Source organism: Corythoichthys intestinalis, chromosome 15 (assembly GCF_030265065.1).
Source record: "Corythoichthys intestinalis isolate RoL2023-P3 chromosome 15, ASM3026506v1, whole genome shotgun sequence".
In the NCBI taxonomy this organism is placed as follows: domain Eukaryota; kingdom Metazoa; phylum Chordata; class Actinopteri; order Syngnathiformes; family Syngnathidae; genus Corythoichthys; species Corythoichthys intestinalis.
Window position 1 is genome coordinate 27875970 of NC_080409.1, and position 72089 is coordinate 27948058.

General features: G+C 40.3%; 1 protein-coding gene across 2 annotated transcripts; it reads left to right on the top strand.

Moving 5' to 3' along the window:
* Window positions 1-229: 229 nt before the first annotated feature.
* prkd1 (protein kinase D1) lies at window positions 230-43261 on the top strand. Of its 2 annotated transcripts, none has more exons than XM_057859820.1 (21): window positions 230-605; window positions 5087-5225; window positions 11540-11671; window positions 11752-11927; window positions 11998-12021; window positions 13939-14158; window positions 14279-14356; window positions 17738-17945; window positions 18005-18128; window positions 20977-21054; window positions 21134-21298; window positions 21937-22048; window positions 28410-28462; window positions 30263-30335; window positions 30416-30522; window positions 30600-30761; window positions 36623-36721; window positions 36794-36954; window positions 37423-37529; window positions 40627-40712; window positions 42082-43261. In XM_057859820.1, the coding sequence occupies exons 1-21, from the start codon at window positions 396-398 to the stop codon at window positions 42292-42294; spliced, it is 2727 nt and encodes a 908-aa protein (XP_057715803.1). In that variant the 5' UTR covers window positions 230-395; the 3' UTR covers window positions 42295-43261. The 2 variants fall into 2 exon arrangements, with proteins under 2 accessions (XP_057715803.1, XP_057715804.1); XM_057859821.1 differs by lacking the exon at window positions 230-605 and adding an exon at window positions 4652-4830.
* The last annotated feature ends 28828 nt before the right edge of the window (window positions 43262-72089 follow it).

Below are 72089 nucleotides of genomic sequence, written 5' to 3' on the forward strand. Positions count from 1 at the left end.
GGTCGCCCAATCGATCATGTGAGTGTGTTGCTCCGCCGAGCATGCTGCTGCGTTTCCACGGCAACGGTGATAACTTTGTGTTGTTTTCAAGCAAACTTATGTGTTCAAAGGTGTCACATGATCGCCATCGTCATCATCATGATGAAGAAGAGGAGGATGAGTGTACCTCTTCCTCCTCCCTCTTCATCCCTCCTCCTCCTCCTCTTTTTCCCTTCACAGTAGCGCCAGAGTCCAGTGGAGTGTCGCTTTTTCCTTCTTCCTGCTTTTCCACCTTTCGCCTTTTTGCTCCTTTTGGGAACTTCTGACATCCGAGACGCTCCTCCCTCCTCTTCCTCCTCCTCTCCTTTCTCGACATCCTTTGGAACCGGCGGGTCTTTCTACTTTTTTTTCCCGGCATGAGTGCGCCTCCGCTTATCCGCACCCCCAGTTTACTCGCCTTCCCCGGGGGGCAGCCAGGAGGAGGAGGAGGAAGTGGAGGGGGCGGAGGAGGCATGCTGTCCTTCCACATCCAGATCGGTCTGAGCCGAGAACCGGTCCTGCTGGACTCGGCCGACGTGAGTCTGGCTCAAGTGCGAGAGGTGGCCTGCTCCATCGTGGACCAGAAGGTAAGACTGGAACAATCACAGTCAGTACAGTAGGAACTAATCGTACTAGAAGAGTGTGGGGATGTCACGTCAAACTTCAAATAACAAGTTGGAGAAAAAAATGGCGCCCTACATGATAAAAAACAGTTTCCAATATACAGTATATTATAGTAAATCCTACTTCATTGTGGATACAGTTTTGTTACTCTATTTTTTTTCTCCATGTATTTTTGGTTGTTATTCCGCTGTCAACTCTTTGGCCACAATTAACGGCTTTAAACGTCCGTTCCATATGGATTGGGAGGGCTTGAGGCGATTGATCGCTCCCAGCACTTCCAGTCTATCGCCGTCAATGGCACTGAAACTTCATTACAGGTCAAATGGATTGGACGCCTATCACCATCAATGACACTGAATGGGTTAACCACAACATTACACTGACACACTGTAAATTTGACTTAAGAAGAAGAATGACAACAGGAAGTACTTGAGTTCACCTAAGTTTTTTTGAATCCTTATTTACACTGTGACAGAAAAAAAACATCAGTGGTTCATTTGAGGATGTAATATTGTCAGATGATTAGTTGGGAATTTAAATCCAGTTTTAATAGATCACGCATTACCAAAAATTAGTGTAACCAATGCAATGTGCTACGGAGTCATCACTTTTGGAGGTCAGCTGACATTAATTAATTATTTTTGTTTACTACTTTTTCCAGCAATAAAATATGAATCACAGAGATGCATTTTCACTAATGATGGCAAATACAATGTATTGAATTAAAAATCAGGGTTTTACTTCCTCGTTAACATGAAAAGTGCTAATCAACTTCTGATGGTAGTCTATGAATGCTTACAAACATTTAGCACAGTGGGTGAATGAATTCCCATAATTATCGGTATTAAACACACACATATATATATATATATATATATATATATATATATATATATATATATATATGCGTATATATACTGTATATGTGTGTATAATATATGTATGTATATATACATATATATAAAATATTTAAAAAAAAAAATGCAGGCAAACACACTTGCAAAGAAAGACATTACCCACAAACCAGATAATAAAAAATGCACACACACAAAATACACAAACACCCAGCAAACACCTAAACCCACAAAACAGACACGCAAACACACACAAAAAAGGCTTAAAAACAGACACAAATACACATACAAAACCAATACACACACAAATACAAAAAAATACAACTAAAAACACATACACACATACAGTTCACATACTGTAGCACATACAAAAAAAACCACAAACAAAACACATATATTACCAAAACACACACAAAAATGCCTTCAAAACAGACACAACACGGACACACATAAATCTTACAGATACTAAAAACAGATACACACAGACACAAATGCAAATAAAATACAATTTTAAAAAATGATTGTGTGCGTACATGCTTGTGTGTGTAATTGTGGGTGTGAGTGTGAGTGTGTGTTAAAGGGAATAATTCAATGCGGGTCATGCAGCGATCATGTGTAACGCTGCAGGCTAAAGGCTAACCACGCTAACCGTCGAAAAAGTTTGACCTCCGTCAGCTGGGTGACATCAATAGGGTCACGTGACCATGGTTACTTCAAATTGTTTGCTCTTTGTTGATTCAAACGTGCACACATGCGTGTATGTTAGTGTGCGTGTCTGTGTTTGTTAGCACAGTGACTCACCCGGAGACTGGCCAACTTCCTGTTGGAAGCCTCGTTTTGCAGAAACTGCTAGCAAACAGACTCACATTCCACAGATTTACAAATACACTGAGAAACATTCCTATTAACAACTATACGTATACAAATACACAAAAACACATACAAATTCAGGAATTCAAGGGATTTATTGTTTCTTTTACACGGGAAAAAAACAGAATATAACACAAACATACATAGTACACTAACATAATTTACACAAATGCAAAGACACACACAAAGCGATGTGTCCATTAAATTGCTCTAATTGTCCCACTTTAGTTGGCGCTTTTGCACCTGAACTGTTAGCGCTGATGCTATAAGCATGTGCATGTATGCAATGGTGCTAGCGAGAGCAGCAGGTGACCGCAACACCTGCAAGACAGCATGCGACACTTAACACATTCACACAAATGAACTGCTTAATGTGCATGAGTGTTGGTGTGTTGGTTTGTAAGACATGACAAAAGTGATAAAAATTAAAACCGCCCCCTACTGGCCAGCAAATGCATAGTGATAGCCTGCAAGGCTACATTCCCACCGTTGGACGTGATGCCCAATTTGTTACTTTTTTGTTACTTCCGATATTTTGTGTAGCCGTTGCACAAAGACGTACGACTTGCAGTGTGAACAGAACGCTTCCATGGCATCACACGCATGTGCACTGTGACATGTGTGACAAGGGGATTTGTTGAATAAAAATATTGGTAAACTTCAAACAAACAGCCCACCACATAAAGTTGACCAACAGTAAAAATTCGAAAACGAGGCAAACTATGGTAAGTTCCCGTTTACAATTGTGTTCTTTGAATCACTTCTGTGTTAAAAAAATAAAAATAAAAATAAATCCTTAACGAGGCAAATAATCAGGGCCGGCCCAGGCCATTTGGGGGCCCTAAGCAAAATAATGCAAAGGGGCCCATATTTTTGGCCCACCATTTCGTTACGGCGTACTGTGAAACCCATACATGCAATCCAACCCATACGTCCATATTTTGTATATTAATCAGATTTTGTTGCACTGCATACTTCAAACTTCTCACCCCAAATGATTGTCAGTACTTACAGTAGATAGCGCCAAACCTTTTTCTAAAAGAGGAAAGAAAGAAGGAAGAACTTTTATTTTTCTAAGCTTGTAATCAACTATCAAAACTCACAAAAGTCAAATAAAGCAAACTGTAGTAAACAAAATAGAATCTAAATTAAACAATTGCCAGATTGGGGGCCCCCTAGTGGTCAGGAGCCCTAAGCAGCTGCATAGTCTGCGTATAGGCTGGGTCGGCCCTGCAAATAATAGAACGTTTTCCCATGTGTTTGCTGACTGCAACACTTTTGAGTTTGCCACCTTGGCCAAATTGACTCGTACCAGTGCAGGAAAATGTACACATACGTAAATAAAGACATCATCATTGATGTATGGTATGTAAATGAAAAATCTACATGACAATAATATATATTTTCATCATCACGAATTATACTTTTCCAATTGAACCACTAAAAATAATGCTTAACATTTTGGTTTGCTTGGCAAGTTGTGTATCATCCTTTCAAAGATCAGATTATCACAACTAAATCTTTGGATCGTATTTTAATTAATGTATTAGTTTAATTTTATCTGTTTTTTAAATTTTATTTTATGTATTATTATTTAAATGATTCATTCGTTCAATCATTTTTTATTCATTTAGTGAGCTTTTTTTATTGTAATTTGTGAATAACCATGTTTCACTGCCGTTGACGGCAATAGACGTCCATTCCATTTAAAGATACATAAATACCTATAAACACACCCACACTTTATATATTTAATGACATATTCCCGTGCTTGTACGGGTTTATTTTCATTTTATTACTATGTAATATGTACTTTGTAGTTACGTAAATATTATTTAACTCATTTCTTGTGATGTCCAATCCACTTTGACTTGAAGGGCTGTCAGCGATCAGTCATCCTCAATGCCAGCAAAGGTTTTTTACGAAAACAAAAACGGCTTTGCAAAAATTTTGACAAAACCTCCACTTTATTACATTTATATAAATGTATATATGTACCTATAATTTCAATACAAACTCACCCCCCCCACACACACACACAGAGACTCATAGACAGAGTGGCTGACAGTTGTAATAAAGTCATTTGTGTCATTTGAGGCTTTTTCCTCCTGTTGCCCGGCAACTGATGATGATGAGGATGATTGCGCCTGTGAAGTGTCCTCTTGCCATTATGGCTTTTATACGCACACACTCACACACATTGTGTGTCTGGTCGAGGTAACAACTTTTAGTGCAGTTACCCATCAAGCCTTTCAGTGTGTGCGTGTATGCATGAGTGTGTGTGCATACGGTGGAAGAGGAAGCAGCCTTGAGCGGCGGCTACTGCCATGCCAACTGAGTGCCGTTACTGTGGCGACGAGCATCACAAGTATGAGGAGACGAAAATGTTGCAGATAAAGGAAGACTGCAATAGATGTCTTAAATCATTTAGACTGGGAATTATCACGTTTCAGTGCTATTGACGGTAATAGTCACCGTCGATGGTAGTCATTTATGAAATAATATAGCCGTTACAACAGTAGGGTGGTTTTTGTTGTGTTTCCTTAGTTGGAGTGTTGTGGTAATATGCCAAAGTTTCTGTGTGGTCAATGTAAAAATAGTTGCGTTTTTAGACCAAATCCGGTTTGTCAACTACCATCGGTAGTGACAAATGATCATAAGTTGAGAAATGTGTTGTTGTGCGTGATGCCATTTTTTCTGTCCATATGTCCATCCTTTAGATTCCTGAGTGCGGCTTTTATGGCATGTATGACAAGATCCTCCTTTTCCGCCATGACTCGACAGCTGACAACGTTCTACAGCTGTTGCACTCAGCCTCGCAGATCCAAGATGGTGACCTGGTTGAGGCCATTCTTTCGGGTAGGTTTACTTCAAGCGAGTTTGCTTTTTTATTTGCTGAAAGTTTGGCACTATAGTGTACACCTGAACATAAGGTACACCTGTGAAATTTCCTAAAAAGTAAGGAAAAAAGATGCACATAAGCAGCAAGGCTGATTTAATATGGGATATTTACATATTTAAGTTGAAACCCCAAACGCACTTCACTTCAATTACCAGATTGCTACAATTAGCGAGAAGAAAAATATATTTGACCATTACTTCTTAGCTTGTAGCGGACTGTCTCCTTCAAATGAACACGGGTTAACGGCTTTCCGTGATAGTTCCAGCATAGCGGTTTTGTCGGAGAACATCCTGGATGTATAGTCCTCTGAAATCTTTCAAAGCACTCATAGTTAGCCCCGACTTGTTCTTCTGTAATGGCAACAAACATTAGACAAAGTCTTATTGTGCGACAAAAATCACATAGCACTTAATAAACCCTGATAAAGTGTTGAGTTAATTATCGAGGGTTGATTGAATATTTGCTTGATTGATTGAATATTTGCTTGTACTCATATATACCTAATACATACATAATACATATTGCCATATTTTTTCTTATTTGATATAATCAGTAAATGATTATTGCTTGCTATACTAGTATAATGTTTAAGTGTTACAAAGTGTTAAAAAGGATCGGGGTGACAACTGCCTTGCTTCATGGCTGCAACATTGCGTAACTAGACCTTCTAGGACGTCTTCAGCATCTTACGTCTGGACTTTCGTCTAGACTTTCGAGGACAATCTTCCATTCGAGGACATCTTCCATGGCCGCAGCGTTGCATAACTGAAGTGTCTGGGTCATTCTGACCATTTTACCTAAGTGCCCTTGCTTACACACGTGTATTTAGTTAGTTCCACCTACATGCTCACACATAGCCAACCAAAATCACATGGGTGTCTCCAGCTTGCTTTCTTTAGGGCGGCACCCTTCTGTGTTAGGACAAACCCCTAATAAAAAGAGCAAGGAGGCTTTTTCTTTAGATCAATTTTGGTGACTATACAGCGTAATCTAGCATTTCTCTGTCTAGTCCCTCCTTGCTCTCCTTGGCCATGAAAACTGAGTGTCTTCTCTCCTTATTTTTGGGTAATTTTACAAATGTCTACCTAAGGGTCTATTTTTTAACTTGACATAAAGCATGCTTGCACACTAGTTTTGTTGTAGCAAACTGTGGGCATTCTTTTGTTAAACCAGCCATTGCTAGCCTTAAATGGTTCTCACTTGACAGCAAGTCTGCTTCAGCTTAAAAATAACTGCCTTCTCATAATATTAGCCTTGGGACCGCGATCACTAAGGAATGGTGGAATACAATTGAGAAACTGAGAGTGTTGTAAGACAATGAAACACTTGTGCAAGTAAATATAGACTCTGAATGTACTCAAAGTGACAACATTATCATAACATTAAGCTAAATGAATGAATGAATGATAAAAAGAAGCATGGTTCTAGCAATGACAGTGAAAATCCAAAAATTAATAGCTTCGTTATTGAAGGGAGGACAAAAAAACTCATAGTCTGAAATTATATTAATTTTTCTATGACATTTATCATCTTCATTTAAGCAGTAAACTCTGCTGCAAATAGCAAAAAATAAAAACATTCCAATTCCAAAAATCTGTAAATGCTGAATATGTATAACTTTACTGTACAGCAAGTACGTGTGAATTGAGTCAAATGTTCCAGAAGCTCAGGTGGGACCACACAACTACACTAACGGCCTGACAGCTGCCGCCTCCCAACGAATGAATTGGCAGCACTTACTGCACTCCGCAACACTAATGTGGTTAGCATGGACGGCTAACAGGATACAGAGACACCGTAGGATAGCGGGAGGTTTAGATGTTCAAAAAAACAAACACCTTCTCCTCGTCTTCACCCTGCTTTCGTCGTTACTGCCTTCCAAGCTTTCTTGTCTGCCAGCAATAAACAGGAAGTCATCGAGTGTGCGCAAACTTAAATAGCAATTATATATATATATACAGTGGGGAGAACAAGTATTTGATACACTGCCAATGGGAAAACCCATTGACAGTGTATCAGATACTTGTTCTCCCCACTGTATATATAATATATATAATCAAATCGTCGTCTCGCCCACCCGGGTGGTATGGTCTCTCCTTTCAAGCTCGGGTCCTCTACCAGAGGCCTGGGAGCTTGAGGGTTTTGCGCAGGATATTAGCTGTCCCTAGGATTGCGCTCTTCTGAAGGGAGACGTCAGACGTTGTTCCTGGTATCTGTTGGAGCCATGCACCCAGCTTGGGGGTTACTGCCCCTAGTGTCCCGATCACTACTGGCACCACTCTTGCCTTCACGCCCCACATTTTCTCCAACTCTTCCTTCAACCCTTGATATTTCTCGAGCTATATATATATATATATATATATGTATATACATATATGTATATATGTGTGTATATATATATATATATATATATATGTGTGTGTGTATATATACATATACATATATATATATAAACTCACCGGCCACTTTATTAGGTACACCTGTCCAACTGCTCGTTAACACTTAATTTCTAATCAGCCAATCACATTTAGGCATGTAGACGTGGTTTAAAACAATCTCCTGCAGTTCAAACCGAGCGCCAGTATGGGGAAGAATTGATTGAAGAATGATTTGAGTGACTTTGAACGTGGCATGGTTGTTCGTGCCAGAAGGGCTGGTCTGAGTATTTCAGAAACTGCTGATCTCCTGGGATTTTCACGCACAACCATCTCTAGGGTTTACAGAGAATGGTCCGAAAAAGAGAAAATATCCCGTGAGCGGCAGCTCTGTGGGCAGAAATGCCTTGTTGATGCCAGAGGTCAGAGGAGAATGGCCAGACTGGTTTGAGCTTATAGAAAGGCAACAGTGACTTAAATAACCACCCGTTACAACCAAGGTAGGCAGAAGATCAAACTTTTTGCCTGCACTGTATATATAAAGTATAATAATAATAATAATAAAAAACAATCAAAGTGTGTCAATGTTGGAGCGTTTCAAAAGCTGCCACATTAAACACATACACACATTGATACATAATGGCGTTCATGTACTTCAAAACAGAAGACAAGAGTAATCATTTAAATGAACCCCAATTCCAGTAAAGTTACAAAAAAGGAAAATTAAAAACAGAATACAATGATTTTCGAATGTTGTTTGAATGTTAAGCTACAGTGCTTATCATAAGTATTCAGCCCCTTGGATGTTTTCCACTTTTATTACATTGATAAATCAATCATGGTCAAAACAATTTGAACTTTTTTACACCAAAAAATTATCGAAAGAATCCGCCTTACTGCTGGCAATGCGGACCAAACTCTGACAGCCCTTACCAGCGGGCTCGGTACCCTCTACTCCCAAAGCACCCCCACTGTACTCCCCAAAGGACATGGTCGGACACCTTCTCCAAATCCATAAAACACATGAAGACCGTTTGGGCGAACTCCCATGCACCCTCGAGGACCCTGCCAACGGTGTAGCGCTGGTCCACTGTTCCATGGATGGGACAAAAACCACACTTCTCCTCCTGACTCTGAGATTTGACTTCTCAATGAACCCTCCTCTCCAGCACCCATAAATAGACTTTACCAAGGAGGTTGAGGAGTGTGATCCCTCTATAACACACCCTCCTGTCCCCCTTAAAAAGGCGGACCACCACCCAGGTCTACCAGTCAAGAGGCACTGTCCCCGATCTCCACACAATATTGTAGAGGCGTGTCAGCCATGACAGCCCCACAACATCCAAAACCTTTAGGAAATCCGGGCGGATCTCATCCGCCCCCGGGGCCTTGCCACCAAGGAGCTTTCCAACCACCTCACTGACATTGACCCCAGGGATGGGAGAGCCCACCTCAGAGTCCCTAGACTTCCTCAAAGGAAGGCATGTCGGTGGAACTGAGGAGGTCTTCGAAGTATTTTCCGTACCGACTCATGACGTGCGGAGTCGATGTCACTAGTATCCCCTCTCCACTATACACAGGGCTCTCAACAGACTTGCAGGGGCCCGGGACAAGTGACCATTATAGGGCCCCCCCACACCACCCCTCCCCTGTCATCGGCTTGTCACGACAACATACGCAGTACTTTTAAAGCTTTGCAAGCGATGACATTGTAAATTTTCAAATTATTTGAGATGGACAGTTAAATTTAACAGACCGTAATGTGATGTGACACAATAAACAAACAATTTCCATCTATTGTCCCATGTAGGCTACAGTACAGTACAACTGAGAGTGATATGTCTGCCTGCTAAGCAACAAAACAGTATAATTCAGGGTTCCACATCCCTGGGGTTATCAAGCCTTCAAACAGTGATGCGCCGATATTTTTTGAGAGCAAAGTGATTTATAACATCAGTGAAATCCAGTTTTTGAGCAAGCTCACTCTCAATGAAGAGCATGGCTAGGTTGTTAAACCTGCCCTGTGATATGGATTCGTATTAGCGTTTGCTATAATACACAGTGGGTTCTGGGTTTTTCCCCGTTAGCCTCAATGTAGCAATGCTACAAAACGTTTACAGTGTTTGATATAGATGTGTTTCCTTATTTTGTATGTATTAACTTTAATTCTACTGCGCGTTGATGACCAATAAACATCTGTGAAACTGTGAACTGGAGTCTCACATGCAATCAATACGCACGCACAAATGTATGCATGCACACACGCACACAGCGATAAAACGCAGCTGGGAAAATTACCGCCCTCATTTTTATTTACCGTGCGATAAATGGACTAATTGCATATCGCGACAGGCTTAGCAACTTCAATAAAACATGTCGTTAGTTAGTTAAATGGACTAACAATCTGCTAGCTTGTTGTCTCTTGTCGTCTTCCAAAATTATAACTGGGTCCAAAATTACAACTGGGTGACGCTGCTTTAGGTGTTCATTCATGGCCAACGTGCAGCCAAGCTTCGCATTGAAGAGACAGGACACAACAGTGTACCATCCTTTGTTTCATTTAAATAAGTCAATGTTTTGACCACTTTGGTGTGCTTTTTTTAGCTTTGTGCCGCTTTCCCTGCTTGCATACTGAGCGTCCGACATAAAAAAAAGAACTCCCAACCAAACACCCCCCCCCATCCCCCCCACCTTAAAAATTTTCTCTTCGGATCAACACAATTCACGTAGGTCACCCTTTTTGACTTCAAAACAGTGAATTTCACCGAAAGCTGAGAGATTTTCATGCCCGACATATGTAGTGTAGCCTTGAGTGCGCCAGAGCGGGGTCAAACCATTCTCTGCTAAGACAGAGGGGGTGGGAGGGCGTTGTGCAAATTAAAAAAAACAAAAAAAAAAACAAAAAGGAAAAATATATATTTGAAATTTTTAATATGGTAACGTTTTTAAGTATATATCGAGTAGAACATAATATTTAATCAAACAATGATTTAAATAAAAAAAGAAATATGTGAATGTAAAGTAAAATAAATTAAGGGTCATTAAGGGGTCCCATGGTCCTGAGGCCCAGGACGACATACCCGCCCCCCCGTCTTGTCGACGGGCTTGACTATACACAGTGCTAATAGTGCCCTTCTTTCCCGCTCCTGAGATGCCGGATGGTGGACCAGAATTTCCTCAAAGCAGTCCGGAAGTCGTTTTCCATGGCCTCAACGAACTCCTCCCGTGTCCGCTTTGAATCCTGCAGTTTCTATTCCAGTGAGGCCTATTTATGGCTATTATAAGCTAGTGTCAGGCAGGAAGCTCATACTCCTATGCGGCTTTTATATGAACAACTTGAAAAAAAAATGGTGGGTGTAGTTTATAGTCAGGTTTGCCTCATAGTTAAAAAATAGCTGTATTTAAAAACCACAATAAATAGAATATTATTATATCATTTTAACATAATTAAAATAAATAAATGACCTTTGAATAAAATATTTAAATAAATAAATATAGTAAAATAACAAATTTACTAATGCATTTAATATTTTTATGAAATTGCGAATTTAGTTATTGGTTATAGTCTTGGTCCTCCAAAATGGAACGTTTCAAGCACTCCTAAATTTTCAAAGGTTATTTTTCTGCACCTGTCCTTGTTTTTTCAATTTGAGATTATAATTGCATTTTTTTTTTTAAAGATTCATTCAGATTTCATCATTTACTATCTTATTTTTGTGGTTTGAAATTTGTCACTGATGAGTCCAACCTTGCATTTATCTGAACACATTTTTAATTCACCCGCAGCAATGACTGCAAATAATGACTGCCAGCCCCTCCCAGCCCAATGGGACAGGACATCTATCAGAGTCAATGGCACTTAATCATGATCATTGGATGTTTTGTTGCATTTTCAGCTTCAGCCACAGTTGAAGACTTCCAGATCCGCCCTCATTGCCTGTTCGTACACTCTTACCGGGCGCCTGCCTTCTGCGACCATTGCGGCGAAATGCTGTGGGGGCTTGTGCGGCAGGGCCTCAAATGTGAAGGTACTTTAAAAAGAATTTTCTATGACTGTAAATGTCAGCCAATGAGTTATATGTGCTTGCGTGTTTGTATGTGTGTGGAGGCTGCGGGTTAAACTACCACAAGCGCTGCGCGTTCAAGATCCCCAACAACTGCAGTGGCTTGAGGCGTCGCCGCCCGTCCAGTGTTTCTCTGACAGGGGCGTCGGGCTACCTGGGTGGGCGCCCCCTCTCCGCCGAACCGTCACCGCCGCCCCACTTTGGCGATGAGGCCCTGCTGGTCAGCACTTCACACATGGGGTTGTAAACTACACATGACCTCATTTCCTGTTTCATGTTTTCTCTTCCAGTCACCTGTCAGTCCGAATATGGAGGTGAGAACAATATAAGGTTTCAAATAGGGGTTATGACTTTAAATTGTTTTTTGGTTTTGTTTTGTTTTTTTTTTTACCAGGGGTATGGTTTCAAATTAGGGCCTTTCAAATCAAATCAAATTTATTTATTTAGCCCTTTACAAAAACCTGAGAGATCCTCAAAAAGCTTTACAACAAAGCAAAATATAGTACATGATAAAAAAAAAAGGCAGGAAAGTACAATAAACTTAAGAGAGACAAAAAAAAAATGCATTATTCTAAAAGCCATTACAACAAATAAAACACATAAAATCCGAACACATTAAAACCCTAAAAGCCAGGCTACTCCTAGTCAGGAGAAAAAGCTAGACCAAAAAGGTGGGTTTTTAACTGAGATTTAAAAAGGTGGGGGTGTAAGTGGGCAGGCTATTCCACAACCTTGGGGCAACAACCACAAAAGATCGATCACCCGACTGTCTCGACCATGGAACTTGTTAAGGAAGCTGGCCAAAGAAGCCTGGGCTCGGGTTCTAAAAAAGTTTTGGGTTTCAAATATGGGTTTTATAAACAAGTGCTAATGGTTCGAAATGGAGTATCAAGCTCAGTTTATGGTTTGGTTATTGTTATAAAATTTTCTTTCATGTCATTCAAAGCGTGAGGTTTCAAATGAGAGTTTTGAGTCATTTGAATCCCTATTCATGATTCAAATTGGGTGTTGTAATAGTAGTTCAAACATGGATTTTAAACAAGGGCTAAGATTTCAAAGTTAAGGGTGTTGATATTTGAAATATGGATTTCAAACAAGGTTTAAGGTTGGATTTTAAGCCTTTGTCAGTGGTTTCAAAGGAATGTTTCAGATTCAAATTAGGATTTGAAATCAGGGCCAGGCTGTAATTTAGGACTGGGGTTTAAATAAAGGTTTTAAATAGGTTAGGGTTACTATTTTTGGTTCTAAATGAGAGTGAATGTTGCACATTAGGTTTCCCACCATGCAAAGATGTTTTATTGAAGATTTGAAAATGGAAAGTTTGGGTTTAAATTACGGTTTTAATCAAATGCTACAGTGTATCACAAAAGTGAGTACACCCCTCTCATTTCTGCAGATATTTAAGTATATCTTTTCATGGGACAACGCTGACAAAATGACACTTTGACACAAAAGAAAGCCTGCAAACAGTTTGCTGAAGTCATGTCAACAAAGCACATGGATTACTGGATCCATGTCCTCATGGTCTGATGAGACGGGCGGGCTTTCTTGTGTATCGTCTTCAGTAGAGGCTTCCTCCTGGGGTGACAGCCATGCACACCAATTTGATGTAGAGTGCAGCGTATGGTCTGAGCACTAACCGGCTGAACCCCCACCTCTTCAATCTCTGCAGCAATGCTGACAGCACTCCTGTAACGAGTCACAAGACATTTTGGAGGGAAAATGACAAGCAGTACTCAATTTCGACATTTAGGGATGTACGTAGTTTCTAAGGGGTGTACTCACTTTTGTTGCCAGGGGTTTAGATATTAATGGCTATATTTTGACTTATTATGAGGGGAAAATAAATTAACTCTATTATGTAAGCTGCAAACAGACTACTTTTCATTGTGTCAAAGTGTCATTTTGTCAGTGTTGTCCCATGAAAAGATGTACTTAAATATCTGCAGAAATGAGAGGGGTGTACTCACTTTTGTGATACACTGTAGCATTTGATTAAAACCGTAATTTAAACCCAAACTTTCCATTTTCAAATCTTCATTAAAACATCTTTGCATGGTGGGAAACCTAATGTGCAACTTTCGCTCTCATTTAGAACCAATATCTGCAGAAACGCGAGGGGTGTACTCATTTTTGTGATTCACTTTAAGTTTCCAAATACTATTTTGTTTGTGTGTGGACAAGTTTTAGCATTTCAGAGTCGGGTTTCAACCTTTTTTTTTTAAACACAGAAGTGCTCGTCGTGGTCTTCGGGAGATGCGTGGTGGACACGCGAACGGCGCTCTAGCTGCCAGTCATATGTGGGCCGACCCATCGAGCTGGACAAGCTGCTAATGTCAAAGGTCAAAGTGCCCCACAGCTTCCTCATCCACTCATATACGCGACCCACTGTCTGCCAGCACTGCAAGAAACTCCTGAAGGGCATCTTCCGACAGGGCCTGCAGTGCAAAGGTATCTGACTAGCTCATTTACGGCCATTGATGGCCATGGATTGATTGCTCGGAGCCTTCCGAGTCCTAAGGGATTATACATTTATCTCTGCCAATGGCAATCTCTTAATTTCTTGCTCAGATTGTCGCTTCAACTGTCACAAGCGTTGTGCTCCAAAGGTTCCAAACAACTGCTTGGGAGAAGTTTCCAGAAATGGGGGTGAACACACACACACAAGCCCCCTCCCCTAGCATACACCCCACCACAACACAGCTACTTTTAAAGAAGGGACCAGGAGTGGCAAACATGCAATTTCTACATAACTGAATTTAATAAAATGCTTGCTTAACTCGTACAATAAAACGTAGGTTGCTGATAGAAGCTATAGATAAGTTTCCAGAGCGAAACATGGGCGGCGCCATCCATTTTCTGCTACGGACTTCAGGTTTAGACAGAACAACATGAAGTGCAGTTGACGTAAGCAATGTGTAGACGGTGTCGTTAAACTGCAAAATAAAATCAGATGAACCCACGGAATTTCCAAAAAGAGATTCTACAGGACGTAGATGAGACTCTGGGACTTTCTGTGCTGTGCGTGGTTTTGTGAACTCCTGCAAGTGCCTATACAGTATATATGGTTGGATGTGGCTCGCTGCTTTAAACCTAAAGGATCCACCTAAAAGATTGTATGTTTTTTCTTATCACTTTGTTGATCATTCGTGGACAAAATTCTAACAATCTGTGCATCCTGTGTTAACATGAGGTGTAGATTGATACGCCGGCCACTTGAGAGACCAAAATGAGGTGAAATTACAAATAGTATTACAGTTGCTGAATGCAGAAGTGCTGACACAAATTTTGTTGTTCCAGGAAAATACTAAAAGGTATTTTTCACCTGGTTAAATTATAGTTATGGTACTATGAGCTCATTACCCATGTACATATAAACACAAGTAGTATAGTGGGGCAAATAAGTATTTAGTCAACTACTAATTGTGCAAGTTCTCCCACTTGAAAATATTAGAGAGGCCTGTAATTGTCAACATGGGTAAACATCAACCATGAGAGACAGAATGTGGGAAAAAAAAGAAAATCACATTGTTTGATTTTTAGAGAATTTATTTGCAAATCATGGTGGAAAATAAGTATTTGGTCAATAGCAAAAGTTCATCTCAATACTTTGTTATGTACCCTTTGTTGGCAATAATGGAGGCCAAACGTTTACTGTAACTCTTCACACTGTTGCTGGTAATTTGGCCCATTCCTCCATGCAGAGCTCCTCTAGAGCAGTGATGTTTTGGGGCTGTCGTTGGGCAACACGGACTTTCAACTCCCTCCACAGATTTTCTATGGGGTTGAGATCTGGAGACTGGCTAGGCCCCTCCAGGACCTTGAAATGCTTCTTACGAAGCCACTCCTTTGTTGCCATGGCTGTGTGCTTGGGATCATTGTCATGCTGAAAGACCCAGCCACGTCTCATCTTCAATGCCCTTGCTGATGGAAGGAGATTTTCACTCAAAATCTCTCGATACATGGCCCCATTCGTTCTTTCCTTTACACAGATCAGTCGTCCTGGTCCCTTTGCAGAAACACTGTTTCCACCCCTATGCTTCACAGTGGGTATGGTGTTCTTCGGATGCAATTCAGTATTCTTTCTCCTCCAAACACGAGAACCTGTGTTTCTACCAAAATGTTCTATTTTGGTTTCATCTGACCATAACACATTCTTCCAGTCCTCTTCTGGATCATCCAAATGCTCTCTAGCGAACCGCAGATGAGCCTGGTCGTGTACTTTCTTCAGCAGGGGGACACGTCGGGCAGTGCAGAATTTGAGTCCTTGGCGACACATTGTGTTACTGATAGTAGCCTTTGTTACTGTAGTCCCAGCTCTCTGTAGGTCATTCACTAGGTCCCCCTGTGTGGTTCTGGGATTTTTGCTCACCGTTCATGTTATCTTTTTGACGCCACGGAGTGAGATCTTTCATGGAGCTCCAGATTGAGGGAGATTATCAGTGGTCTTGTATGTCTTCCATTTTCTAATAATTGCTCCCACAGTTGATTTCTTTACACCAAGCATTTTACCTAGTGCAGATTCAGTCTTCCCAGCCTGGTGCAGGTCTACAATTTTGTCTCTGGTGTCCTTCGACAGCTCTCTGGTCTTGGCCATAGTGGAGTTTGGAGTGTGACTGACTGAAGTTGTGGACAGGTGTCTTTTATACCGATAATGAATTAAAACAGGTGCCATTAATACAGGTAACGAGTGGAGCCTCGTTAGACCTCGTTAGAAGAAGTCAGCCCTCTTTGACAGCCAGAAATGTTGCTTGTTTGTAGGTGACCAAATACTTATTTTCCACTCTAATTTGGAAATAAATTCTTTAAAAATCAAACAATGTGATTTTCTGTTTTTTCCACATTCTGTCTCTCATGGTTGAGGTTTATCCATGTTAACAATTACAGGCCTCTCTCATATTTTCAAGTAGGAGAACTTGAACAATTGGTGGTTAACTAAATACTTATTTGCCCCACTGTATGTCATTCTTTTTTTCATTGCAGATATTGATCACAATAAAACTTTTGGACAACATAATTCCACTTCTTGTTTTATTTATAACAATTTGGTGCATATGCAAAATAGGTCGATACATCACAATTTATAAAAAAAAAAATATTAGAAAAATATTACCGAAGATGAAGCATAAATTGAACCTTCCACCATCAAGGTAGAATGCATGTAGTCTCGATATGTGTATATCAACGTACAGTCAGTTTTTGTGAGGCACATCAAGTTGTCTTCCCTTGCCTTAAAGCGTTTTCCACCTGTGAACAAACGAAAGAAAAAACGTGTTGCAGGACTTGTGTAATGAGTATTTAGATTCATCTGTGGTTGCAATTTTGTCTGCTATTGCTCAGATGGTTTGATAAGAATATATTCATTTCTGCCCCATGATATTTACAGGTTTGTTAAGACAATTTCTTTTTTGACAGTGCAAATTAATGAATATTGCTGTATATCACTGGCCCACATTTTTGGGATTATTTTGCAGTGTAGTTTGCTTTTCAAAATGTTGTTTCTGAAAAGAAAGTTATTTTTAAAAATATCAGTTGGGGGGTACTCAATTATGATGTGCACTGTATGTTTTAAACAAATAATTAAATGTGTAATTAAAATTATTTTATTTTCTATTAATTTCAAAACAAAAAATTCAATAGTCATTCACTATTTTTTTTTGTTTGATTAATTTATTCAATTTTTAGTTTGTTTTGAAATTTCAAATTATTTAAATTGATCTGTCTACAATATGTATATCCTGTATATTTATTTCAATATTTTCTAAAAAGGTATTTATTTAGACATTTATTTTCAACTTTTTTTTAATTTCACTTTTTATTGATTTCACTTTGTCGCTCCTGATCCTTATCGCAGAATGAACTAATTCAATCTGTCATTTTCCCATCAAACTCAGTGGGTGTGAACTAGGCAGGGATATTGAAATAAATAAATAAATAAATAAATAGCACATTACTCACAAGTTTAATTCAAAATTCAAAATTGTAAATTATTATCTTATTATGCACCCTCACCTATACCTGAACCCGCAGAGCTGCTAAGTCCAGGGGCCGAGTCCGACGGCATTATGGCGGATGTTTGCTTTGACGACCAAGAAAGAGCCAGTGGGCTGATGGACGACACCGATGACATCACCATGACGACTGATGACATGACCGCTGCCGCGGCTGCGGAGGCAGGGCCCGCGGATCTCGGAGACATGCAAGACCCAGATGGGGACGACTCCAACAGAGCCATCAGGTACAAGCTATTCATAGACGCCATTTGTGTCAATCAGCTTTTTCCCGCCCCCTCTACAGCCCATCGACCAGTAACAACATCCCGTTGATGAGAGTGGTGCAGTCAATCAAACACACCAAGAGGAAGAACAGCAATGTCATGAAGGAAGGATGGATGGTCCACTACACCAGCAAGGACACTCTGGTACTCATCTGGTACTCATTGGCTGCCATTGACGCTTTGAACTGAGAGGGGCTGGCAGTGCCGGAAAGATACAACAGTGTGGTGTCAAACAACTACTTTTGTCAGAAAGATTTTTGCCAACACATTTCAATATAACTTTTGGGCATGAACATTAAAAAAGATGCCGTCAAAGGCTTACTTTGATCAAAATTAAGCTCCTCAACTCACTTTCGTGAACTTCCTTGCAACCAAAAGCCCTCCTTTTGTCAAATTGAATGTTCAAAAGGGAAAAAATATATACGGTATACAACTTGAATATGAATAAAAACGTATTTTTAATAAATAAGTAAATAAAAGTAAAATGAAGCTCCTTAATGTCAACAGAGGTCATTGTAACAGAGAAAACCCAATTTATATTGAAATGCACTGCTCAACAAACTTCAACACTGTTCCTTGTGACCAAGATAGCACCTTAGCCCTAATTTTGTCTAAAAGAAGCTCTTTAATTCAATCCTACAAAGTCTTTTGGCAAAAAGATGCCTCCATTTTTTTTTTATTTACTTATTTTTTTTATTTTTATTTTTTTTAAACCTGTCCTGTTCAGCTGTTTGACACGGAGAATGGAAGTCTAAGTGCCCGGTTGGTCTGAACCATTTTAATGTTGCACATTGAGAGTATGACATACTCCCATTGTGATCATTCAACATACGTAATTTATTATGACAAAGCAGCGAACAGGAAGGGTTGTGGGGGAACAGAAGAAAAGGAACACAAGAGAAGAAAGAAAAGAAACACAACAACAAGAAATACATTGAACGTCTACACTAACTACTAATATGTTGGTGCTATCGTGAGCTAGATGTATTTCCGGTTGACACCATGTGGGTGGCCCTGTTGACCAGGGAAAGAGGGGGACGGGGGTGGGGGAGTCTATAAGCCAAGTGATTGAAAGGGGTAGCGTGTACACAAATCAGCTCTGCGATCTCGAACCCAGTAATCGTGTGAATCCCTTGTGGGTGTAAGCCCATTGGCGACCGACCCTACACCCAAACGATGCCTCAATTCACTTCAATGTAGTTCCACGGTGTTGTTGCTAAAGCACTACTTAGGCAAAATTAACTCCATGGCTGCTATTGATGGTGATTCAATCCACTTTATCTGGTTGGACTGGTATCGAATGGTTCATATTTCAGCGCCACTGACGGCAATTAACGTCCAATTTTTTATGGCTGCGAGGCTTTCAGCAAATGATCGCTGTTAACTTCCATTCAATCATCAGCAAATAGAGAGTTTTGCCTTATGGCTCAGGTTCTTCTTCATCTAGATCAGTACTTCTCAAATGGTGGGGCGCGCCCCCCCAGGGAGGCGCAGAGCGATGCCAAGGGTGGCGCGAGTGATCTCGGGGAACATGCTTTTTTTTTTTTTTTTTTTTTTTTTGGGCCGTACTAGAATAAAGTGTACTTGCACATCCACTCAATGGGTGGCAGTGGTGCTCTCATTTTCAAAGTGCGTGCAGTATTTTTGAAGGTAAGCAAGAGCACACGGAAGAGACTCATGTAGAGCTGGACTCACGCTGCGACCCATTGTCTTCTCCGGTTCTCACGTGTCCGGCCGAGAAGTGCCGTTTTCGGCTTGGGATCGTCACGAACCCTAACCCTAACCGCTCCATTTTTTCCTCACTTGTGAACAGGACTCCTAGATACTTAAGCTCCTCCACTATCTTTTTCCGATTGAGGAGAGGACCATGGTCTCATGACTAGAGATGTTCGATCGGGTTCGATCATGTCATTTTCAAAGTATCGGAATCGGCAAAAAAATATCGGCCATGCCTTTTTTTAATTTTTTTTTTTTTTTTTTAATTAAATCGTTTTCTAATTGTATTTAACGTTACAGACATAATATGTTACACTAATCCAGAGTCTTTCGTTTAGGCTTAAGGTAGGGTTATCAAATTTATCCCGATAACGGTGGTAATTATTTTTTTTAAAAATGTATCACATTAAAATATTTAACGCAATTAATGCATGCGTAGCACGACTCACTCACGCATTGTCGCGCTCAGACTGTAATGGCGCCGTTTAACCGACATAGAGAGATAAAAGGCAGTGTAATATGAGTAGAGTGAATTTTGACAGCCTTTGGAGCCTTTTTTAAATTGGCTAAAGCCTTACAATCCCTCTCCCTATGATTAGAAATGTCATGGGAAGCAATGTGGTGAAGCAAGATAGCAATTGATCTTTTTCTTAACACCTTATGTTATTTCCCAACGCAGAGAAGATATATCAATTGGTAGCACTACGCACAGTCATGGTTCCACTTCCCATCATGCATTTGGGCATGACTACAGTATCATTTACTGAAAGCGCAACAAATTAACTAGATGGCAATATTTAGTCACAATATACAAAGTCACAAGTCTTTCTATCCGTGGATCCCTCTCACAGAAAGAATGTTAATAATGTAAATGCCATTTTGAGGATTTATTGTCATAATAAACAAATACAGTACTTATGTACTGTATGTTGAATGTATATATTCGTCCAAGTTGTATTCATTTTTTTCTTAAACCATTGCCAAAATGTAGATGATCGAGAAAAATTATCGGGAATGATTAGAATTGAATCGGGAGCAAAAAAAAAAAAGCAATCGGATCGGGAAATATCGGGATCGGCAGATGCTCAAACTAAAACGATCGGGATCGGATCGGGAGCAAAAAAACATGATCGGAACAACCCTACTCATGACTGCCAGCCTCTCCCGGTCAAAGCTGATTGGATGTCAATCGCTGTTGATAGCTGCCAACTGGTAAAATAATGCAAAATGTTATGTTATTTCTTAAAATTAATGATCTAAAACATGTATGTTTCAGAGGAAGAGACATTACTGGCGCCTGGACAGTAAATGCATCACGTTGTACCAGAATGACACTGGAAGTAAATATTACAAGGTGACGAAAACTGTATGAATATCAATAAGCAAAAAAAGTACATTTCAAGGGGTCAAATTTTGTGACGTGTGTCATTCAGGAGATTCCGCTGTCGGAGATATTGTCATTAGAGGTTGCTCGGAATTTCTCGCTTCTCCCAGACGGCGCCAACGCACACTGCTTCGAGATCACCACCACGAGCTCGCTGGTTTACTACGTGGGCGAAGATCTGCAGGGGTCGGACAGCAACGGCGCCAATGTGCTGGTGACGCAAAAATATAATAATAACTACTCTCAATGTACAATCCACTCAATGGTCATGAATTATTTGAGTATATGTAGCTCAAATTTGGAAGCTATCAATCAAAATTTGGAAAGTTTGATTTTGAAAAAGCAAACATGAACTGCTTCAAAGCAAAATTTCAGACTTTCTGTGTCTTTTCAGGCATTCATTTTGAGGACTTTTTGTAGGTCTCCTTGGGTTCTGGGGCTGTGTTTTTGTAATTACTAAAAGGATTGCAAGAAGTGTACAAAATAACTATAAAATGGCTTCTGATCACCAATGAAGCAAATATTCTCTTTTTTTCTAGGCATGACTTCTTGAGTTTTTTGTGGGTCTACTCATTATAGACATGCCAACCAAATTTCATCTTGTCAGTTCAAACATGCTTTGGGGGCTAAATTTTACAATCATGCCTAGACCTGCCGAAAGGGCAAAACTGACTCGAAATGTGGATTGCTAAAAAGCGAAATAGCTGACCATATATACAAGTTTTACAAGTAAAACAGGCTTTGGGGATTGAATTTTTAATTATTCAAAGGACCGCAAGAAATGTTCAAAATGACCCTTAACTGCTGCTTTGCAAGTATAGGGACTTGGCTGATAATGTCGCTTTCTCCCAGGTGAGCGGTGTGGGTCAGGACGTGGCCCGCATGTGGGAGATGGCAATCCAGCATGCCCTCATGCCCGCAGTCTCCATGGGCGTCTCCCACAGTTGTCACGGCGACGGGCACAGTAAGCATCATGAAACTAAAATTACAAATTCCAATCATCATTTTAAATCTAGCAGTGCTTACTGGTCTTCTCTCAATACCTATTGGTGGTCTGTGGGTGCCGACTCCTACGCTGAGCCATCACAGATATTTCAGACTTTATTGACGTCAAAGTGGTTGTGACTCATGTCTATTTGAGGGTTCTCTCGCAGCGTAACATCAGCTGGGAGAAAGGAAGGAAAATATTGGAGATTTTTGTCAGGCGAGTGACATTATTTTGTACTCTATTTGAACAGAAAATGATTACATTTCAGAGTCATTCAATGATTGTTGCCATTCCTCCCAGTCTAAATGAACTGGACATCTCGCGCTAAGAATGGCAGCCAATTTTGTTCCAAACAAATACATTGAAGTGTGTTGAGCAATGTCAATAAATGTGGGGCTTAGGTACTAATTTATGAGGTTTTGTTTCATTTGTAAATTTATCAGATAAAATAGTTACTTATCCTATAATAGGTTAAACAAAAGAAGGGCTTTAATGCTTAAGATCTATGTTAAAGCAAGTTGAGGAGTTTAATTGAGACATACTGTAAGTAGGGCTTAGGTGCCATCTTGGTACCAAGAAACTATAGTCGATTGAGTTGAGGAGCTTAATCAAGAAAAAAGTAGGGCTTTGATGGCCTCTTTCGCCATGTTTATTAACAAAAACTGTTGGAGTTGTAAAGGTTGCTTTTGACTGAAGTAGTGCTTTAGCAGTACCCTGTTGCATCTTTTTACGAGCATTTAAAAATCTGAAAAAGGTTTCAGATTCACTACAGTGATAGACATCAAGTTCAGTTGAACGGGTAGGACTGCCAGCGATCGGCTGGCCGTCTATCTTTGTTATGTTATCAATGTTAGGCACTACAACTAAAATGCCTGACCCCAAAAATAATGAACAGAATTTTTTTTTTAGTTTGAAAGCTTTATGTGGTCCTTAAACATAATTCAAAAAATAATTAATTAAAAAATATATATGCATATACTAAAATTTGTATCATACATGATACATTAAAGTGCGTATGACAGAATAAAAAGTCTTAAATAGCATTATTATGTGAATTAGAATCATATTTTGAGACGATTCGACCGTATACAACAATTTGGCAAAGCGCAGATGACGAGAAATTAGTCTTTTAATCTTCCGTTTAGCCCCAACTGCAATTATCGCGCTCTACCGCCCCCAACAGGACGATGACGTCTACCGAGACATGGTTTCATCTGATTTAGAATTTAGCCCATTGAGGTGGAATTATTCAGAACGAGGAAAATAAGATGAACAGAGTCGCAAAATGTCATCGTTTCAATCTCTCTACTCCAATATTTTTACAAGATATTCTTTTTATCTCAGTATTTTTTCCCAAATTGCTAAATAAAGGGTATGGTCATGAAAAATAAGTCTTGTGCTTAACTGAATATGAAATATTAAAAATGCATTTATTCACTACGACATGGCAAAATTACTCCATAATGGTCAAAACTGTCTTCTTCTTGCACATTCCTGAACGATATTTTATGCCAGTTGGTCCGGCTTTTGTCATTTCCCTGCCCTGGCTTTGGTGAGCGTAAAAAAAAACAGGAGGCGTGACAGCTAGTCGACATGCTAACCCGAACCGAGTGGTGTTTCAAAGTCTTCGAAGCGAAAAATCACACAAAACTACCCCGAATCATGTCATACCGCGGCAGGGTTGTCGATTGTGTTCGCCGATCGGCAACCAGTCTGGCGGCGAGCAAGTTACAGCTCGTCATTCCCCTGCTCTGGGCAGCAGAGCCCGTTTGCCGGGGAAGCAGCGAAAGAATGACTGCTGGACAAACCGGCTGACGTCGGAGGAGCGCGTAGCTGCCACATGATCAGTACGAATATGGCGTAAATTATGTTAGGTTTTGTGTTTGTTTTCTGCTAGTGTGACTTGTCCCTGTGATTGCCCATTGATTTCACCTGATGTGCCTTCTCCTAGTCTATCCTCCTGTGCTCACCTGTTCCTTGTTGTCTCGTTACCCCTTGTCTGCTTGTGTGTATATAAGCTCCCATTTTCTGTTCACTCCTTGTTGCGTCATTGTCTATGTCTATGTCTACGTCAATTTCAAGTCCGGTCCAAGCCCTCGTGTACCAGTCCCTCCGATTTAAGTAAGTTTTGTTTGAATCTTGCCCTTTTGATCCTCAGTGCTTTCAGTTGTACTTTGTGTTTTTGTTAGATATCATTAAACGTTTTTTGAGTTCACCTGCCTTGCCGCTTTTGTTTCCCTGCAATTGGGTCCACACAACCTGCCTGCCTGCCCGCGTCCCTGACAGAATGACGCAACCAATTGTGGACCCAGCGGGAAAAATTCATTTTCGGCAGGCATGCCGACGGCCATCAACCCGAACCCGACCACAGCACATTTTGTTAGACTCTGATTTTTCTGATTTTGAGGAGGATCATAATTTATACGATCTCCTATTTTCTGATTCTGACTCTGACCCGGATTTTGATTTCACAGCCTCTGTTTCCTCTGATCGTTTTTCTTTCTACCCCCCTACCACTGTATCCCGTTCGGAGCTCCTGGCCAGAGACTCCTACCTGGGGTCCCGTTGGGCCATCTATCGGGGACCCCCCCGGGGTGGTCTGCGAGGTCGCCCTGGGACAAGGCGGCCTAATGAGGCCGTTCTGCCGCCCCTGCCACCTGAAGGCGCTCACCAAAGGCCTCGGCGTGGTCATCAACGCCGACGGCGTGCGGCGGTTCCTCCCGCGCCGACTCCCCGCAGTCAAGTTCCTCCAACGCCGGCTCCCCGCAGTCAAGTTCCTCCAACGCCGGCTCCCCGCAGTAAAGTTCCTCCCGCGCCGGCTCCCCGCAGTCAAGTTCCTCCCGCGCCGGCTCCCCGCAGTCAAGTTCCTCCCGCGCCGGCTCCCCGCAGTCAAGTTCCTCCCGCGCCGGCTCCCCGCAGTCAAGTTCCTCCAGCGCCGACTCCCCGCAGTCAAGTTCCTTCAGGGCCGACTCCCCGCAGTCAAGTTCCTTCAGGGCCGACTCCCCGCAGTCAAGTTCCTCCAGCGCCGACTCCCCGCAGTCAAGTTCCTCCAGCGCCGACTCCCCGCAGTGAAGTCCCTCCAGCGCCGACTCCCCGCAGTCAAGTTCCTCCAGCGCCTACTCCCTGTCCCGGCACCTCGCCGTCTGGCCTCCGTTCCAGTGCCCGCGCCGACTCCCCGCAGTCCAGTGCCCGCGCCGACGTCCAAGCTGCCCGAGGTGCCCGTCCCGGCGCCTCGTCGCCTAGTCCCTGTCCCGGCACCTCGCCGTCTGGCCTCCGTTCCAGTGCCCGCGCTGACTCCACGCAGTCTAGTGCCCGCGCCAACGTCCAAGCTGCCCGAGGTGCCCGTCCCTGCGCCTCGTCGCCTAGTCCCTGTCCCGGCGCCTCGCCGTCTGACCTTCGTTCCAGTGCCCGCGCCGACTCCCCGCAGTCTTTTGCCCGCGCCGACCACTCCTGTTTTCTCCTGCGACTCCGCTGCTGTCCCGCCAGCAGACTCCTGCGACTCCGCTGCTGTCCCGCCAGCAGACGACGACGACGACTCCGCTGCTGTCCCGCCAGCAGACGACGACGACGACGACTCCGTTGCTGTCCCGCCAGCAGACGACGACGACTCCGCTGCTGTCCCGCCAGCAGACGACGACGACGACTGCGCTGCTGTCCTGCCAGCAGAAGACTACGACGACTCCGCTGCTGTCCCGCCAGCAGACGACGACGACGACTCCGCTGCTGTCCCGCCAGCAGACGACGACGACGACTCCGCTGCTGTCCCGCCAGCAGACGACGACTCCGCTGCTGTCCCGCCAGCAGACGACGACGACGACTCCGCTGCTGTCCCGCCAGCAGACGACGACGACGACTCCGCTGCTGTCACGCCAGCAGACGACGTCGACTCCGCTGCTGTCCCGCCAGCAGACTCCTGCGACTACGCTGCTGTCCCGCCAGCAGACTCCTGCGACTCCGCTGCTGTCCCGCCAGCAGATTCCTGCGACTCCGCTGCTGTCCCGCCAGCAGACGACGACGACTCCGCTGCTGTCCCGCCAGCAGACGACGACGACTCCGCTGCTGTCACGCCAGCAGACGACGACGACTCCGCTGCTGTCACGCCAGCAGACGACGACGACTCCGCTGCTGTCACGCCAGCAGACGACGACGACAACGACTCAGGCGCTGTCATGCCAGCAGACGACGACGAATACGACTCAGGCGCTGTCACGCCAGCAGACGGCGACGACAACGACTCAGGCGCTGTCACGCCAGCAGACGACTCCAAATCTGTTCCTGGCCCGCACGACGACTCCAAATCTGTGCTTGGCCCGCACGACGACTCCAAATCTGTTCTTGGCCCGCATGACTCTGACGACGACTCAGTTCCTGGTCCGCCCGACTCCGACGACGACTCAGTTCCTGGTCCGCCCGACCCCGACGACGACTCTGTTCCTGGTCCGCCCGACCCCGACGACGACTCTGTTCCTGGTCCGCCCGACTCCGACGACGACTCAGTTCCTGGTCCGCCCGACTCCGACGACGACTGCGTGCCTGACTCTCTTCACGATGACGACGACATTGCTCCCCGCTTCCTGCCACGGCTTGGCGGCATGAACGGCAAAGTCCTACCTCGCCCAGGGCGCCCGCCTGATCATCCTGTGCGGTCACCCAACGTCTGGCGCCCCAAGCGCCCACCCGATCGACCCGTGCGATCAGCCAACGTCTGGCGTCCTGGACGCCCACCTGACTAGCCCTGACGGGCTAATGTTGCTCCCTCCTTCTTCTCGCCGTGTTTGGGACTTTATTTTCGTCGGGACGTCTGGGATCCGTCCCTTGAGGGGGGGGTTACTGTTAGGTTTTGTGTTTGTTTTCTCCTAGTGTGACTTGTCCCTGTGATTGCCCATTGATTTCACCTGATGTGCCTTCTCCTAGTCTATCCTCCTGTGCTCACCTGTTCCTTGTTGTCTCGTTACCCCTTGTCTGCTTGTGTGTATATAAGCTCCAATTTTCTGTTCACTCCTTGTTGCGTCATTGTCTATGTCTATGTCTACGTCAATTTCAAGTCCGGTCCAAGCCCTCGTGTACCAGTCCCTCCGATTTAAGTAAGTTTTGTTTGAATCTTGCCCTTTTGATCCTCAGTGCTTTCAGTTGTACTTTGTGTTTTTGTTAGATATCATTAAACGTTTTTTGAGTTCACCTGCCTTGCCGCTTTTGTTTCCCTGCAATTGGGTCCACACAACCTGCCTGCCTGCCCGCGTCCCTGACAAATTCATGTTTAAAAACACGGAGAAGACGTAAACAATGAGAGAGCGGCATGGAGTTGTTGTGTGCAGCTAACAAGGCAGGATGTATCTGAGGGGAACTTTTCTACATGTCCGTCCTTGATCAAACGTAAGTAAATATCCCCTTAAAGAGAGTTTATTAAGTAATTTCTGTATTCGTGGCCATTTTTAACACAAAGTTGCAACTTCTGATGGGGTGGAAAATTTGAAAGAAGACCGGGCACATGAGGAGGACAGTAAGCCGAGTATAGCGCTCTCCCGGCGGGGGTGTATCCGACAAGCTGCCGGTCATCGGCCGAGTGGCACTCTCGTGGACAAGGAGCATGTCAGCCACAAAATGGAAGCCACCCCCGTATTAAAACATGTGCCATGATCCCAGTATTTGACATAACACAAAACACGATGTTTACTCTCTTCCTCGTAAGTCCAACGGTCCCACAGTTGTCGCCCACTTGTTTTGGCTGATCTCGGGGTGAACGGGAATTTTCTGAAACCCAAAAGGCTAACACACCTCTCCCTGGTGCAGCTACAAAAGCCTGCAGCCGTTTGGCTGGCGTGGTGCGAAAAATAAACTAATTAATCCGCAAAATCAGCTGAAACCGCAGTGCATCTGCATGTTATAAAGCAATGCTGTATTGTGAGATGCTGACCTGGGTGACGTCACATTCGCATTTGTCCTCAACCCGAGACTGGAAGTCACTCATTTTCATGGTGTGGGATTCAAAAATTGAATATAAAAAAACAATCGCTTCCACACACATCCAAGCGGTCCGTTTCATTCAGGAGCATAAAACACAGCGTGAAATATTTAATAAACATGCTTCTTGGTGTCATAACCACTTTAACCATTGCATGCAGTCCTTGTGGTAAGACAAAAATAACTAAAGTGAAATTGATCACACTAAGGTAGTAAACAAAGGTTTTTTTTGTTTGTTTTTTTAACTGCAATGAGATCCAGAAATGCTTGTATCGAATATGATACGTTTGGCAATATAGGGTTAAGACTTTTTTCCAGTCGTTAAAAAAAAACTTGAATACCTGAATTATTTTATTTTCTCTTTGTGTTTATGCAGAGGAAATCGCCATCAGTATTTCTGTCTCCAACAGTCACATCCAGGAGAACGTGGTGAGAACCTACAAACACCTCAACACACAAACACTGGCTGTGAATTTAATGTACTTCTGAAATGATTGCGTAAAGTGCTCAACTTGACAAAGTGGCGCTTGTACCGACCACAAGGTGAGCGTCAGGCCGGTCCATGCGCCACCTTGGCAGGAGATGATTGTGATTACTCGGTGAAGCTGAGCGAGTGTCGCTATGGTGACGCGTGGTAATTAGACAGCAAGCAGCCAGTAATATTGTCTTCTTTGTGCGCTCCTGATGGAGGTGTGATATTAGCCTGTCAGCGCACACACACACACCAGATGATGCGACAGCACAGCTGGAAATATTTCATGCACAAGACATACACATAAAATCCGCAAAACATACGAGAATAACAAGCACACAAAATTGTAAATAAAACTTCCACCAAACCTCTCAATAACTCCTACACAGCATATAGACAAAATCTACACAATCTACACACAAACCCACATAAACATGCATACACTATATACACATTAACTAGTTATGGTATGACATCTCCTATCACACCAATGCAGATGACACACTCTACGACCTCTACATTTCTGTGTCCCCACATGATTATAGTCCCTTAGTCTCCCTGAGTAAATGCATTCATCAAATCAATGAATGGATGTGCCAGAATTTTCTCCAGTTAAATGTGGAGAAGACAGAAGTGATCATTTTTGAGCCAAAAAAGGAAAGGTCAAAGATAAGCAGGCACCTTAGAACAATGTCACTTACAGCTACAAATCTAGTCAGAAACCTTGGCGTAATTATTGACTCAGACCTAAAATTTGATAGCCATCTAAAGTCCGTCACTAAATCTGCTTATTACCACCTAAAAAATATAGCCAGAATTAAGGGGCTTCTGACTCAACAAGACATGGAAAAACTTATGCATGCATTCCTTTTCAGCAGATTGGACTACTGCAACGGTATATTTACAGGTCTTGATTAAAAAAAAAGAACTAGAACTACTAGAGCTAGTAAAAGAACAAGAACCAAGCAGGGTGAGGCAGCATTTAGTTATTATGCTCCTCACCTCTGGAGCAAGTTACCTGAAGGTCTGAATTATCCTCAAACTGTTAGCTCCTTTAAATCAGGGCTAAGAACGCTTTGGTTTAACACTGCAGATCCATAACTGTCTATATATGTCAATCTATTTGCTTTCTATTCCTCTTGTGCTTATCTCCATTTCTGATTTCAATTATTAGCAGTAGTAGTAGTATTTGTTTTATTTATTTATTTATTTATTCTATTCATGATTAAATGCGATTTTTATGTATAATTTTATTTCCTATTATTGAGATTAATGTGATTTTTATGATCTTCATGTGATGTAAAGCACTTTGAATTGCCTTGTGTTAAATTGTGCTATATAAATAAATTTGCCTTGCCTTGCCTAAAATCTACACAACGGGAAGACAACAAAAACACAGAAGGCACTCAAAACCCAACACAATGTCAACACAACACATAATGTCGACACATTGTTTACAAAACATACAACCCCCATATTCAAAGGTACACATCTACAACAAATCGACACAACAAACGCAAAACGTGAACAAAGAATGCACACAAATTCCAGTCAATGTGAACACAAAGGCCAAAAAACACATAAAATCCACATAGAGTGCATATCCATACAAAACATACACAATATTGATGCAAACCTCCGCTCACATCTGCCACACACACAAAATCAACTATTTATCCCAGGAAAATCATCATGCCTGTATGTTCAGTACTGTACTTGGATTTTTTTAAATCAGATATTTGTTTTTGTTGTTTCAGGACATCAATTCCATCTATCAGATATTTCCAGATGAAGTTCTCGGGTCAGGACAGTTCGGAATTGTCTATGGAGGTCAAACGCAACACTTTTGCACTCACTCACTGCCATTGACGACTACCACCCGTCAATGACTAACTTGTTCGGGTTGGCAGGCAAACACCGAATTTCAAGCCGCGACGTAGCCATCAAAATCATCGACAAGCTTCGCTTCCCTACGAAGCAAGAGAGTCAGCTGAGGAACGAGGTGGCCATCTTGCAGGTATAAACACTCACACTTTAACAAATGGCAAGCAGGAAATGATATCAAATCTGCATGTTTTCCTTGGATGTGCGTAGAATCTTCACCATCCCGGAGTGGTGAACCTCGACTGCATGTTTGAGACTCCGGAGCGAGTGTTCGTGGTGATGGAGAAACTTCACGGAGACATGCTGGAGATGATTCTGTCCAGCGAGAAAGGACGTCTGCCGGAACGCATCACCAAGTTTCTGGTCACCCAGGTCCAACGTATTCCGACTACTTCCCCTTTGTGTCTTCCGCAGTCAATCGTCAAATGGCTTACTTGTCACTTAGTTTCTCAAGCAGCCAGTCAGTATGTGCATTTTTTAGCGTGTTTGTATTTTGATTTGTTAGTTGTTGTTTTTTTATTTGCTAGTCAATTAGCCCGTTACTTTATTAGTTTTTATCATTGTAAATTAGTGTTTCTATTCATCTGTTTGTACATTCGTTAGTTCGCGTGTTTTCTAAAGTATTTTTTTGTTAATTTTTTTTTTTTAGTAATTTATCACTTAATAAAGATTGCTTCTCTTTTTATTTTTCATTAGATATCATCAGTTAGTCCAGTAAATCCTTATTTAATTGCCTACTGAGTCAGTTCCCCTTTTTGCTCCATTGGTTTGTGTCCTTGCTTGTTAGCCATTCAGTTTATTGTAGTTTTTTTTTTTTTTTTTTTTTTTGTCATTTTTTAGTTTAGTGTTTTATTTTAGTTTATTCACACATTATTTAAGGTGTACAGTAGATGGTCATATACAAGAACTTCATATGATAAGATGCGCAAAAAGGACACTCCAAAGAAGCTGTTTAAAGTTTTTAGTACGGCCCCAGTTAGGCAGCATACACAAACAGTGTATCACAAAAGTGAGTACACCCCTTGCATTTCTGCAGATATTTAAGTATATCTTTTCATGGGACAACACTGACAAAATGACACTTTGACGCAATGAAAAGTAGTCTGTGTGCAGCTTATACAGTATAATACAGTTCATTTATTTTCACCTCAAAATATAGCCATTAATATCTAAATGCCTGGCAAAAAAAGTGAGTACACCGCATGGGAAGTACATACTGTACATCCCTAAATGTCCAAATTGAGTACTGCTTGTCATTTTCCCTCCAAAATGTCATATGACTCGTTACAGGAGTGCTGTCAACTTTGCTGCAGAGATTGAAGTGGTGGTGGTGGGGGGGGGGGGGGGGGGGGTCATTCCCACCATCATGCTTGACTGTAGGCATGACACACTTATCTTTGTACTCCTCACCTGGTCGCTGCCTCACATGCTTGAGACAAATTATCGTCTCATCGGACCATAGGACATGGTTCCAGTAATCTATGTGTTTTGTTGACATGTCTTCAGCAAACTGTTTGCGGGCTTTCTTGTGTACAGTCTTCAGAAAAGGCTTCCTGACAGCCATGCACACACATTTGATGTACATTAGAGTATGGCGTATGGTCTGAGAACTAACAGGCTGACCCCTCACCTCCTCCATCTCTGCAGCAATGCTGACAGCACTCCTGTAACGAATCACATGACATTTTGGAGGTAAAATGACAAGCAGTACTCAATTTGGACATTTAGGGATGTACAGTATGTAGTTCCCATGCGGTGTACTCACTTTTGTTGCCAGGCATTTAGATATTAATGGCTATATTTTGAGTTATTTTGAGAGGAAAATAAATTAACTCTATCATATAAGCTGCACACAGACTACTTTCATTGTGTCAAAGTGTCATTTTCAGTGTTGGGAATAACGCCGTTATAAATAACGCCGTTGCATGAAGTCGTTATTTTTTCTAACTATTTTTCCGCTCTTACAACGCTGTTACCGTTACTGACAGTCAAAAGCGGTTCGTTACTTTGAATAAATTGAAGAAACTATCAGCCGTAGCGAGTCTGCTCTGTTTATTTGTCATTCAAGACTTGGGGTGCGTTCAGGTTCGAGAATAGCGCACGTACTTCTTATAACTCCAGGCCGTTTGTCCCTGCTCATTCAATTAGACAATGCTTTCCAAAGCTTGCCAACGTTTCTGTGTTTGCTACACCTGAATGCTAGCCTCGTTCCCATCGCCCACTGTCAGCCAGCAAGAATGCTACTTCCATCTTGAGGACGGCAGACGCTTTGAGGGTGACGGGAGGAGTAGGGAGACGAGGCTACCTGAATGCACCCCCAGGATAGATGCGATGGAAGTGATTGTTATTGGCTGAGGGTCAGAGTCATGTGTCATGGTAAGCCAATCAGAGCCGGTGTTTTCACACACAAACCGGAACGGCGCGTGTGGCAAACACACATACGCAAAACAGATGCAGAGGGATATGATGGCAGAGCATTCTGAGGAAAATTTGTCCTTTACGAGGTGGAGATATGAACACAATTTCAAGTTGGTCAAAATTAAAGGAAAGAACGTGCATGTAAAGTGTAATTTATGTCCCGAGGCAAAGCTTTTGTAGACATCTGTGGTACGCAATTCAAATCTGTTTATTTTTGTTGCACTTCAAGTGTAGGATAAATCTGTTGCTGGTGAGGTGCAATAAATATTACAAGGTTCTATAACACAACTACCTGTCTGTTCTTCTCTATTCAACTGACTCGAGTACTGCTCAGAAAATTTCAAATTCTTTGACATACAACAACTTCCTTTTAAAGTAACGGAAATAGTTACTTTCCTTGGTAACTAGTTACTTTTACTATAGAGAAATTCGGTTACTAACTCAGTTACTTTTTGGAAGAAGTAGTGAGTAACTATAACTAATTACTTTTTTAAAGTAACGTGCCCAACACTGGTCATTTTGTCAGTATTGTCCCATGAAAAGATATACTCCAATATCTGCAGAAATGCGAGGGGTTTACTCACTTTTGTGATACACTGTACATACGCCCATACACATACATACAATTAATTATGGACAATTTCAACATTATGGTTACATTGGATTTGATATGAGATACCTTAGTAAAAGTTATTCAAAGAATCACCATATTAAACATACATTGCCAGGAGATGGGTTTTGAGTTTTTTCTTAAAAATGGAGATGGAGTGTGACATTTTAAGTGTTTCATCAAGTTCATTCCAAATCTGTGGTCCTCTGCACACAATGCCAAAGCTTGTAGACTTTAGCCTTCTTTTTTTCCCAATGATTTGATTTTTCTTCTGGTAGTATGTGGGCTGAGGAGTACAGATTGGGATGGGGTCACCTAATTTATGGTTTAGTTTATGGATGATCTGATACATTACGCAAGCATTTTGGAAATAGTTATGCTCTTTAAAATCAAATGGTGGTGGGAGTGAAAATTTATTTTAGTTGGAGCATTGAACTCAGACCATGTTAGTGTACATATAACTTTTTTCTGTAGTATTTCAAGCTTTTTCAGCTAAATTGGAAATGTGTTGCGCTGTATTTTATTACAGTATTGTAAATGTGGTTCAAATAAAGATTTATACAGAATGAAGAGTGCAGAGAGTGGGAGATAATATCTCAGTTTAAAGAACAGAGCAGCATACAGTATTTTGAAAGTTTGTGAGATCATCAATATGTTTTTTAAAATTAAGGTACTCATAAATATGGACCCAGAGGAATTTTGTAGAGCCTACTCTTTTAATTTTTTCTCTGTTCATTTTTAGGCAGATTTGTTTAATTTCTTGTTTTTATGGGAGCGAAACACAATGTAATTTGTTTTATTGACACTTAGAGATAATTTATTACATTTGAACCATCATTTGTCTATTTTCTCTAATTTACAGTGCCTTGCAAAAGTATTCGGCCCCCTTAAACCTTGCAACCTTTCGCCACATTTCAGGCTTCAAACATAAAGATATAAAATTTTAATTTTTTGTCAAGAATCAACAACAAGTGGGACACAATCGTGAAGTGGAACAAAATTTATTGGATAATTTAAACTTTTTTAACAAATAAAAAACTGAAAAGTGGGGCGTGCAATATTATTCGGCCCCCTTGCGTTAATACTTTGTAGAGCCACCTTTTGCTCCAATTACAACTGCAAGTCGCTTGGGGTATGTTTCTATCAGTTTTGCACATCGAGAGACTGACATTCTTGCCCATTCTTCCTTGCAAAACAGCTCGAGCTCAGTGAGGTTGGATGGAGAGTGTTTGTGAACAGCAGTCTTCAGCTCTTTCCACAGATTCTCGATTGGATTCAGGTCTGGACTTTGACTTGGCCATTCTAACACCTGGATACATTTATTTTTGAACCATTCCATTGTAGATTTGGCTTTATGTCTTGGATCATTGTCCTGTTGGAAGATAAATCTCCGTCCCAGTCTAAGGTCTTGTGCAGATACCAACTGGTTTTCTTCCAGAATGTTCCTGTATTTGGCTGCATCCATCTTCCCGTCAATTTTAACCATCTTCCCTGTCCCTGCTGAAGAAAAGCAGGCCCAAACCATGATGCTGCCACCACCATGTTTGACTGTGGGGATGGTGTGTTGAGGGTGATGAGCTGTGTTGCTTTTACGCCAAACATATCGTTTTGCATTGTGGCCAAAAAGTTCAATTTTGGTTTCATCTGACCAGAGCACCTTCTTCCACATGTTTGGTGTGTCTCCCAGGTGGCTTGTGGCAAACTTTAAACGAGACTTTTTGTGGATATCTTTGAGAAATGGCTTTCTTCTTGCCACTCTTCCATAAAGGCCAGATTTGTGCAGTGTACGACTGATTGTTGTCCTATGGACAGACTCTCCCACCTCAGCTGTAGATCTCTGCAGTTCATCCAGAGTGATCATGGGCCTCTTGGCTGCATCTCTGATCAGTTTTCTCCTTGTTTGAGAAGAAAGTTTGGAAGGACGGCCGGGTCTTGGTAGATTTGCAGTGGTCTGATGCTCCTTCCATTTCAATATGATGGCTTGCACAGTGCTCCTTGAGATGTTTAAAGCTTGGGAAATCTTTTTGTATCCAAATCCGGCTTTAAACTTCTCCACAACAGTATCTCGGACCTGCCTGGTGTGTTCCTTGGTTTTCATAATGCTCTCTGCACTTTAAACAGAACCCAGAGACTATCACAGAGCAGGTGCATTTATACGGAGACTTGATTACACACAGGTGGATTCTATTTATCATCATCGGTCATTTAGGACAACATTGGATCATTCAGAGATCCTCACTGAACTTCTGGAGTGAGTTTGCTGCACTGAAAGTAAAGGGGCCGAATAATATTGCACGCCCCACTTTTCAGTTTTTTATTTGTTAAAAAAGTTTAAATTATCCAATAAATGTTGTTCCACTTCACGATTGTGTCCCACTTGTTGATTCTTGACAAAAAAGTTAAATTTCATATCGTTATTTTTGAAGCCTGAAATGTGGCGAAAGGTTGCAAGATACAAGGGGGCCGAATACTTTTGCAAGGCACTGTACTATTTATGGTTTGCTCAGTGCAGTTGGATTGTTATGGCAAAAGAACAAATTCGTATCGTCTGCAAATACATATTACTTTACGTAAAACGGATGAAGAATTAACAAAATCATTAATGTACAGGACGAAGAGGGGCGGCCCTAAGATGGAGATCTGCGGCACTCCATGGTTTAATAACTTAATTAGTTGGTCGGTCTGTCAGTCAGCCAGACTGAGCAACATTTAACTAAGTTTGATTCAGTTTATGTTTATTTTAGGTTGTTGGAAGAATTCATCTTTTATTTATTTTTTTTAACCTTGGTTGGTTGTTCAGTAAGTTTGTAATTTTGTTTATTTATTTTTCAACCTTGGTTAATTGTTCTGTCAGTTTGTAATTTTGTTTATTGTAAATATTTTCTTTTTTGTCAAAAAGTGAGTTCGTTAGTTTCTATATACATAAATCTATCAGGCAGTTATTGATTAGTTTCTTTGCTCTTGTTTGCTTGAAAGATTATTATTTACATTTTTGATAGTTTGTTAAATAAAAGTATAAAAAAGTTATTTTTGTTGTTGTTTGTTTGCTTGTGCCTTGGGTGTTAAGTCATTTGACATATTTGGCCATTTGTTTGTTAGTTTTCTGTTGTTGTTGTTTTTTTTTTTATTAGCTAGTAATTTAGTCCATGACTTTTTTTCTGGGTCCGTTCATTTTTGAATGCTTTGTTTTTCTGACTCTCTTCAGATCCTGGTCGCCCTGCGCCATCTCCACTTCAAGAACATCGTCCATTGTGACCTGAAACCCGAAAATGTACTGCTGGCATCGGCAGATCCCCTCCCTCAGGCGAGAAACAAAATTTTGAAGCAAAAACAAAGACTTCAGCAACTCATGGTCTCCGTTTTTCCCTTTATTCAGGTAAAATTGTGTGACTTTGGATTCGCCCGTATCATCGGTGAAAAATCTTTTCGTCGCTCGGTGGTGGGCACACCAGCCTACCTGGCGCCGGAGGTGCTCCGCAACAAGGGCTACAACCGCTCACTAGACATGTGGTCGGTCGGCGTCATTGTCTATGTCAGGTAAAAATAGCAGTTATTCAGGTGGTTTATTTTGTTTTTCCCTTACTTATTATTTTGTTTATATATCTAGTAATTAATCAGGTGGCTTGTTTTTTCTTAATTGTTCGTAAGAAGCAACTTTGTCTGTTTGCCCATAGCTATGTTAGGATGTTATTTATTTAATAGTGTTAGTACTGAATTAGTCAGTTCGCTAATATGCCTGATAATGAGTTCATACATTTGATTTCTAATACTGAAAAATTTAGTATTGGTTAATTCATTTGTTAGTCAGTGACAATGCTCATTTGTTTCTTCTTTTGTAAGAAAGTATTTCCATTAATTTTGTATGGATTAGATGTCTATTGCCATCACTGACAGTATATCAGTTAATTTTAAATTTCACGCTTTGCTTGTGTTTGTTTCTAATTTAGCATTGAAATATAATGTCAGATAACATTCACCCCATGATGTATTCTTTGCCGTGTTCAGCCTGAGCGGTACGTTTCCATTTAACGAAGACGAAGACATCAACGATCAGATCCAAAACGCTGCCTTCATGTACCCACCACACCCATGGAAAAAAGTCTCTCCAGAAGGTATGTCCAGCAAATAGGCTTTTACAAGTGAACTAACACTTTTCCCAAAAATTCTGTCTTCGTGCCACCAATCAGATGCAACCGACAGGAGGATATTTTGTCACATTGGTACAGAAATTGTAATAGATTAGTTTGCTTCGGGGTTATTTTTAAGCAGACAATTCTTTTTAGGGAACTCTGCTTCCAAAGCTCTGTTACAGTTCTAAAATCTATGGACATCTGGAAAAGATAATGCCAGGCAGGATGGAGATAATTCCTCAGCACATGTTTTTTCAAATAACTGCTGACATACCATCGGGACCTAAGGCTTTGTTGGGATTTAGCTTTTTCCAATTCCTGGTAACAGAATCCAAAGTAGTCCTAATCCTTATGTCCTGGCTACATTCAAGTGCTTTTGTACCACAACATCGTGCTGTTTTGTTGATTTCATAGCGCATTCAAAAGTCATTAACTCGTTTGCCTCTGTTTTTTCATTGTAGTTTGTTCAGGATTTAGATTAATAATCCTTGTTGTTTCTTGGGATTTTCACTATGTAGGTTCTGTTGTTGGCTGCTATTGACGGCGCATTCAATCGATGCTAGCCCATCCCCGTCCAAATAGTTTGGACATCTAGAGCCGTCAATAGCAACCAATGATTTTTACCCCTTAGCAATTTAATACCGCATTACAGTAACACACCTCCAAAGCGCTAATAATGTCAGTATGTGTTTTGTAGTTAGCTAGTTCGTAATTAGTTAATTTTACTCATTAATGTAATGCTGTCCGGTCAATTGTTAGTTCTTACATTAGTTTTTTAGTTTGGTTGTTTTTTTTTTCATGGGTTTTTTTGTCAGTGTTTTATATGTTGCTTTGATGCTAGGCTAAATCAACTAATGTGGTTCCCTAGAGATAAGTGTGACTTCATAGTCAAGTTGTTCTTATCTAGTTAGCGTATTTTCTATGGTGCTTTGAGGCTAAGGTAAAACGGTTAATGACTTCCTGGGGTTAAATGTTAGTTCAGGGGTGAGCAATCGAGGGCCACAGTGGATCCTGGTCTTTGTTCCAACCGATCCAGCACAGACAGTTTAAGCAATGAGGTTTCAGAAAAAACAAAAAACATCCAACTGCAATCAACTTATTGCACTTATAAGACACCAGATTTGTGGGCTGGAACAAAAACCTGCACCCACCGCAGCCTGTTGTGGAATAGTTTGCCCACCCTCTGTATTCGTTCATTATTCAAATTATTATTTTATAGGTAAATTATTAGTAGTTTCAATAATACTTTTTTTTTTTAATTGTTTATATGGGCATGTTGCTCCAAGGCTAAGCTAAAATCGCGAGCCTGATGTTAAATTTAGTTATTTAAAATATGACCAGCTTCAGCATTTAATACGTTAGTCTGATGCCAAAATTGGTGAGAACCCATGTGTGAATGTAACTTTTGACATTAGGACTTGCCGGCGCGGTTTTGTTTGTTGCCCTAATGCTAAGCTAATCACACTAACATGACCGGGTAAGACAGAATGTTTGACGTTACGACTCAGCAGAGCATGAAATTAATGAAATATGAATGGAAATGCCAGCCGTGAAGCTTTCAAGACTTTGTTTTCCATTGGTTGGCCGCCCTCCTGCTGGCTTTAATGAGCAACTTTCACATCCGCTCGGATAGCCGTTAGCGTGCTAGCCTATTTCACGCTGCCTGTCGATGGCGATTATGGTCACACCTCCATTTTGACCATCTTGTCCTGTTGAGATTTTTTGATGACCTCCGCTAGAATTCAAATTTTTTCCCATGATTTCCCTGGTAATGAATCACTGCAGGGCCTTTCCGTTCAAATGGATTGTACTGTACATCTATCGCCGTCAATGGCAGTGAATGAGTCAAGGTTGCGTTGATTTTGTAGTTTTCGCTTCATGTTCTTCTTCGCCTCTGCATCTTCACTAGCTTCTCTCCTCACCATCATCGAGGAGGTGGCAGGAAGTTATCAAGCTAATGAGTGACTCACGAGTCTTTAGGTGACAACAACGTGACTTGCGCAAAACGACCAAAATTGACATATTCTGATTTTGTGAGCAGTTGAGGATATCGCCCCCGTGATGCTGAATATCTTTGATTGACTGTGTTGCCATGGCAACGGGTCTTGTCGTGACGCAGCAACAATAAGTGGTTGCTAATATGAACAATTTGGTGGTTGGCTTGGTATGTTTTGGCATTTGTCAATTAGATGGTTGCTTAGTTTGCTTGTTTGTTTTTTTTTTTAATTGAATGAGAAAATTAGTTTTTTGTTTCTTACTTCACTTGTGTTCTTTGGTATTTGGTTGTTCCGTTAATTAAATGTTTTTCTGGCAAGGCTTTTGTCAATGTAGCATAGCTTAGTTTATGCTTTATTATTAGATTTGTTATTTTGTTTATTTGTTCACATATTCAAAGAGGAATTTATTCTCGATTAATTGATCGGTGAGTTAAACTTGTTGTTTTGCCGGTTGGTATAATTATGTATATTATGTGATCAGTTAGGCCATTGGTTAGTTTAGTTTGCTTATTCATTTTTTTCCTTTCATTAAATAATGATTTAGAATAGTGACTTTCATTTCTGTGTGACAAACTCTCCCTCTAGTTCCTTGATTTCATTCTCTTTTTTTTTTATTTGTAAGTTGTCTAAGAAAAAGTTTAGTTTCGAAGAAATAATGTGGGGAGCACATTTGAGTGGCAAAAATCCGGAACGTGACTTGTGCTTGAATTCTTATGTTTGTCTTTGAGGAGACCTCATTGTCCCTCATAGAGCAGAAAAATGTGCGAGGAAGCAGGGCTCCATTCAAGCGGGCGTGCACTCATGTGCATAATGGCAGACGATGGCGCCCCACCCCTCCCTAACCTCAGCAGCCCCTGCCGCATGGGCCCCCGCCGCACGGGCCCCCGCCGCACGGGCCCCTGCGCTGCCCGAGCCGCTCAGACCGTTGACCCCTGAAGAAATGTTAACATCATGTTAGCTTTGCTCATTAGCCTCTGCTGACCCTCACACCGGAGGGGGGCCAAGAGGCGGCGGGAGGGGACCCCACAACCTCTGTGTTAACTCCTCCACCCCCTCCTCTTCTTCTTCCTCTTCTTCTTCAGCCATCGACCTGATCAACAATCTTCTGCAGGTGAAGATGAGGAAACGCTATAGTGTTGACAAAACACTAAGTCACGCTTGGCTGCAGGTCAGACACTGACCGACTGACTGTGGTGAAGACATGATCAAATACGAATGTGAATGAAAGAGTGAATGCATTAATGAAAGGCGTAAGTTAATGCATGATTAAATGTGTGAGAGAATTAATGTGTGACTCCACGAATACGTATGGCGGAAAACAAGGACAAGGCTGAAAACTCCTCTTTAAAATAAACTGCTATATTTTAAGCCAAAAGAATTGTTGTGTTTGATAGAAAAATATGTCTATATGCTGCCATCGCAGATTCATGGCGCTTTAAGCCCCCGAACTATTTTTAATTTATCCGTTTTACCCTGGAGACCCCTGTTTACTGACGTCCCGCAACCGCTTTTGTTTCAACCCAGCCAGAAAAAGAAGGTAATTATATTTATTATTCCAAATCGCTGTCATTTTTAGCTTGGAATCATCAATTGATTTCTAATATTTAGTTTGGAGAAAAAAAACACTTAGAAAAATTATTCACTCGCATATTTTAAAATGTTAAACAAATTGCGTAACAATGAAAAAAATAGTGTCTCTAAATAAGTCATGAATATCTACCTCATAACCATCGCTTAATTGTATTTTTTTGTTACTGTCGCTTTTTCCCCAATATTTTAGATGATGAATAATCGATCCAAACAAAGAAAAATTGAAAAAGAAAATCTCGACCACTCCTTGATGTCTGCGATTTCTGCATCGCGACCCATGTTATATTACCATGTTTCACCCATAAAATCCCCCCAAAATCCGGCTGTGGCCATTTAAAGCTGTGTCATGACACTCGGTGATACATGCTAGATGGAGTTTTTGGATCGAAAAGAGGTAAGTATGCGATAATATCTTGTTGAAATCATGGCGTCATTAATTATACTCTCTCATGCTCTCACCTCCAGTTAGGGTTTTGCTGTTTAATTTTTTTTTAATGCCCTTCTGTTCAAAATTTTTCTTCCCCCAGAAACTTTAAGCTTTCCAATGATGTATCGTACATGCATATAGGACAATTTGAAATTTGGCCAAATTGGGGGTCTCAGAGCAGAACTTCAAATCACCTGAGTGTTTTTTGCCATATGTAAATGCATGAATAACTGAGTGTACCATTAACTAAATGATTACAAAAAATTGGTAACCATTGAGAGTGAGTGAGTGAGTGAGTGAGTGAGTGAGTGAGTGAGTGAGTGAGTGAGTGAGTGAGTGAGTGAGTGAGTGAGTGAGTGAGTGAGTGAGTGAGTGAGTGAGCGAGCGAGTGAGTGAACATATTAGTGAGCAAATATATGATGCAATGAATGCTTAAGTAGTGAGTGAGAAAATGTTGGGTTAATTTGAGTGCAATTAATGAAATTTTGTCATCTGTTGTTGATGTGGTTTGGGTTTCCAGGATTACCAGATGTGGTTGGACCTCCGCAGTCTTGAGAGTCGTGTGGACGAGCGCTACGTGACGCACGAGAGCGACGATCTGCGGTGGCATCATCACGCCAGGCTCAGCGGAATCCACGTGCAAACCTACCTGGGGGGCCAGCAGGGGACGCAGCTCTATCGGGGCAGGGAGGATGAGCTGGAGACCCTGAGCGAGCGCGTCAGCGAACTCTGAAGCCAACAATCAGACGATAAGAAGTAGACTGACACACACAGGAAGTTGAACAAACAAAACGAAGTTTACAGAAACAAACAGGAAGACAAAAAAAATAGGACATTGAAGGAAGCAAAGAGAAAGCTGAAAAATTAAATAAGTTAACAGAAACAAACAGGAAGTTGGAAAAAAACAACAGGATTTTAATGGAAACAACAGGAAGTTGAAACAAAACAATAGGAAGTTGACAGGAACAAACATGAAGATAGAACAACAACAGGAAATGCCTGGAACGCACAGGAGCTTGAAACTAAACAACAGTAATTTGACACAAACAAACATCCAGTTGGAAAAAAAAGGCATTAAGGGACACAAAACAAACAAAAACAGCTAAACAAAGACGTTGATAAAAATTAAAATAATTGAACCAAAGCCAACAGGAAGGTGATGGAAAGAAAGCATGCCATACGACCTCACCTCAGTCTTTTTTTTTTGTCCCAAAGAGCTTTTTTTTCTACCACTTAATTTAAATGTAAGACGTTGACCAGTAGCAGCTTGTTTGTCCTTGTGTGATGCTAACACAATGCTAACCTATCACTTACTCCAACTATAATTTCATGTCTGATCAATCACTTTTCGCTTCCATTACTAAACGCTAATTTGTCTTTGTTAGCATCAATATCATCAGCTTAAGCTAATGTTACGGTAAGAGTTGTTTGAGATGTTTCATTCTGAGAAAGACTAAAAGGTGTTGTTATGGTAACATGACATGTATTAGCAAGCTAGTGTTGAAACGATAAAGTCTCTTGGAAAAAAAAACAAAAAAAACAAAGACAAAATATTTTAACTTTTCGAATGTATACCTCTGTCTGGGTGACCAGTCACCGTTTCTTTCACTTTATCAGAGAGATAAACAGGCTTGTTTCAGTGCCGTTGATGGTGATGGTCGCCCACTCCCTCGTCTCACTTACAAATCATGTCAATAAAAGAGAACAGAAAAAAAGTCTGCATTATTATCGAATTCTCCTTGTTTTGCGCTATTGCTTTGCTAACTGAGTAGCACATATATGCTAACTAAAAAAAACCTGCGTTCAGGGGAAAAGGTTCAGAATTCTGGTTTTATCCAACTTGGAAATAAAATTTGACTGGCGACCAGTCAATTTTGTTGTGCGGATTTTTTTTTCCCCACACGACTTCAGCATAAAAAAATAGGCAGTTTTTAGGTCATGTGTCCCAGGTGGCCAATTAGTAGAATATTACTTCCTGTCACATGGTCACACTGGTCACGTGGTCAATTGGGTGCATCTAACGTGGAAGTGGAGAGATTTCCATGACAACCCCCTGACAACTTCGGACAGAATTAAATAAAATTGATCAGGCAAAGAAATGAAAATATTTTTTTTTCTCTCAAATTATAATGAAGTAAAAAATAACATTAAAAAACTAACAAAAGTTTTCTAAAAATGTTAAGTTATAAAAATAAATATACATTTTGTTTATGATTCACCACAAATTTTAATAATTAGATGATGAAATAAATGAATCGTATAAAATAATAACAATAAAACCAAAAATGTTTTTGATCTACCGAAACTTCGTTAAATATATAACACTGAATATCAAAAATTAATAAATAAACTAGAATAAAATATAACAAGTTCAGTAAAATATGTAATTAAGTAATAGTAAAGTAGTATTTATGCTTTACAATATTTTTTAACAAATGCACCGAACAAAAGAATATTATAGAAATAAATAAAATAATAACACCGTTATTATTTTACAACAATTAATGATAACTCAAGTAAAAATGTATACTGTATATGAAACACTCAAATACGACCATCCATGAATATTGAAGCGCACGTTATGACGTGCGCTGCCGCTGGATGGCGCCCTACAACCACCTCACATGCACATGCGTGTTTGTGTGTGTTTGCACGGGTGTGCGTGAGACACCTACCGCGATTCTTGTTGGGACGCGGCAGGCCACATCAATACACGCCCCCCATTCCCCCCACAAACACACACACACTCACGTTTAAGAAAGAGCCGACAACAACAACAAACACGTCCGTGTGACCAAATACACTCACACAAACACATCATGCAAAAAAGTAATTGCAGCCAATTAGAAGGCGAAACAAAGCGAGCGCGTTATAGCTGATTTCATCTTTCATAAAAATTGAGGGGGGAAGAACATTTTACGAGTAAGCAAAGAAAAAAAACATTAACACCATTTGACCAACAAACGTGCTCACGCATTACTATTTACGTTTAGAAATCATTTTTTGTCCCGTATTCACATTTTCGCTTTTATTTGGAGAGTCATACTTTGACTTTTATATTAATGACACGAATTCAACATATATAAGAGGATCATAAACGTCAGATTACAGTTTGAGTAGATGGAATGTTCTTTTATTGCATGTAAGAATGTTTTGCAAATCCATTTTATACGAATATTTATTTCTTTATTTTTTTATTTTGTTGGCAACGGACTTCAAATATGAACTCAATTCTGCTTTACAAAATCATTGGAAAGTAATCTTTCAGTATTAATCATTAAAATGGAATATTTATTGCTTAAATTTATGGTGGAAATTACAACAATAATTTTAACATGTATAAATTGTGTATTCAATTAAAAATATTGTTTTTACAGTAACATTTTTTATTTATCTTATCTTCCAGTTTACCACAATAACAAAAGATTGAAAATTAGATCAAACTTAATGTGACAATATTTGCATTATTGTTTTTTCATTTATCAGTTTACATTAATGTTTGATAGTTTTTAATGGACATTATTGAACAAGTTATGAATGGCATAAAAAAAAAAAAATCACATCTTCCGCCACAATATATTCCTTTGTATTTATTAATACCATAAAAACATGGTGTGTGACATTATTTAACACGTGTTTTCAGTTACGCGTTATAGATGTCACAATGAATGGTGTTAAAATTCTGTTCATATTATTATCATTACAATTATTAATATTATTACTGATCTGAATCCAACATAGCATTTTACTAATGTAATAAAAACATTCAAATCTTTCATTCCTACATCAAAATAATTGTTTTAAAACAATTTGACAGGTGGGAAAACTACATTTTGCAACTGCTTTGTTTTTGATATTTGTGAAAATCTATATGGAACCTCTATACAAAAACGAAATACAACTTACATATTAAATTCATAATTAAAATATAAATTATTTTTATTTTACCTGTCAACACGATGATTTTTGGTCTCCTTGCGGACAGAAACATTGTCGACGACGTCCGCTTCACTCTTTGTGCTCTTCTCGTTCGTTAACAAAAAGTCGTGCTGAGGTCTTTTTCAGTTTTTTTCCCCTGCTACTATAAACTACATGGAACTATAACTACCCACACAAAAAAAAAAAAAAAATGAATGGATTACTATAAAATCTGATTGGACACGTCATTTAATAATTTATTGGAGTGTTTTACTTCCGTGGAGATTTGCATTCAAATGCTTTCAAAATAACAAGCACTGACCATTTTGAAATTAGGCCAATTTAAATGTGTATTTAAAATTTAATATATCTTACATCTTTTTCCTCAGAAGATGTACAAAAGTAGATCATACATTATTTTTCAAACATGTCAAATGTTTCCATTTTGGATGATAATCTTTTAGATTTGTATTTGCTGTTTGGGTTATTTTGTCATCTAAAGTTATTATTCATAATTTGTATTACTACTTCATTTTGGTAATGTTTTATTCATTTTTACAAGTGGAAATGGAAAGCAAGTGGACAGCACTCCCGCTTTTTTGTTAGGTTTGGACAAAGACGCTCAGAGGGAAAAGTGTGTACGTGTGTGTCACTTTGTGTGTGTATATCTCTTTGTGTGTGTTTCCTTGCATGTGTTTATTCTGTTTGTTTGCTTTGTTGTATGTGTGTGTGTGTGTGGGGGGGTTGTTTACATCTTTTGTTGGTGTCTTAGTTTTGTGTGTGAATGTGTTTTTGTGTGCCTCTTCATACATTTGTCTGTACTGTTCGTGCATGTGTATTTAATGTAAAATAGAATTGAGGAGCTGAAGAGAACATGCTAAAAACTTTTTGGGAAGTCTGAGCTTCTTTTGACTCATCTCATTTTGCTATCGTTGGTAATTGGTTAATCCATTGAACTGCGAGGGGCTTGCAGCAATCGGAGCTCAGTTCAAAGATTGGACGTCTCTCATTGTCTATGGCAGTTAATGAACTAATGCTAGCAACAATTGATCTCAAATGACTTTTATTTGTAACATTTATGTTTTGTGGTTCCCTTTCAAATCTACACGATTCCAAGGATATCCCAACGCCCCAGCTATTTTTCAAGTTACTCAAGTGTCCTGAGGGTCACGGGCGCCATGTATCTGATCTAGTGGACCCTGTAGGGAATATTTGATTCCACTTTCAAGTGGATAATCCGTATGAATGTCTTGTTTCCATGGCAACCGGATAACCTAAAACAAGGTGGTCACCGAGACCACTGCGACTGTTGCTCATGAGTTCCCAGTTCCTGGATCTGACCCGAACCCTGACCTGAAGTCCAGCTTTTTACTGATTGGCACAAACACACGCCCCTAAACTCATATTTAGAGACACACACTCATAAAATCTCATTCACACAATGTGTAGTGAGCTCTCTTTCACATATATTCACTAATTTACACACACGCACACCCCTTTCCTCTAATGCACACTCTCAACACATTTAACACTTTCTATTACTTGCACACGCATTTTCTTTTTCTCACACACACATTTGATTGTACGCGCGCACACGCACACACACACAGACACACACCCTTTCTCACTTACGCATAGAGTGAGTTCTCTTTTATACACGCATGCACTCATTTCCATACACTTTCCCTATCACCCATACTGTCCCTTACACAAATCTACATTCTCACCACACACGCACATATATTCTCTTAAGCACGCTCACGAACACAAAAACTCTCACACTCACACGAGTCGAGTAAACTCACTTTCGCAGGCACAATCATTTCGAAATACACACTTTTCCCTCTCACACAATCACACACACTTTTCCTTCTCTTTCAAACACACACTCTCAAACAAATACACACACTTACACATGCTCGAACAGAGTGCGTCAGGCACGCCGGGGATGATGTCGCAGTTGCCATGGTAACCGCCGCGACCGCTTCCTGTCAGCATGTCGAACGACAAACACGTCGGTATGATTTGTCTGGGTGTTTACGAAACAGAAAGCGGCGTCGGGCAGGCAACGGGCGCCATCCCTCCGTCTGTTGATGTCGCGCAAGACAACAAGCGGCAAAAACAAAAGAAGGAACAATTAACACGTCACGCTTTCCCATGCAATAGAAACACACACTGCAAAATATTTGTTTTTTAGCTTTCCCTTTTACACACATAAACAAACAAAGGATCCTCCAATTTACAATAAAGGGATGACGATTAAGTACATATCTGAGGGAATGCCCTGTTAGATCATCTGAGGCATAGCTAGGTAATGATGTGTTGGATCTTTAAGTTCTAGTAGATCCTTAACTGATTGATCTAGGCGATCCTACAAAAATGGTCTGTCAAATCTATTAGTGTGGAGCTACCGTAATTTCCCGAATATAAGGCGCACACGTGTATAACGCGCACCCCAAATTTACTTGTAAAATCTAGGGGAAATTATTGTACTCGTGTATAACGCGCACCCTAATTTTAGCACCAATAAACAGAAGAATAAAAGAAAACAGAGCTCATGTACAGATACAGATATGTCATTTTACTGACAGGTGAAACACAGCACAAGCATAGCACATTGGTAGTTCAAAACATTACCGTAAACTGACAATATGTACGGTAATAATATGATTTGACAACTTCTCCAACTTACCTGAATCCAGGAGAAAACAAAACAGATGTGGCTTTTCTTTCGAAGGCTGCTGTATAACTTGCACGTTTCATCATGATGAATTAATGTTTCTTCCATGGATAGATATGGTAAAATATAAGTGAGGCTAGAAGTCGGAAAACCGAAAGCGCGCATCGCTGTAATGTAGACTAACAAGAGGAACTATTGTTTTGGGGTTTGAGTTTCCCGAGGGTCAGATATAGTTGACAGACACAGAAAGTCTCTGTTGTGTTACATTTGTTATGGTCCGAATTGCGGAGCTGAAATAAACGTTGACTCAAATGAGTTCAAGAAACTAAATTCTGTGCTTTATGAAGAGTGAAAAAAGCTGAATTTAACACAGACGAAATTATTCGACCAATCAGAGTGAAGTATTACCGTGTAACGAGTTATAACAGAATTCACCGGCGGAACTTGTGTTGGCACGTTATATAGTTCCTGGGGGGAGGTATTTTGTTGCGGGAACAGTCGGAAAGATAGTTATATTCCGCGGGTTGCATGTGAGACAGACATTGCTACCGTATTTTGTTGCAGCCTAAATGTCAATAAAGCAACGCGGATTAGCTCAGTTGTTTGATACTCCACCTCCGACTCTTTCCCTAGCTCGCCACGTACCGTAATGGTCGGCAACGGATCGCTGCATACGTTTCTTCAACACAACATGGCCGTGTCAATAAAAAAAAAATCGGTCTTTATATATATGTAATATATTTATATTATTATTATTATATTTATATTTCTGTATTTGTCCCTGTACCCGTTTATAATGTGCACCATGATTTTACAAGTTGATTTGGGGGGGGGGGGGGGGGTGCGCGTTATATTCGGGAAATTACGGTACTTGATAATGTTGTACTCTAGACCACACTATCAAAGACTTACACTTTCCCAAGACCTGCGCTGAGACCAAGACTGGTCTTGAGAGTTACAAAAGTACTAGTTGTTCCTTGGGTGGGTGAACTAATGGATTATGAGATGATACATCTTAAAACAGATACTCAGACGACTCCTCTAATGGTGAATCCTTTGGCTTTGGATCCACTTTAAGATCCTCTTGTTGATTCTGGATGATTGAAAATTATCTCGCCAATCAACCACTTAATTCGCACGTGAACCTTTGTCATTCTTTTTTCAGTGAGTAATGATTGATCATCTGTTGGATCCCCTCACAAATTGTCTGGTGAATGATCCAGTGGGTCATCTATTTAATCTACTTATAAATTGAAAATTAAATCATCTGGTGGGCGATCAATGGGTAAAACTTCGAATTCTCTCTCTTCTCTTATTTAGTGGATTCCCTTGTTACTGACCAAGTCACTCGTGGTTATAGAACCTCTAGTAAGTGATCATTTGAATCAACACAGTATCCTAGTGGATTCTGAAGTCCAAAGGATTATCATTTGATTCCCTGTTGGATCCTCTGTTAAGTCATTTATAAGTTCTGTACTACATTCTCCAGAGAGTGATCTATTAAACGAATTGATTGATATCCACTGAAGGCAGTAGTTTATCCTTTATTGGGTATCTTAGTGGATTTTTAGTTTAATTCTATAGGTAGTCTTTTAGTCATCCTCGAGTAATTCTTCTGGTGTTGATCCACTTCCTGATCATTTTCCTGATCAAATTGTGTGACTCTTTCAGTGGATGATTTATCCACTCCTGTGGCTCTCTGGTAGATTATTTAGTGGATGACCAGTTGGAAAGTGTGTTTCCACGGCAGCCAGGCAACTATCAATTAAATCAGCCATCGAATCATTGGTTCAAATCAGACAGAATATTGGTCTTGTGTTACTGAAGAAGTCAATCTCAGAGCCAGATTGAAATTTCCACCGTCTGCATCACGTCAACGGCCCACCTGAGGGGATCTCTGAAAAGCATCTCCCGCCTCAGCCGCCGGCAGTTGCCGATGTTTACTGGCAGCAGCCAGCAGCACAAACACACAAACACATCTGCGTGATGGCGAGGGCGTGAAGCGGGCGGCATGCTGGGATAATGATGGCGACATTAAAGCACCATACAGGAAGTAAACAGCAGAGAGTGGCAAGGAAACACAAAGCAAGTTACGCGACAATTAATTAGGAAAAGGGAAAAGTTAATCGAGTTCCATCAAGCGTGTCAAACACTTCAAACCTGACGCTGTCAATCAAAGCACCATCAGCAAGGAGAAGGACGCCTTCTCAGCACGGAAACACTTAGCCACCTTAGCCGTTAGCGGCCTCTATATGTGCGAATAAGCGGAAGAGTGTGAAAATACCCGTTTGTGTGTGTAAGAGTGTGTTGATGGTGACACTGGTGATACTGGGGTTGACGAGCGGGGGGTTCAGGGGGGTCATCATCCATCCAAATCAGCATTAATCAAGACGGCGGCTGGTATCAAATCAGACAAATGATTACCGCCATTCAGCCACCGATGGCGAGGGGGCGATCCCGCCGCAATCAGCTTACTTCCCGGAGATTCTTTTGCCAGCGAATCATCTGATGAGTGACGGGTGGCGCCCAGGGATGCTTTGAGTTCTGGCGCCATTTTAGATCAACATTTCCCCCATGCCATGAAACGCGCTAACTACATTTTTACAACACCACAGAAGAAGACATGGAGGGTGGAGATATTTTTGTTGGCAAAGACCGGTAAATCTCAAAGTGCACAATGTTCCCCCTAGTGGTAGGTGAAATAATCACTAAATTAAGGGTTCCTACTGTTACTACCTTACTACAACCGTAATTTGTGTTGCTGTTGTATAGTTTTGTTGAAATTTTCCTCTCAATGATCCCGCAATTACCAAGAAACTTATCCGTCCCGTAGAGCCTCGCAGCTCGCAGGTTTCTACTTTTTGCATGTTACCGGCGTGTGGCATACCACTAACGAGCCACCTTCGTCTGGGAACATCCACGCGCGTCTTTCCCAGACTTCTAAGGGGCTGAACCGCGCCGGCCTGGCCCAAAACCACAGCTCGTCCCTGGGGGGAACAGGAAAGCGGCGGCCTTGGCGGGAGCAGGTGGAGCGTGGGAAAATGCTCACTAAAAGACAACCTGAGAATCTCAAGATGGGACATATTCTCTGATTGTAGGTAACACAGCCATGTGTAACTAAGAAAGTGGAATAAAGTATTTGCCTTATGAAACTTTGCAGCTTTTCACCACAATTCCAGACATGCTTTATGCATATAACAATACAGAAGATAATGGTATATTACTGCAATATCGTTTTAGAGATGGGAATATTTTTGGGCAAGTTCTGTATAGACCCTACTCACGTGACGTCACAGCCACGCCCCCGCGCCATGTTGTCCGTATACTCGTCATGTTAATGCATTAGCGCTTCGTAAATTCCTCCTATTATGGCGTGTTTTTCTGCTCGTTAACATTAATAATCAAAATGGTGAAGTCGTGTGTGGTGGTCGGTTGCAAAAACAGAGAAGATAGACGGAGAGACTTGAAGTTTTACCGTATTCCGAGAGACCCGGAGAGGAGAGCGACATGGGCTGCTGCAATTCGACGAGAAAACTGGGCTCCAAACGACTACCACAGATTATGTAGTAGTCATTTTATATCTGGTAAGATGCATTTAATATATATTTAGAGGGTTTTGGGCTGACAACCACAATTAAGATCATTGCTAGGCTAATCGCCGACAACATACACTCAGACGTTGTGAATGAACTACCTGAAAATATATAATTATAAGGGGATAATCAGACAGTTGTCATACAATTAATTTACAATTTCACTATTGAGGTCAAAAGCCAGAAAATAAATTCAACTAGGGACAATCTGGAGTAGTGCTATCGCACTTCATATTATATATGTATGTAGTGAGAGTGCTATCGCTAAACCATATAAACATTAAAAGCCCTAGCTCTATTGACAAATGACATGAAATACATTAGACTTGACAGTGGATGTTAGCAAGAACAAAAGATTTTGAATTGAAAATTTCGTAACTCACCTTCCGAGCACAAGATTCCTGCCGAATTTTCGTGTACGAGGACCTGTTTCACCCAACCAGCAACGTAGCATTTATAAGCCTCCAAGCTCTTAAAGTTTTTCGTGAGAATAGGCTGGTTTTGTGTGGACAAGATAGTTGTAAATATCAGGGTCAGGCAAAGATGGCGAAGACACCGGGTCGAAAAACATTGATTTTGGCATCAAATACGGATCTGGCGGATGGATAAACTGAAGCATTTCCACATAACGCCTTTTATGCAACGCATCCAATGAGTTTACAGCGTCAGATAACACCGGGGCTTCCATGAATTGCTCTATAACTTGCGCGACTAATTGAAAACAATGAGAATAGGTCTAAAAAATAGGTAAAATATGGCGGCCGGAAACAGCGACACGCCCATTTTGTGACGTAGGTGAGTAGGGTCTATAGGGGCACGCTTTATGAAAATGGGTGGAGAAATAAGCAAGGTTTCACTGATTGTATTTCCATGGTTTGCCTTTTATGAGAATTTGACACCACCAACATGGCTGTCATGTAGGCACACTGCTTAGGCTAGGTCTACACTAGGACGGATAATTTTTTTTGCCTTGTGATTCGGGTAATATTTTATACCAGTCAGCACTACATTTAACACGCGTTTATAAACGCCACGCTAATGCAAGGGACGCTTGCATTAGCACAAAAAAGGGGCAACCTCTTGTGTGACGTCATCATCTGCGAGGGTCACCCCTGAACCGAAAGCTTATAATTTTCCATAGTTGTCCAATGTCTTCTCCAGACATAATCAAGCGTAAAATTCACAAGCTATTTCAGTTGTAAAAGGAGGAGCCACATAAGAAAAAAGGGTAACGCATTACAATAAGGGCCCCTTAATTAACATTAGTTAATGCATTTTTAGACATAACTAATGTTTAAGTAACATTACAATAATTAATATAATTGATTATCTAACATTTATTAATATGTTAGTTAACATGAGTTAATGCATTAGCTAATGCATTAGTTAATGCATTAGGTAATGCATTAGGTAATGCATAAGCAGACAGTCACTCATGGTTTGGTAAAATTAGAAAAAATATATAGGCCTATATAGGGTTAGGGTTAGGGTTTAGGGATAGGGTTTGTTAACTTAACATTTATAATTTCTTAGTTAAGAGACACATGTGGATTAATTAAGGTTAAGTAATACTTACGAGGTACGTTAAGTATTACTTAACCTTAATTAACCATTACTGATGTTTTTTTGGACCCTTATTGTAAAGTGTAGCACAGTATCCCTTAACTAAGAAATTATAAATGCTTAAACTACCGCTCTTAACTTTTATTAACCATTACTGAATGCTTTTTGGACCCTTATTGTATAGTGTAGCACATGTGTCCCTCAACTAAGACATTATAAATGCTTAAGCTACCCCCCTTAACCTTTATTAACCATTACTGAATGCTTTTTGGACCCTTATTGTAAAGTGTAGAACATGTGTCCCTTAACTAAGAAATTATAAATGCTTAAGTTAACAAACCCTAGCCCTATATAGGCCTATATTTTTTTTTAATTTTACTAAACTATTAGTTACTGTCTGGTTTTGCATTCACGAATGCATTAACTAATGCATTTACGAATGCATTAACTAATGCATTAACTAATGCATTAACTCATGTTAATTGATATATGATAAAAATGTTAGATAAGCAATTATATCATTTATTGTAATGTTACTTAAACATTAGTTATTGTCTTAAAATGCATTAAGTAATGCATTAACTCATGTAATTAATATATTAATAAATGTTAGATAAGGGATTAAATGATTTATTTTATTATTATTTATTTATTAAAAAGCAATGGCGTGCTCGGTGACGACACTTCTGTTAGCTCTGATTTTTACACAGGCAGCCGGTGGCTACACTAGACCGGGTATCCGCCGTATAAGAAATTAGCTGGCTCTCTAGCCCAAGTCATAAAATATTCTGACAAAAGATACATTAGTGTAGCTGACATGCCGGGCTTCTACAGATATACGGCAGGTAGGTATTCTCAGCGATGGACAACTATTTGAACTTGTTTTGGCAGGGACTGGTAGCGAAGATTTTTTTTTTTTTTTGTGCGACTTCACTCTGATGTAAACAAGTGACAGTTAGCGGCTCGTGTGTCTGTGTGTGATGCTAACTCAATGCTAATCCTCGCTGTTAACATCAAGTGATAAAAGCTTCTTCGGCTTTTGTTACAATGAAGATCGTTGGTTTAAGCTAATATAAGCATCTACTTTCCATTCTGAGAAAGACAGAAGTGTGTTGTTAAGGTAACATACACGTACTTGTTAGTGTGTTATCATTGGAATAAAAAAACGTCTCAAACGAAAATAGAAAAGAAAGAACAATATGTTCTGATTTTTCAAATGTTATTTTACCTTTTTCCAGGTGAGGATCCATTTTCTTTTGATTTATAAACAGGCATTTTTCAGTGTCATTGAGAGCAATATAAATACAACCCATTTGAACTGGGCAGGGGCATCATTTCAGCAAAAGCCAAGGTATAGCAAGTTTTGGAATAATTGAATTGATTAATGAAGCCACATATAAATTTTAATAATGAAAGCCTTTCAGGTGCCATTTTCATTCTCCAGAAACAGAGAATTGTAAGAAATGTTTTATTTAATGAAGTTCTATTTGTGAAATTTGATTAGCACTGATCATAATTTTATGTAATTAAGAGTATATCATAAATATCACCTTATAACAAATAGATGCTACAATGCATCAGAGGATAACGATGGAGTTTCATCCTGCATGGCGAAGTCATCCACCAGATCCATGTTGAAAGATTTAAGTAGTCAGAAGAAGAAGTAAAAATAATCTCTGAACTGTGTTCTTTTCTTTGTAGCCCTGATTCTTTTTTCTGGCACTGGGTGCCTTGACAGTGTGCAAGGAGTCATGAAATATGGAGACTATCAAAATGTTTTGGGCCAGTTATGGGTGTTCCAACAGGACATTGACCCAAAACATACCTCAGATAGCACCAAGAAATGGTTGAAGACCAGTACCGAGTGCCAAAAATAGAATGAGGCCAACAAAGAAAAGAACACAGTGCCTATAGTCCAACATGGTGGAGGTCCAATAAAGTTTTGGGGTTGTTTTGCTGCCTCTCTAACTGGGTGCCTTGACAGTGTGCAAGGAGTCATGAAATATGGAGACTATCAAAATGTTTTTGGCCGGAATGTAGGGTGTAGTGTCAGAAAACTGGTTCTGCGTCAGAGATCATGGGTGTCCGAACAGGATAATGACCTAAAACACCAATAGCACCAAGAAATGATTGGAGACAAAGCGCTGGAGAATTCTGAGGTAGCCATCGATGAGTCCGGATCTAAATCATTTTGAACACTATGGAGAGATCCCAAAATAGCTGTTGCATGAAGCCACTCTTTAAATCTGAGAGACCTGGAACAGTTCGCGAATGAAGAGTGGTCCAAAATTCCATCTGAGAGGAACATGAAACTTTTTGATGGTTATAGAAGGCGATTGCTATTTCTTCTAAAAGATGCGCAAACAAATATTGAGCTGAGGGTGCCAAATATTTTGTGCAGCCCATTTTTTGCATTCAGTGTAAAATTGTGTACATTTCAGCTTTTATCTTCAGCTTTTTTGTGTTTATCCAATGCACATCCAAGAAATAAACACATTTATACTGAAAACATTTGTAATTGCATGAATTTCTGGGAGAAATGCTGTATTTTCAGGAAAAATTCCAGGGGTGCCAATAATTGCATCCATGACTGTACCTTAAAAAAAACAACTCTTCCCCCAAACTCCCCCTTCTCCAGCTGGAAGGGTGGGTGGCTATTCATCTCAAACTCTGGTCCTCTACCAAGGGCTTGAAAGCTTCAATGTCTGGACTGCTTTCTTCTGGAAGGAGATGTCTGATGTTTCTCCAGGTTTTTGCTGGAGCCACTTCTCCAGTGTGGGGGACACGGCAACCAGTGCTCCTATGACCACAGGCACCACCTTCCAGGCTTGCTTCCTGCTCTTCCTTGACCCCTTGGTATTTATCTCTTTCTCATGTTTCTTTTTCCTGATCTTGCCATTGTTGGGGATGGCTACATCAATCACAACAGCTGTCCTCTGCTGCTTAACCATAATCACGATGTACTGTTGGTTGGCCACGACCATCTTATCAGTTTGTATTCGGAAGTCACACGGGATTTTAACCCTCTCTTTTTTCACCAACTTGGGAGGTGTTTCCCATTGCGATCTAGGGGTTTCCAGTCCATACTAATTTCTCACCGTAGTACCCTGGCTCCATAGCACCTGGCGCAGACCTTGTTAACTCGAGCGAAGTCTGAGCTGGTATGTCTCCCTGTGCTGTATCACTCATCATGTGAGGAAGTTAGGCGGTAGCCAGAAGATGTTATAATAATGTATACCCTGCTCAGTGGCCACTGCTGGATAAGAACCTGGCCCACCATGTGAAAGGCAGATGCCTTATCATCTAAATATATTTATAGTCAATGACTTCATCCCTCCAGTTTTCCCTGAGACCAGGGGTCTCAAACATTTCTACATATGGCTGCAGTGGGTGCAGGATTTCAGTCCAACAAAGCAAGATGACACTTTTATACCAGTCTAGTGTCTTAAGCCTGAGTTATGCTCCTGCGTTGCGGTGACGGCGAAGTGACTACAGCGTCAATGAGCATTTGATAGTTCTGCGGTGAGGGATCGCGTTGCTCTAATTCACCGCCAAGCCACTAGAGGGGTGTGGCGTTATGTTTGTGCGGTTTTGGGGCATGCTTGTTGACTTCCGTTAGTCTTGTTTAACGGAGAAAAAAATAATGTAAGATGGAACGCTTTAATGTAAATCTTCAGCTCATCAACATTGAATAAATGTTGATCATACAAATGTTGAGGGGCAGGCGATGCAGAAGACGGTTTTGAGGCGATCTGGCCAACTTTTGATGCCGCACAAAGAGTTCTAGACTCGGGTGGAGACAGCTAGCTGTGGCGGCTAGCTTCAAACTGGCGTCAAGCACTGCATCCAAGGTCTGCAAAGCCGTCCATCCCGAATTGTTTTCCGTGTCCTACAACCAGCCAGTGGGAAGCCATAGCAGATTTCTGGCATCTATGGAACTTCCCAAACTGCGTTGGAAGTCTTGATGTTACCGCTATCATAAAAAGCACCAAGGCTCAATCAGTGATGATGTATCGTGTGTGAATTGTCAGTTATATAAAATTAAAGATCAAAACAACTCTTTTGACACCAAACCTGTGCTTTATTCTTCATATACTTGAAGTGTGACACGTAAATAAGTCACAGACTCACAGCAAACATGTACACAATAAATATTGAAGTGCACCAACCAAAAATATGACATAAAGTGATAAAAAGCTGGCAGTTTTTGGCCAACTGGGTCACCGCTTCATGTAGCTACTCGATTCCGAACATACGCGTCTCGGTGGTTCTTCCTTTTTTTTTTATTCAATCACAGACCTTGCCATTTGGCAAACTTTATGATGTCTTCACGAGACTTGCTCTTCGATGATACTCCCGTCGGCTTGGTCCATTTTTGCGTGTAGAAAAATAATGTTTTACAATGGCGGTGATTTCGGGCTGAACCGGAAACAACAGTCAGAGTGAACCAATCACAGTCTATTTCCGCCTATATATATATACATACAGTATATATATATATGTACATACAGTGCCTTGCAAAAGTATTTTGCCCCCTTGAACCTTGCAACCTTTCGCCACATTTCAGGCTTCAAACATAAAGATATAAAATTTTAATTTTTTTGTCAAGGATCAACAACAAGTGGGACACAATCGGGAAATGGAACAAAATTTATTGGATAATTTAAACTTTTTTAACAAATAAAAAACTGAAAAGTGGGGCGTGCAATATTATTCGGCCCCCTTGAGTTAATACTTTGTAGCGCCACCTTTTGCTCCAATTACAGCTGCAAGTCGCTTGGGGTATGTTTCTATCAGTTTTGCACATCGAGAGACTGACATTCTTGCCCATTCTTCCTTGCAAAACAGCTCGAGCTCAGTGAGGTTGGATGGAGAGTGTTTGTGAACAGCAGTCTTCAGCTCTTTCCACAGATTCTCGATTGGATTCAGGTCTGGACTTTGACTTGGCCATTCTAACACCTGGATATGTTTATTTTTGAACCATTCCATTGTAGATTTGGCTTTATGTTTTGGATCATTGTCCTGTTGGAAGATAAATCTCCGTCCCAGTCTCAGGTCTTGTGCAGATACCAACAGGTTTTCTTCCAGAATGTTCCTGTATTTGGCTGCATCCATCTTCCCGTCAATTTTAACCATCTTCCCTGTCCCTGCTGAAGAAAAGCAGGCCCAAACCATGATGCTGCCACCACCATGTTTGACAGTGGGGATGGTGTGTTCAGGGTGATGAGCTGTGTTGCTTTTACGCCAAACATATCGTTTTGCATTGTGGCCAAAAAGTTCAATTTTGGTTTCATCTGACCAGAGCACCTTCTTCCACATGTTTGGTGTGTCTCCCAGGTGGCTTGTGGCAAACTTTAAACGAGACTTTTTATGGATATCTTTGAGAAATGGCTTTCTTCTTGCCACTCTTCCATAAAGGCCAGATTTGTGCAGTGTACGACTGATTGTTGTCCTAAGGACAGACTCTCCCACCTCAGCTGTAGATCTCTGCAGTTCATCCAGAGTGATCATGGGACTCTTGGCTGCATCTCTGATCAGTTTTCTCCTTGTTTGAGAAGAAAGTTTGGAAGGACGGCCGGGTCTTGGTAGATTTGCAGTGGTCTGATGCTCCTTCCATTTCAATATGATGGCTTGCACAGTGCTCCTTGAGATGTTTAAAGCTTGGGAAATCTTTTTGTATCCAAATCCGGCTTTAAACTTCTCCACAACAGTATCTCGGACCTGCCTGGTGTGTTCCTTGGTTTTCATAATGCTCTCTGCACTTTAAACAGAACCCTGAGACTATCACAGATTAGGTGCATTTATACGGAGACTTGATTACACACATTTGGATTCTATTTATCATCATCGGTCATTTAGGACAACATTGGATCATTCAGAGATCCTCACTGAACTTCTGGAGTGAGTTTGCTGCACTGAAAGTAAAGGGGCCGAATAATATTGCACGCCCCACTTTTCAGTTTTTTATTTGTTAAAAAAGTTTAAATTATCCAATAAATGTTGTTCCACTTCACGATTGTGTCCCACTTGTTGTTGATTCTTGACAAAAAAATTAAATTTCATATCTTTATGTTTGAAGCCTGAAATGTGGCGAAAGGTTGCAAGATTCAAGGGGGCCGAATACTTTTGCAAGGCACTGTATATATATATATATATATATATATATATATATATATATATATATATATATATATATATATACATATATATATATACACATATATATGTATATATATAATATATATTATATTTTATATATATATTTTATATATATATTTTATATATATATATATATATATATATATATATATATATATATATATATATATATATATATATATATATATATATATATATATATATATTAGGGCTGTCAAACGATTAAAATTTTTAATCGAGTTAATTACAGCTTAAAAATTAATTAATCGTAATTAATCGCAATTAATCGCAATTCAAAACGTCTATGAAATATGCCATATTTTTCTGTAAATTATATATATATTCTGTAAAATAAATTGTTGGAATGGAAAGATAAGACACAAGATGGATATATACATTCAACATACGGTACATAAGGACTGTAGTGGGCATTTCACTCTACTGTCATTTAAATCTGTCTATGCTGTCCTCACTCCGAAGCGTCTACTTTTTCCAAAGCTAGACAGCTAGTGAACGACGCCTTAATAATTCTTCCTTTTTCATCTGATTTATTAATAAAATGGCCTCAAACCATTGTCCTCTTTAGACCGTCGTAAAACTACAAAATAAAAGTACACAAGCATTGCATTAGCAACAACGTTAGCTTAGCACGCTATACAGGTTCACTAAACATAAACAAAAAGCGTCTCATACAAAAAATAGAACATTTCGCTTACTAACATAATATGTACATTCTTTACAACAACCATACTTACGGACAAATCTTGTCCAAGGATCATATAAGCACAACATTATCAGCCCGAGACGTCGTGCAGCCATAATGAACTGGTAAGAAAACAATAAACCATGTCGACAGCCCTAATATATATATATATATATATATATATATATATATATATATATATATATATATATATATATATATATATATATATATATATATATATATATATACTTATTTAGACATTTGTTTGTCTTTTAGTATTGTCCCTGCTGAAGCTGCTGCAAGTTGTGGCCCGACCTTGGATAAGTGGGAGAAAATGAACTCATTCACTGCATTGATTCATATTTATACACAAACGATCACAAACGATCAAAATATGCGGTTTGCAATATGAATGACAAAAGCAACAGAGAAGAAATATTGTACAATTAATGTTTTTAATCATGTTTTCGTATAGTCAACATTTCCAATCTCAACATATTATTGTAATTCCTCAACATTCACAGTTAAACAATATCAATAATTCATCATGAGCAGCAGGAATCAAACTTGATTTCCTTTTATTTAAAACTCTGCTAACAAAACGAGCGTCGTGCTGATTAAATGTCGTATTTATATTCATGACATGATATCATAAAAATATGCTAAAAAGTCAAGAAGACACACATACGCGCACAGGTGGCGAGTCAATAATCAATCAGGAAGCTGAGCGGCGTGTGATTGGTGGAACCGTGGCTCAGGCGTAAACAATCCCACGACCTGCCGCGCGGCCCCTCGACCATCCTTCTCCACACTGATGCCCTCGGGGGACAGCGGCGGCGGCGTGGGGATACCTGCTGGCCCCTCCCTCTTCTTCCTGATTGACAGATGGTGGCTCCATTAGATGAGAATGATAAGTGGCTCTCCATCGGAGGAAAAAGCTTCCTCTTGACCCATGACCCTGCGAAACGACAACTCTTGACCCCTCTTAGGGGGACACCCCCCGTCATTTAGGTCTTCACAGGTGCAAAACTTTCCAGGATTTTTAAGCAATAAACACCGGTATGACTTTCTAGTTTAATCCTACAGAGGATCCTCACCAGGAAAAGTCAAGTACCAAGATAAATTTGAGTGAAGTGGCTCACTATACCAGGGGTGGCCAACCATGGTCCTCGAGAGCCGCAATCCAGCTTGTTTTCCATGTTTCCCTCCTCCAACACACCTGAATCAAATTATCAGGATCGTTATCAGTCAACTGCAGAGCTTGCTGATGAGCTGATCATTTGATTCAGGTGTGTTAAAGGAGGGAGACATGGAAAACAAGCTGGATTGCGGCTCTCAAGGACCAGGGTTGGCCACCCCTGCACTATACAATTGGGATGGTTAAAAGTAGAGCTGTCCCGACTATTCGAAGAAGTCAACGTCATCGATGACGTAAATGCATCGACGAGCACAACATCCCGGCGACCCTTAATGAAGGGTTAAAAAAATATGTGCATGGAAAGTTGAGAGTGACACTCGGTAAGTAAGCGGGGTAAGCGGCACAAAGCTAAAAAAAGCTCACCTGAGTGGCCAAAACATTGACTTATTTCAATGAAACAAAGGAAGGTACACTGGTTTGTCTTGTCTCTTCAATGCCAAGCTTGCATACCAGGCTATACTTGGGCTGTGAATGAACTAAAGCGACGTCACCTAGTTGTAATTTTGGAAGACGACAGGAGACAACAAGCTGGCCGATCGTAAGCCCATCTAACTAACTAACGACATGTTTTGTTGAAGTTGCTAAGCCTGTCACGATATACAATGAGTCTATTTATCGCATGATAATAGAAATGAGGGTGGTAATTTTCATGGCTTCGTTTTAACACCACGTGCGTGCGTGCGCGTGTGTGTGTGCATACATTTGTGTGTGCATGTTGATAGCATATCAGACTCCAGTTCCTTTAACAGATGTTTATTGGTCATCAACACGCCGTAGAATTAAAGTTCAGACATACAAAATAAGGAAACATGTCAATATTAAACACTGTAAACGTTAGCATTACTACATTGAGGCTAATGAGAAAAAAAGAACCTACTTTAGCCTGCTATGAAACATTGGCAGTCTTCTCCAAAACGCAAACTTACAGTTAAAAGGTGCTTTTTTGCAGAGTGTAAAGCTTACGGTTAGCAGTTTAGCCAACGTTCTTCCGGTGAACATTTCAAAATAAAAGCACGCCGTGTTCATCATATAAATAACGATTTCTGAAGTTAATCCCATATACTTCAGAATTTAGATTCTACACTAAGAATAGCTTTAAAATGACACCCTTTGTGAAAAATCTGATTGGCAGTGAATATTACATTTCATTCTTTTGCACCAGTTAATGCGACAATGTATTACAAAAGTGAGTACACCCCTTGCATTTCTGCCGATAATTAAGTATATCTTTACATGGGACAACACTGACAAAATGACACTTTGACACATTGAAAAGTAATCTGTGTGGAGCTTATAGCCTATAGTAGAGTTAATTTATTCTCCCCTCAAAATAAATCAAAATATAGCCATTAATATCAAAACCCCTGGCAACAAAAGTGAGTACACCCCTTTGAAAAAACGTACATCCCTAAATGTCCAAATTGAGTACTGCTTGTCATTTTCCCTCCAAAATGTCATGTGACTCATTACATTGCTGCAGAGATTGAAGAGGTGGTGTAGGGGGGGGTGTCAACCTGTTTGTGCTCAGACCATACGCCGCACTCTACATCAAATTGGTGTGCATGGCTGTCACCCCAGGAGGAAGCCTCTTCTGAAGACGCTACACAAGAAAGCCCACAAACAGTTTGCTGAAAACATGTCAACAAAGCACATGGATTACTGGAACCATGTCCTATAGTCTGATGAGATGGGCGGGCTTTTTCTACTTTTGTCTCATCAGACCAGAGAACATTCTTCCAAAACGTTTTTGGCTTTCTCAGCTAAGTTTTGGCAAACTCCAGCCTTGATTTTTCATGTCTCTGGGTCAGAAATGGGGTCTTCCTGGGTATCCTACAATAGAGTCCATTTTCATTCAGATGCCGACGAATAGTACGGATTGACACTGTTATACCCTCGAACTGCAGGACAGCTTGAACTTGTTTGGATGTTAGTCGAGGTTCTTTATTCACCATCTGCACAATCTTTCGTTGAAATCTCTCGTCAGTTTTTCTTTTCCGTCCACATCTAGGTAGGCTAGCCACAGTGCCATGGGCTTTACACTTATTGATGGCACTGCGCACAGTAGCCACAGGAATATTCAGGTCTTTGGCGATGGACTTGTAGCCTTCAGATTGCCCATGCCTTCTCACAATTCTGTTTCTCAAGTCCTCAGAGAGTTTTGTGGTCTTCTTTCTTTTCTCCATGCTAAATGTGGTACAAACAAAAACACAGGACATAGGTTGAGTCAACTGTAATCCATTTTAACTTGCTGCAAGTTTCATTTAGTAATTGGCACCCCCTGTTATTTGCCACAGGTAAGTAACAGGCGCATCACATGATTTTTCAAAGACTGCCAATGCTTTTGTCCGGTCCATTTTTTGAGTTTTGTGTAAAATAATTATTTATTTTTTTTCCCAATTTTCTTTTATGTTTTTTCATTGCGAGCAAAATGACTGAAGATATTACTATCAAAGCATTTGTAATTGCAATCATTTTCTGGGAGAAATTGTGCATTACCCAACAGAAATGCAGGGGTGCCAATACTTTTGGCCAGCATTGTATACAGCAGTTGGACAAAATAATGGAAACACCTTAAAAATAATAATAATAATAATTTTATATGGTGTATGTCTGCCTTTTGTGGCAATTAAAGCCTCAATTCTCCCAGGTATTGATTCATACAACTTGTGAATTGTTTCCAAAGGAATTTTGAACCATTCTTCGGTTAGAATACCCTTCAACTCTTATAGAGACAATGGCGGTGGAAATCGACATCTAAATTGAATTTCTAAAACTGACCATAAATGCTCAATAATGTTGAGTTCTGGGGATTGCACCTGCCATTCGAGATGCTCAACTTCATTAGTAAAAGGGAAAAAAAAACACCTGAAACAGAAGTTGCAGGTGTCCTTCTATTTAGAGCATACTGACATATTGCATCACGGTGTGGTATGCTGGGTGCACAGCAGCAGACAGGAGAACCTTACAGAGAGTCATCAACACAGCCCAGAAGATCATCGGCTGCCCTGTGCCCAGTCTTGAGGACATAGCCTGCTGTCTCTACCACAGAAGAGCTGATAACATTATTGAGGACCCTTCTCATCCCTGCCACCGCCTCTTTGACCTGCTGCCCTCTGGCAGACGCCACATGTCCCATAAAACAACGACTAACAGGCTGAGAGACAGCTTCTTTCCCAGAGCCATTGCTACCCTAAATAAACTCAAAAACTATGAACTCCCCATAAACGATGTACTAAACCGTGCACCTGCACATTACTCTGAACATTTTTTTTAATTCAAAGAAAATGTTTGCTCATATTTTATTCTTGTTGTTGCAAAAATGGTGCTGGTAACTTAGGAACTAATTGCACTATTTCTGTGCTGCACATATTTCAGTCTGAGCAAGCTATAATTACTCACTGATAGTCCTAGAGTATGTATTTTCCTATATATTTATTTTATTTTAATTTAAATACGTATTTTCATACTGGAGAGCCACGTCAAATTTTGCTGTTCACAATGTTAATTTCGTTGCTGACAATGACAATGAAGACCTATTCGATGTTCCTCATGCCATTCTTTAACTAAGGATGGGAATCGAAATCCGATTCCAATTCCAAACCAGTTCCTAGTGTTTCGAGGCCTCGACATCACAACGAAAAAGCTTAACGATCCCTTTAACGATTCCTAAAGATACGTATTTCGTGACGTGGCGTGTCTTGTTGTCCAGGTGCATCAAACTAACATAGCGCTAAGAACCACTCGCTCTAAAGTTTGGCTAAACTTCACCAGGAAAGTGGGTAAAAATGAAAGGTTACGATGGTTTAGCACGAGCATTGCAGCCGTAAACATAACAATGACAGCACGTAGGTTCAAATGCTCGAAAGTGTGTCTTCACTTCATGAGGAAAAATTACGGTACAACAAAGCGACTTGCAGTCATTGCCAGGTAGAGATAACTGCATCGGGAGGGAATACAACACTACTGTCCTCACCGAGACGCAAAGGCTCAGTCCTGGCTATACAGCGAGCTAAACTCCCAAATGACGATGCAGAAGACGTTGGTATAATATGCTGACTTTATTCAGCCTACGTTATGACACCATCACTTGAAGAGTGAGACTAAAAATAGAAATGAAACAAATAAATTTCGTCCCCAATAACAAACAGGTTCGCATCAAAGTAAATCAGCAATGGTTAGCTGCTAATACAATAATAACACAAACGGGTAGCATGCGTTGCTAGCATTACCACATCGTCAAACCACTACACAACTGGATTTAAATGTCCAATCGCGAGTGGAAACACACAACAACAACGCAAAAGATGATACATATAGGCGTTGCTTCTGTAGATATTTTACAAACATGAACAAAGAACGTAGGCTCGTAGCAGTGTTTCCCTCTCTCTCTAACTCGCTCACTCGCTTGGATGCTTTTTAGCTGCACTTCTTATTTGCGTGTAAGCGCTCTTCTTCACGTGAGCGCGGTTTTCTTCGCGTGAGGAAGAGCAAGGGCACCCCCACTTGAGCGTGAAAGCACACTAAAAACCAAAAGGCAAGCATTTCAAATTTTCAATATAATGGTAAATAACACACTTTAACACATATTGCCAAAGGCAGAACAAAGACCTATATGCCAACATTTGACATGTGCCGGTTACCGGTTTCACGGTTTACCGTGGTGTGAAAACGTCACGGTTTCAAAACCACTAAAATTTTCCGTCAGACCGTAGCACGGTATTCGCCATTTTTCATATGTCAAAAATGCAGCTAGAAGTGGCGTGGCGCGGCAGCGCTCACCCCCTCCCGTTTGTATCTGTGTGTGAAAGTGACTATCGGCTAAACAGCCAGCGAACCCTAAACAAATACTCCAAACATAAAAAGTTCTTTTCAATTTATTGAGCTCTCAAATCGTGGTAAGTGGAATATACAAAATGAATACATTTAAAACGTTGTACAATTGTATTTTTCCATGTGTGAGTAGCTAAACAGATTAGCACTATGAAAAAGTTCGCCAAAAACAAAACACATATTTTCCTTTGAAATTCGATATACAAACAAACTAAAAGCTTATAAAAGACGAATGTTAGCCTAGGCTTAGCTGGGAGACCAACTTCGTCGAGTCTTACAGCCGCAGAGTGAGAAAACAAGCTTGATTCGCTTGAATGAGGGGGGGGGGGAGGCATTGCATCAAAGATCGTTAATTGAGGAAAGATGCTCTTGCCCTAAGCACAAATCCACGTTCGCTGGATCAAGGAGATGTCTAACTCCCAATGATTTTTTTTTTTTTTTTTTTGGATGAAACCTCTCCACAACAATATTTACATTTTAACTAACTTATACATTTTTAACTAACTTATTAACTTTTGAATTCTTTGTTCTTTCTAACACAAAGGCATGACATCATGTAGACTAGAGTTGACACAGTGGCTGAAAATGGTGAAACTTCACTTGAGCTTTTCAATCCTCAAAAAAATTATGCAGTATAAATTTTTAAAAATTTTATTCAGAAGTTTTTACTTTTTTTATAGAAATTATTCTGTTCTTGCTCTAAACTTGAGCAACTTGAGCTGTGACTGGGTATAGTCTACGTTATATTTTGATTTTATTTAAAATATATATATATTTTTTTTTATTGATAATTTATTTATTTTAACAATACATTCATATTCCAATTTGCAAATATGTTCTGGAAAAAAAATCCTGTTCAATGGAAAAAAAGTTTGTTTTTTTTAACCCATACATCTCAAAATAACACATTTTGGAGCTATAATTGCAATACCGTGATACCATGAAACCGCGGTATTTTTGCTCACGGTTATCGTACCGTCAAAACCTCATACCGGCACATGCCTAGCCAATATATACCTTTTTTTATATCTATTAGAAAAATATTTCAGTATGTTGTTTCAGTTTCTTGTGTATTTGCCACTTATTTCCACAGTTAACATTGAGACCTTGGGCCTCTTTTGACCTCGTTGTGAGTTTGTAAGGTTGTGACTTCTGATTAAACAAACTCGATCCCAATCAAATCGTTCGTTCTTCTTTTTCCCCAAATTAGAATCGATAAGAGAATCGATAAAGAATCGAATCGTTAAGCAATATCGATAATGGAATCGGAATTATAAAAATCGTTTCAATTCCCATCCCTATCTTTAACAATTATGTTCAACGATTGTGATGCCAAAATGTTAGGTGTTTCCATTGTTTTGTTCAATCCCTGTATTTTTCAATATGCAGGTGAGAATCTCCTGCCTTTTCCATTTTCCAATTCATAAAAATGCTAAACATCTTTAGTGGAAGAGTGACTCGCATGTCCAACTCGTCAAGTGTTACATCCCGGCCTCCAGCCTTCCTGTCTCGAGTTTGCATGTTCTCCCTGTGCCTGGGTAGGTTTTCTCCATGACCTCCGGTTTTCTCCCACATTGACAAAACCTGCATGGTAGCCTGATTGAACACTCCAAAATGTCCATAGGTATGAGTGTGTGCGTAATTTGTTTTTTTGTTTCACTGTGCCCTGTGACTGGCTGGCAACCAATTCGGTGTTTACTTCAGGTGTTGCATATTAGACAACATATGTATTTTCGTCTCTTTTGGCAATATTCTTGTACCTCTGAATTGTGTTGTTACTTTTTAGCCCTTAAAATTCTTAAAGAGGAAATTTTACAGCAAAAGTAACGGCCAGATATGGGAAAATATTCCAAAGAATCTTTGATAATCCAAGCCTGTTTTGAAATAGTTTTTTAAAGGCATTTTTAAATCACTCTCAAGGGTCGTTGGCGACAAATAAAAAAATCAATTGGCACGATTGTGAACTTTTGGTAATTTTTGACGATGATGTCAGCGAAGGAGACGGATGTAGAAAGCCATTTAGAAGGTATATGTATGCATCACCGTGTGTCTGTACAATAAAACATTGTTTTTCAACCTTTTCAGAGTCACAGCACATTTTTACATTGGAAAAAATCTCGCAGCACACCACAAACCAAGTTCCAAAATTACTTTCTGTACAGTATGTTTAATTATAAACTAATTTCTCAAAATTCACACTTACTCAGAGTGAAACATGAGCCTTTTTAGATGAACACAAACCCAATATCCTGACAGGAATCATCTTCAACAGCTCTCATTCGCTCTTTTTAAAAGAAATTTTTATAGCACTTAGGTTTGAAAATCTCAGAATTATCAGACAGTGGGACTTTAGCAATGTCTTTAACCGCATCAGGGCCGAGCATCTTACTGACAATGGCTTTGCAGGCAGGTAGTATTAATGTCTGCCACAGTTTGGGACTTGGATTTAGCAACAAGTTCAGCAACAAGGTAACTGGGTTTGAGGACTTACTCATTTACCTTTGTAGTTTTTTCCTCAAAAAGTTACCTGTTTGTCTGTGTTTTCACAAAGGCGGACAAAATAGTCCACAACTTGTTTTGAAGCGACGAGTGTTTCTTTTGGAGATGACGTTTAAACTTGCTTGGCACCATGGCACTGTTTGATATCAGCTCGTGTTGCATTCAAAAACTGCTCGGATTTCTAGCCATCGTCACATATGAATAAGGTGGTTGATGGTTAGAAATCCCAGCAGTTCTTGAACGTGACATGAGCAATACCTCGCTTATCTGCACACGAACGCAACCTTCTACCTACTCCTTCCTTCCTACTGCAAGTCAACCCGACGACGTAAAAAAAAAAAAAAAAAAACAATGCGATATTGGATAATTTCTCATGACACACCTGATGATCTGTCACGACACACTAGTGTGCCAAGGCAAGCCGGTTGAAAAACACTGCAATAAAAGACAGCCTGGACTGTCCGACACTTAAGGCGTCTGTGTGGAACCTGCCACTGCTGGTTCCGAACGTACTACAACGTAGCGCTTAGTTTCACAAATTTTGTGAGGAAAATATTAAGAAAACAAACCCGAAACTGTTCAATTCATGCAAGTGAACCGTGACACCCTTAGTGATCAGTGTTCAGAGTTGTATGTGCTGGTACGTGTGCATGCACTGTATCCCTTTGCTGACGTCTCATGGGCTAGCAAAGAATGTTTGGCCACGTTGATGAATTGGCCGACTGCCTCTGGAACTCCTGCGGCGTGGACAAGAAAAACCAGCTTTTGTTCAACTAGTTGGGAAAATATTTAATGGAGGGTGACATTTCTGCATCCACTATATAATACGGAAAACAAACAACATTAAGTGATATGGGGAAAACTAAGAATTTCCCCTTTCAATAAAAATACTTTTTTACAACACGATCTTTTTCGCCCAATTCCGATCCTCTGAAAAAAATGATATGCCCGATTTCTGGTCACGTAATCGTATCGTTGACATCTTTAGAAAAAAAGCTTTGCAGGCAAGAAAACAGGAGGAAGAAACACCATAAACAGGACATAAAAGTTTCACCCAACATGAAATTCTTTCTCAAGCAGCATGTCAAAATATCACATATAATGCCATATGATGAATTACACAGAAAGAACCCAAACTGGAACCTTTTTTTTTTTTAACTTAGTTACAAATTATTTCTCCCAAAAAGTAATTGAGTTAGTAAATCTGTTACCACAATGTAAGAGTATTTACTTGGCAAAGTAACTGACGTTACTTTTCATGTTCTACACGTTATTACATGATCCATTCTATAACGTCTTTCACATCACCCAATACGTTTAACTAATTGAATAGCGTACCGCATGAATGCTATTTTTAGACCGTGAAGTCGCATCGTAAAGCTGAAGTGGGACATAATAGACATGCCCTCGCATACAAACCATTATATTTCTGCTAGTTTTCTCCGGTAATCTTTCAAAAACTAACATGCTGATCGAGCACTGCTGATATGGAACTTGTAGAAATGACTCTAGACATTACGACATATGAAGGATGTTTTCTTCATTCTTTTCTCAAAACCAAAAAGTCGCAGGAAAAAATGTGAAGAATGAATCAACTTGTGAGGACGTTTAACGCCAGCAAGGTGAAGCCATTCACATTTCATATGCAGCCAACATTTTGTTGGGGGCATGGCCCTTCAGACGACAAAGAGGTAAGCCATTTTGATATTCTTTTACTTATTTTTTAGCATGGCATTTTGCCGTGCTGCTTCCGTCTGACAATGAATGAGCTGAAAAAATTAAAATGGTATCTGACTGCCACTGTTACCTTTTCTGTTGTAAAAAAAAAAAAAAAAAAAACTTAAGTAAGGGAGAAGTATAAATAAATTATTGAATTAAGATTTGTTATTGATGAAAAAATTAAAAGTGTTTGTTGGCTGTCAACGAGTAGCATTTGCGATCGCTACACAGAAATAGCATTGTGAATTGCCCAAAAGAACGGTCAGAGACGTAAGACAACCAGAGGATATAATATATAAGAAAGACAGGACATATCGTGGTAAAGGATAGATTGTTGAAACAGGAGAATGTCTTTGTCAGTGGCGTAAGAAAAGGTGTAAAAAAGCTAAGGCTAAGCTTAGGTCGGCTCGTTTCTTTTTTCTGTCTTTTGGGGTTAGGGTTAGGTTAGGGTTAGGGTTAGAGATTTTTCAGATCTCGACACTCAAGCCATTTCTTTAACTGAACATTTGTATGTTCTTCCACATCTTTACCAGTGAATTTGGCACCAGGGACATCATTTTCATACAGAATTGGTAGGTTTAGCTCTGTAAAAATCTCCTTCGTACACTATTTTCATTCATTTACTATTGGAGACAAACGGAAGTGTGCCCCCCCCCTTAGCAACAGTTGCTAACGTTATGAATATTATTGAGCGGAAGTGACATGTTGCTTGCTGTATGCCATTTCACGTCTTCTTCATAATAAAAAAAAAAACATAGGTCACAATTCATTTTTTTTATTTCACCTATATGAGAGTGTAATGGTACACAAATTTTAACTTTCAAATGCTGTGAGAAAAAAGCCTTTTCGTTTTTCCTGTTATACTGAACCCGCACCAAACCTTGACCCCCATACCGAGCTACATACTGAACCGTGACTTGTGTGTACTGTCACACCCCTAATATACGTATAAAGTATACATATACAGTGCCTTGCAAAAGTATTTGGCCCCCTTGAATCTTGCAACCTTTCGCCACATTTCAGGCTTCAAACATAAAGATATGAAATTTAATTTTTTTGTCAAGAATCAACAACAAGTGGGACACAATCGTGAAGTGGAACAACATTTATTGGATAATTTAAACTTTTTTAACAAATAAAAAACTGAAAAGTGGGGCGTGCAATATTATTCGGCCCCTTTACTTTCAGTGCAGCAAACTCACTCCAGAAGTTCAGTGAGGATCTCTGAAGGATCCAATGTTGTCCTAAATGACCGATGATGATAAATAGAATCCACCTGTGCGTAATCAAGTCTCCGTATAAATGCACCTGCTCTGTGATAGTCTCAGGGTTCTGTTTAAAGTGCAGAGAGCATTATGAAAACCAAGGAACACACCAGGCAGGTCCGAGATACTGTTGTGGAGAAGTTTAAAGCCGGATTTGGATACAAAAAGATTTCCCAAGCTTTAAACATCTCAAGGAGCACTGTGCAAGCCATCATATTGAAATGGAAGGAGCATCAGACCACTGCAAATCTACCAAGACCCGGCCGTCCTTCCAAACTTTCTTCTCAAACAAGGAGAAAACTGATCAGAAATGCAGCCAAGAGGCCCATGATCACTCTGGATGAACTGCAGAGATCTACAGCTGAGGTGGGAGAGTCTGTCCATAGGACACCAATCAG

Excerpts from the sequence above, each read along its gene's own strand:
- prkd1 (XM_057859820.1), top strand. The coding sequence starts at position 396 with ATGAGTGCGCCTCCGCTTATCCGCACCCCCAGTTTACTCGCCTTCCCC. Across the intron at positions 5,226-11,539 it reads GGTTGAGGCCATTCTTTCGG|CTTCAGCCACAGTTGAAGAC; the intron begins GTAGGTTTACTT and ends TTGCATTTTCAG. Across the intron at positions 12,022-13,938 it reads CTGTCAGTCCGAATATGGAG|AAGTGCTCGTCGTGGTCTTC; the intron begins GTGAGAACAATA and ends TTTTAAACACAG.